Source organism: Callospermophilus lateralis, chromosome 5 (genome assembly GCF_048772815.1).
Source record: "Callospermophilus lateralis isolate mCalLat2 chromosome 5, mCalLat2.hap1, whole genome shotgun sequence".
NCBI classification, from domain to species: Eukaryota; Metazoa; Chordata; class Mammalia; order Rodentia; family Sciuridae; genus Callospermophilus; species Callospermophilus lateralis.
Genome location: NC_135309.1, coordinates 76,617,233 through 76,689,321, shown reverse-complemented (window position 1 = coordinate 76,689,321; position 72,089 = coordinate 76,617,233). Strand labels below are relative to the sequence as shown.

General features: G+C 34.4%; 1 protein-coding gene and 1 pseudogene across 1 annotated transcript; one reads left to right on the top strand and one right to left on the bottom strand.

The window, feature by feature from the left end:
- Positions 1-32,030: 32,030 nt before the first annotated feature.
- On the bottom strand, positions 32,031-32,630 carry LOC143399285 (high mobility group protein B3 pseudogene; annotated as a pseudogene).
- A 1,854-nt stretch (positions 32,631-34,484) lies between these two features.
- On the top strand, positions 34,485-68,775 carry Wdr36 (WD repeat domain 36). The gene is made up of 23 exons (XM_076856932.2): positions 34,485-34,703; positions 37,227-37,254; positions 38,910-39,010; positions 39,776-39,893; positions 41,541-41,673; positions 43,348-43,402; positions 44,427-44,559; positions 44,805-44,980; positions 45,264-45,384; positions 45,579-45,644; positions 46,510-46,596; positions 47,779-47,924; positions 50,092-50,206; positions 50,403-50,568; positions 50,767-50,875; positions 52,884-52,963; positions 58,347-58,454; positions 59,862-59,959; positions 60,365-60,510; positions 61,738-61,857; positions 62,653-62,734; positions 64,217-64,404; positions 65,422-68,775. Exons 1-23 carry the CDS (start codon positions 34,542-34,544, stop codon positions 65,569-65,571), a joined length of 2,688 nt encoding a protein of 895 aa, XP_076713047.1. The 5' UTR covers positions 34,485-34,541; the 3' UTR covers positions 65,572-68,775.
- The last annotated feature ends 3,314 nt before the right edge of the window (positions 68,776-72,089 follow it).

Below are 72,089 nucleotides of genomic sequence, written 5' to 3'. Positions count from 1 at the left end.
ACATGGAGTGAAACCCCCCAAACTGTGAGTCAAAATAAACCTTTTCTCTTTTTAAGTTGGTTATCTCAGTATTTTGTTAGTGATTTAAAACTGACTGACACACCATGCCACTGGACAACGGCAAATTTCTTTTTGACATAATAGAAGCCACTGAATAGTAGAACAAGATCATTAAAGCACCAAAATAAACTATACCTAGTAAAGGATTTTGAAAATTGAAGGGGGAAAAAATTTTAAAAAAAAACAAAACTTTTTTCAGACATGCAAAAGTAAAAACAATTGACTACCATCAGACCTGTTCTAAATATTTATATATATATACACACACACACACACACACACACACACACACACAATATGTGTGTGTATTAAAGAAAGCATTAGGAAAATGATTGCTAGATGGGAATATTAATTTATACACAAAACAATGCAGAACACAGAAAATAATAGCCATATAGGTAAATATATAGGTAATTTTAATCTTTAAAAAATCTAATTAGAAAATAATTTACTATTTAAACAAAATAATGTATTGTGGAGTTTATAAAAAACATAGAAATAAAATATATGACAACAATTGCAGAGAAGCCAGGTAGGAGAAAATAGATGAATATATTTATGCTGCACATTAAGGGGCACATTACTTGATCAGAGCCTTGATCAAAGGTAAATACGTACTATCAACTCTAAAGCAGATACACACACACACACACACACACACTTATAGCTAATAAGCAAATGAAGAAATAAAATGGAGTCTTAAAAATACTGAAATAGTTAAAAATAAAACAGAAAATAAAAGGTAGGAAGGAAAAGAAAAGATGTGAAAATAGAAATAGCAAATGGTAGATTTAAAATCCATTCTTAACAATCACATTAAACAGAAATAATCTAAATACCTCAATTAAAAGGCAAAGTTGTGGCTCAGTGATAGAGCATTCACCTAGCACACATAGGGCACTAGGTTTGATCCTCAGCACTACATAAAAATAAAATAAAGGTATTGTGTCCACCTACAGCTAAAAATACATGTTAAAAAAAGGCAAAAGCTGCCAGATTATGTAAAAAAGCTAATCTGTGAGAAATTAACCTTAAATATAAGGTATACATAAGTGAAAAATAAAAGTATTGTTAATTTCAATGTATGATAATTACCATTTCAAAATGGATTATCAAAAATTATCTGTTTTAATAAAGAAAGGTAGATGCCTTTCTTATACCTTTCTTAGAGTAAATTCAAGAAAGATCAATGATTTAAATATAAAAAGTGAAATATCAATAGTACTAGGGTGAACAAAAATTGCTCTTTTTTTTTTTTTTTTTTTTTTGTAAACTTAAAACCTTTTAACTACAGTACAAAAGAAGCCAGAAGGAAAATACTGATGAATTTTATTAGATTTATTTTTAAATCTTCATAGCAGAAACTATCAAACATAGGTAGGGTCAAAGACAAATCACAAATAAAATATTTGTAATTCATATGAAAGACAAAGTGATATTTCCTTAATTTGCAAAGTCCTTTCATATTAACAAGTAAATCATCAACAGCACTTTACAACATACATCCAGCAAAGCATTTAAGCAGAAGCTCACTTAAAAATAAATATAAACCATCCTTATGAATAAACATATTTATTATAGATTTCATGATTTTTTTTTTAAAGAGAGAGAGAGAGAATTTTAATTTTTTGTTTTTTTTTTTGGTGGACACAGCACCTTTGTTTGTATGTGGTGCTGAGGATGGAACCTGGGCGAGCGCGCTACCGCTTGAGCCACATCCCCAGCCCTTATTATAGATTTCAAAGCAACTGCAAATGTCAACTCATAATTTTAAAAGTCAAATTAAAATGACACTGAAATATAATTTTCACCTTTTATTTGGCAAATTTTAGTTAACTTGATAACTTCTTTTGTTGACAGGAAACCCAAGCTTTCATACATTACCTATGTTAGACTATTTTACTGGTATCTCTATAGGTAATGAAGATAGATACATAGAAGATACATAAATAGATAGATAGATAGATAGATAGATAGATAGATAGATAGATAATATCTCACCAAATTGCAAATTAACATACCATTTAAACTAGGCATTTTACTTTCAGAAATTTATCTTACAAATAATCCACATATGGATAAGATGTGCTAAAATTTGAATGCACAAAGTTATTTAGTAAAGCATTACTTCAAAGAGCAAAGATTAAAAATAGTTTTATAAAAGTAGAAAACTTTAAATTTTGACTTCATACAAATGGATACTAAGAAGCAAATAAAATTCTGAAAAATCTCTTATGAAACAAAATGAAGTAATATCTAAGATATATTGTTATTTGAAGAAAGAGAACTCAGAATAGTATATAGCAATTAACTATTTGTGTGAAAATAGTATATAAATATATATATGTGTGTGTGTGTGTATATATATATATATATATATATATATATATATATATAATTTGCTTGTATATATAACATTTATGAGTATGCATACATATATGTACATAATATATCTGGAAGAGTACATAATGGATAGAATTTTAAGGTACATTTTCTAAACAAATTTGTATAAAAATCACAGAGACATGTATGGGAATGATAAACATTAAATTTATATCAATAATAATATTTGGAAAGGAATAGACCATGAAATGATACACAGATGCTTCAACTATATCTATAATTAATTTGTATATAGTTCCTTTTCTTTTCATATAACTTCAAACTTAAAAATAGTTATGGCTTATACAAAGAACTCCTATTTTTTGTATACCCCACACTTCCCCTCTTTTTCACACACGTATTTTACCCCTAAATAATGGCGATGGTATAATGACTAAATCAGAAAAGTTAACATGAATATGATTAGCTAATCCACAGTCCATTACATTTTTTAAAAAAATCTGAAGAAAATATGGCCAAATATTTAAAGTATTAGAGTTGGTTAGTAGGGATATAGAAATTTTATTATTCTTTAAAATTTTGGTATTGTTAAAATAGTTCCCATTTCTTAGAAGATCATAAACATAATTTAGGGTAGTATAATTATTTAACATCTGGCCCATGTTTTTTATCAGTTACCAATATATATGCATTGTTTATCTAACATGAAGAAAAATTTTGTGGTCTCTAGAATCTGGACTCTAGTTTCTACCTAAGGAAATGTTTCTCTCTCTTTTTTCCTTCCTTTTAATTTTTTTTAAGTTATATAACATTGGGATTCATTTTGACATAATTATAAAAGAATGGAGTATAATGTGATCTAAAAAATCAGTTCCAGTATTGGTGAGATTCACTGTGGTCTATTCATGTACATACACAGGACAGTTAGGCAAGATTCATTCCACTGTTCTTCCTTTACCCATTCCCTTCTCCCTCCTCATCAATCTCCTTCATATAGTCCACCTATTTTTCTTCTATTCTGATGAAATTCTCCCATCTACCTCCCCCAATGTTTTGAGAAAATGCTTCTTTTTTACAGCACATCAGATACATTCAAATGCTATGAATTGAGTACCTGTGTTCCTTTCCTCAAAATTTGTATATTGAAACCTGATTTCCAGTGTGATAATATTTGGGAGTGGGACCATTGACATGTAGGTTCTCGGGGTGGAGGTTTCCTGATAAGATTAGTACCCCTAAAAGAAGAAATACCAGAGCTAGATGAACTCTCCTTTTTCCATCATTTGAAGATATGGCAAAAATAAGGACATTTTAATGGAGTAGTGCAGCACTTAATCTTGAATTTCCCAGCCTTCTGAACTATGAGAAATAAATACTTCTGCTTAAGAGACCCAGTTTATGGTATTCCATCATGGCAGCCTGAACTAAACAAGACAGTCTCACTCTGCAACTGAAAAATGATGATCCACAAAATCTGTTACTTCAAGTCCTTTGCAAAAGAAGGTTAAAATGCCCAAGTTTCTGCATAATTACTTAGGACAACTGTTTCTCAGGGCCATTTGTACCACATACTCCTTGAGACATCTTGTGGTGAGCAGTTTCCTCTATCTGCACATGAAGGAAAACTATATACTCAGCTTTTTATGTTTTAATTCATAAAGTGCACAATCAGTCCTCTCCTAAATACTGAAGAGCTTTTCTGTATGCTAACTCTTCTAAATCTTCTCAGTAGGGAAAACAGATGGTCAAAAGTCAGGATAAAAATCTTCTTATTCTATACTAACTACTACTGTTTCATTCACCACTTTGTTTTAATTGTTAACTCTCATGGTTCTTTTTGTTTTAATTGTTAACCCTCATGGTTCTTTTTGTAAAAATCAAGTATTTATAAAACAAAATGACATAGGCTACTGTCTGTTTTTTTTTTATTTCTCTATAACTAATAGTTGCTCAAAAAGTATTAAATAGGGTGCTGGGGATGTGGCTCAAGCGGTAGCGCACTCGCCTGGCAAGCGTGCGGCCGGGGTTCGATCCTCAGCACCACATACAAACATGTATGTGTCCACTGAGAACTAAAATAAATAAATATTAAAAAATTCTCTCTCCCTCTCTCTCATCTCTCTCTCCTTAAAAAAAAAAAAAAGTATTAAATAGTTTTAGGTCACATAATATAAAGGTGTAAACAATGTGCTATGCCCAGCAGATTGCAGATATAAATATCAAAATATGATTTCAAATTCCTAAGTCTGAAATTATCATAATTTAAAAACTGTTGTCCTCTATAAGAAAGTCTTTAAAGAAAAGTAACCAATAAGAATGTTCTGACTTCAACACAAGAACACATGAGAAACAAAAATGTAATTCATTGTAACAGAGAAATTTAGGGGTTTAAAGGAAAAGTAATTATTCTTTATTAAAATCATAAATTGGTACATAATAGGAATAACACCCACATTACAACAAATCCTTTCTTTCATACAAGTTAAGCATAGCTCATATTTTCTGAAATTCCTGGTTTTGCAAAATAAAGCATAACATATTTAAATTATAACTGTTTTTAAATGACTTATCATGTTTTCAAATGCAGTTTTACAATGAGACTTAAGCCTCTGAAACTTCTAGAAGCACATGAGGAAAGACTTGGGAAAATGAGTATAATTAATGTCATTAGTGGCATTTGATGTGAATTAGGAGTTTATACTACATATGTTGATGTACAATGGCTAATAAAAAGGAGTTAATTCATTGATTGAATGACTATAGGAATGAAAAATTTAGAGGTTTGGGGTCACAGAATGCTTACATGATGTTAACCTTTTTAAATAAATGATTGTAAACAGTGTAGGTGTCAACAGCCAAACTAGACCAGAGTTCTGTAAACTTTTTCCATAAAAGACCCAATAGTGAGTACTTTAGGCTTTGCTGTCCAGGTGGTTTCTGTCACAACTACACAATTCTGTCTTTGCACTGTGAAAGCAGCCAAAAATTATTTTTAAGAAATAATTCTTAAAAAGGATGTAGATGCATGCCAGTAAGTCATTATTTATTAAGACACACAGGTGGGCAGCATTTAGCTTATAGGCCATGGTTTGATAAGCCCCTTCTTCATACTCTCAGCATCTTTTCTGAGGGTAAGACTCCTACCTAGGATAGGCCCCAGGTCAAACTCTTAGACCCCCAGATTCTTTTCTGTCCATTTTTCCTCTTTCCAAATTTCCACATATTCCCCCTTCTTCTCTGTTTCTTCCTCCCTCCACCTGCATCATCAGTTGGATTTCTTGGCAGCCCTTTCTCAGAAGCATTCATTGACTCCATGGGAAGAGAGCAGACCTTAACCAGGCACATGAAAATGGTCTTTAGGGGAATGTTGCACTTGAGAGAGGAAATTGCTTAACCCAAAGATTATTAGTGATAGTGGGATCTGCATATGGGAGATACTTAGCCTGACACACACCAGAGAAATGAGAAATAAGCCAGTGGCAATCACCTGACTCACGTATTAGTCACTTTTCTTAATACCCTTTTATAAACAAACAAGGAGGACTAAACTACGAAACAAATAACACAGTGGAGTCCCATAGGTATGTAAATTTCTTGTAAATCCTGGCAAATGTTTTTACTAGGAAGAGATGTCATTTGGATAAAAGAGGGAAAAAAAGTGCAGAATTTCTTTTTTTAAATGTTTTTATTAGTGCACTCTAGTTATACACAATATTGAGTTTATTTTAACATAATCATACATTCATGGAATATAATTTGCTTCACTTCAGTCCCCAGTACTTCCTCTCTTCCCTTGTTCCCTTTTCTCTATTCAACTGGTCTTTCTTCTATTTATTTATAGCTTTTAAATTAGTGCTTTATAGATATACATAAAGGTAGAATGCACTATGGGATAGTCATATATATACATAGCATAATTTGGTCAATTGTTTTCTACCATTCCTCCCTTATAACTCTCACTTCACAGTTATGATAAAAAAAAAAAAAACCTTTCCTAGAAATTAAAATTTAATTATGCATCCAGAGCCTCTGTTTCCTATGTAAAAGTTAACAGATTTAGTAAAAGCCACAAGGTAGACATAAGAGATGAGGAAAACAATGTTAGACGACAACTTCCTGTGATGAAACACTGATTAACTATTATAAGTAGCACTATCAGTCAGGAGAACAAAGAAAAGAATACAGTCTAACGGGATAATTGTAGTGGAATTTAATAAATGGACTACTTTTTACAATGGATATATGAAGTGAAATAAACAATAATCATATAATTTATCATAGAAGTTGTACAACTTTTGAAAGTAAAGGGAAACTTTATTAACAAATTATTTTAGGCCAACGTTCTGACCCAGTGAATATAATTCTTGGAATAATACAGGAGCTGTTATCACCCCCCCCACCAGACCTAAAATGATAAAGAGAGGGAATTGTTACCAGAATCTGGCATATAGGAAGATGAAAAGGGCAACTAATTGTGACTGTGGTTCTTCATGGAAGAATGCATCCAGTCTACAGAGAGCCACCAGGAGCAAGAGAGTGAACTAAAAATCTCCATTTTATTGTCCTCCTTCCCTCTGATCTTTTTCCAGTGTCTCCTGTTAGCTGATCCCAACCAGATACTGGAGGTGAAGACAGCCTGCCCACGCAGTACTTGGGTCAACTTCCCAGAGTATAAACAGGACGGAAAAAGAGAGTATAATACAAAGGGGGAAATAGCAGATATCCAGTATAATAAATATCTTCGCAAAATATCCAAAACTGGAACTACCTTTATCGCTGACCTTTTCTACAGCTCCTTTAGGGCATTCTAAATAAGCTCTACGCTTATATTCTTCTTGAACAAACTTCTCACTATTCATGCTTTTATATTGTAGGAAAAAGTAAAGTAAGCAAGATCTTCTTTTAACTCCTACTAGCTAAGGAGAAGACTCTTTCTTTTCAGAGAAATGAATGCAAGCTCTGGATTTGCATGAAGAATTATTTAGCCTCCTTCACTCCCTAATTCAAAAAGATCTGCCAACATTTCTCAGCAATAGGTTGATTATGAAGTCATCATCAGTCTTAGAATAAAACAAAATGAAAGAGATGTTTTTCACATTTGTCATAGGAGATTCTCTGACTTTACTTTCTGGTCCACCAATGTCCCTGAAGAATCTAGAAGGAAATATGGGGTTTGTTGAACCAAATCAATAATTCATGTCAACATCAAAGCTTCTTAGATCTAAATGTATAATGCAAAAAAATGAGAAAAATCAACATGCACTGTAGTCATCAAAAACTACACACAGGCCCCTTATCCCTGCACGTTACATAAATACCATGACAAACTATGAACATTTATGGTACACTATTAAGAAGGAACAATGTTCACTTCTGTAAAGTGTGGCCAAGTGGTAGAGTGACCATATTACTAGTATCCTGGAGTATCTATAACAATACACTTTATTTCCAAGCCCAGAAGACGGATCTGCTGAGAAAAATCCGTTGTTACATTGCCTAAAACATAACCAAACCAAGACTGGTGTCATTGACTTTTCTTACTACATAGGAGATCTCTCCCATCTCATAGACAACCTGTCTGCTATCCCTTCCATTTCTAAATCCATGAATTCTATGATTTATTAGGGTTCTTTAAAAAGTTCCAAGTTTCTTGGAAACTTGGAGCTACTTCTTTTAACCTAAAATGAGTTTTGCATGAGGAATATGCTACTCTAAATATGCAGGAGAATTCCAAAAAAGTAAATTTTGTTTTAAAAAGGGGACAGAAAGAATGGAGGAATAATATAAATATGGAAACAATTATTAAAATAAGAAACAAAAATGGATAAGAAAGTAAATAAATGATAGATCTTCCTAGGAAAGGTAGGAAAAAGGAGAGTTACATCATGGATCATTTCCATAGGTAAGAGTATTGCCTAAGCTCCCTGAGAAATCAGAGTGCTACAAATATGTCACTTCTATTTCCCAATATATGAAAGAGAAACCATTCTTAATCAAACCTAGGATTTCCCAAGCTACACATATAGATACTGTTCACACCTTTAGCATTTGAGAAAATGAAATAAATAAAAAAAACTCTGGACTGGGGATGTGGCTCAAGCGGTAGTGCACTCGCCTGGCATGCATGAGGCGCTGGGTTCATTCCTCAGCACCACATAAAAATAAAATAAAGATGTTGTGTCCACCAAAAACTAAAAAATAAATGTTAAAAAATTCTCTTTCTCTCTCTGTCTCACCAATAATTTTCACAAAGGTATCCTGACCTGAAAGTTTGCTCCAGGTGAGGCATAAATGGACTCCAGGAAGATGGTAATAAAGAGATTAAAAAAAAGAAATCTTTATAGAGAAGTCCTTTCAACAGGAAAAACTTTTTTGCTTCCTGACAGTAATCTCCATAGGAGATTAATATGCTTTGACCTATCAAGTATCTATTACATAGAGCACAAAAGACTGAACCTTGTGGTTATGATGACAACCACAAGCTTACAAAAAATTAGTTTCTCCTAGTCCAATTTGTATGCTGTAGACTGTCATAGTCTGCCCTTTGTCATGACTGTGTGAAAGCTCAGAACTCACTTTTGAGCTCAATTGTCTCAACTTTCCAGTTCTTTATACTTTTCTATGGTCTTCCCTGTACCGGATCTTCATCTCCTTCATTCCTTGATTCCATTCTTCTTCTTGTTGTTATCTGTTTTGTTGTGGTTGGTTTGGTTTGGTTTGTTTGCTTTTACCTTATAGCACCTACATATTTATTGCAGGTCACTTCGAATATTTTTTGGAAAAAGTAAGTCAATACAGATCGATGATTATAAAATATTTCCTGATTTTAAAGAGCTCATAATCAAATAAAAATAGAAGATTGGGAAACTTATTGAAATACTACTATGTAGTCTATAGACACTGTAAAGGAAAGCCCAAAATAAATATAGTTTTATGAAGAGTGAAGTCACATTCAGATAAGTGACCACTTTGAGAGAAAATATTAAATGAGATGAGCTGTGAATGACATGAGTCAACATCTGAGGATGTGAAGTTAGGAAGAAGACATGTTTAGAACACATTACCTCCAGATAACATTTGGCAGAAGTGTAAGAAAACGTAGGAGATAATGCTGCAAAGACATTGGAACAAGCAGGTGAAGGATGATTGAAAATTTTAAAGCAACTGTGAGTCTACAAAATGTTTCTGAGCAGAAAATTATAAAATTGAAGTGATTAAAAGAGCAGAAAACTACATATAAGCAATGCCTTCCAGGATTCCTGAAGAGGAGGCACCTGACTACCATATCTCTACAAAGACCTATATAGATCATGGACACAATTTCTTAAAGGAGAGACAAAATAAGGGAGGCAGCCCAGTTATACCTCCAGAAAAATCCAAGTCCAACCTCAGCATGAGCTACCCTGCCCCATAAGCAATCAAGAGATGCAGCTGGAGATTCTAGTGGGGACTGACACTCTCTGGCCCTGAGATGAGGGTGGCACAAGCAGTCTCCAGTCCTTTCCTCTGTTCCTTGGAATATCCCAAGTTAGTGAAAAAAATCTGGGTCTCTCACTCTTGTCTGTCTCTTCAGTATCCGGCTGCCGCTGCAGGGCAGAATCATCTCTGATGTCACAACAGATGAATCAGGCTTTGGCATCATCTCACAACACTCTGAGAAGTTGGTGATGATGGACAGGGATAGGACGATGCATTCCAAAGGATGCTACCGTGATGTAAGATTAATACTTGTAGGGTCCAGAAAAGTCAGTCTTTGAAATCATCAACGAATCAAAGGCTTTCCCACACTCCTGTCATTGTTACAATCTGTATTACCCAGTTCTAATACCAGTGACTGTGGCCAGCTATATCTGTATAGCAGTTGAACGCCGCCTTCTATTTAAAAAGAAAGGAGTGGGGAGGAGGGAGGGAAGGAGGAAGGGAAAGAAGGAAAGAATTCACCTCCCGCTGTCATTTTCCTGGATTCTGTGCTTTTCCTGCATCGTTTGCCATTCCGTGCTCTTGGGTATTCCCTATGGTCTGTGACATTTGCAGAGACTCACGTGGAGTGGCCAACCTCAGCTGCTCGGGGCGATGACGCCTAGGAACTTCCCATGGACCAGGACGTTGCAAGCTATGACACGCAAGGGAAGGGGGAGCGAGCTGGTTGTCAGGAGGGCCCGGGGCAGCTCAGGCTGAGTGGGGTTCATCTCAAGGGCTGGATCGGTGTCAGCCTTTTCCTCCCTTCAACCCTGCACTGGCGCCTCTCCAACCCAGAGGCTGGCTGATAGATATCTTCTTGGGCGCTCTCTGAGTCACTTGGCTGCGCTTAGCCTCTTTCCTGGATGTCTTTGCGAGTACAAATCCAAGCCCGCCATCCCGCTGCTTCTCCTGTTCCTAAAACCAGTGCCGTACTCCCGCCGGAGGTGACCAAAATTGTGCTGCTTTGCTAGGGCAAAGTGCCTAAGACGCAGGGAATACGAAAGCTTGCGCCGCCTCTGGGAGAGCTGCGCGCTGGACAGCATCTTGGCGACCTCAGGGCTGTGTGGTCTGACCTCGCTACTTGTGTGGTATCCACACTCTGGCCGGCCCAAGAATGGAGCTGTGAAGGTGGCTGGGCGCTGGAACTTGGTTTCAAAAATTTCTGAAGAAGAATATGATCAAAGAGACCCGAGCCCATAAGGCATTCCCAGTCGCCAACTATAGGCGCTTTTTCCCGAAACTGATAAAGAGTTTTTGAAGAGGAGACCCATTATACCTTTCCCCCCATTATTTCAGCCTCCCTCCCGTCGTTCCTGCCCCTAAGATTCTGGTCAGGATTCCACATTTAATGATTCAGGTAGAAGCACTATCCAAGCCTGAGGCTGCACCCACTCTCCAAAGCACTCCCCCAAGAAAGCACTTGAGTTTCCCAGTAGCCAAGAAAGAGGAAAACCAGTAATTGAAACTGGCCAAAGGAAATGCTCAGAGGTGTACAGGATTCGTGGACGTTGGTATCAAGTCCTTAGAGTGGCTGCTGGTTTCAGAAAGTCTTTTTCCCAAAGAGAAAATGTCAGTCATAAAAACCATCCTGTAAGACAAAGATGAGTGTATCAATTTCTTAAAGAACATTCAAGCAAACATCAAGTTAAAAGGAGTAAGGTGAGGGAAATTCCTGATGATTTTACTAATGTTAAAATTCCATAGATTTGGCTAGTACTTTTATTTCACATCATCAATTCAGAATTCTATAAAGGAACAGAATGACATCAAAGAAAATCATTGGCCTAGGAGGAAAGAGCCCGTAGGCGTTTAGGTGTTATATATGTGGAGCCAGAAAGCTCTGGAGCATCAGGGAGACTCCAACTTAAGGCAACAGCATGGGTGAATATGGGCTTCATGTGGACGGGGAAAGAGAGGCGAAGACTAGTGACTGAGCACTGGCGCCTAAGTCAGGCCTTGCAGATCTAAGGCACTTCAGTCTTGGTTGGGAGAGTTCAGTGTGACACTGGGGTGGAATTGGGTCTTCAAGTACATTTCCTGATGTATTATTGTTTGTTCTACCAGCTTTTTTTAGGAAAATCTTCATCTTGCATTTGGTAGGGCTGGTGCTAACTTACAACTTCACTAACTGTGACTACAAGAAGATCAGACAGGCATATAAGAGTATCATTTTCTGTGCCCTGAAGGAATATATGAATGGGGTAAGTGAAGAAATAATTTTTAAACAAATATATTCTTATCAGAAGGGTAAGTATACATACATGAAAACCACAACTTAACTTTCAAAGAAAGAAAAATGCTTTAAAAATTATTTCATCAAAATTGTTTTGTGAGTGATTTTCAAATATATTGGCATCTAAAATGGCTATCTATAAATTGGTGTGTTCTAAGTGTGCAGAGGCTGATGAAGAACAGATACTGATAGATAGGTAACATTATGCATCACAAATGCCTTCTGCAGAAGTGCTGCTCTGATTTGCAGTAAAAAAGACAATGGATAGGGGCTTGAGAAAGAAGAGTAAAAGAGAGGAAATTCTTGTGAGATAAGCCTAAGGAGTGAGAATACCAAGGCATTAAACTGTGCATCAGGGCTTTCTAGTGTTCTAGATGTTTCAGGATCTTATTATGGGACATGATGCACTTTGGATTTTTTAAGTGTCTGGTAGGAATCATTTTCTTGATAACCCAAGTTTCTGGATAGAGTGCATGCATAAAATACAGGAATGACTACAGGGCAGATGTGGACATCCTAAGAATGATGTTATCATTCAAGCAGATAGTGCTGTGTGCAGATGTGTCTGCTTTGGTGTGTGTTTGGTGGGGGAGGTATCCCGGAACCTCTGATTCCAGGATCCTTTGATGTCCCTTTTCAAACACTGACAAGTAGCATCTGAGGACTCAATGTTTGATTGTTTTGTCAATGATATGACAAGCAAGTACCAGATAGAAACTTCTTCCAGAGTACCTTTAAAGCCTGGCAACAAGGGACTGAAAATGACTTTTCCTTTGGGCTTAAAGTTTTGCCCTCTTCTTATTTTTCTTCTCTTTCTTCCAGACCGAAAGTACCAGCTTCGACCAAATTGAATCCTGTTACAACCCAGTGAGTAGAACCATCAGTGCCTCTGGCTTTCTCCCAGAAAGACGCCAGGCGTTCCAGGGAGGGAGTATCTGGCGGAGTGCAGATCCCCGGCAGTGGCGGAGCTCCACAGTTAGTCCGCCGGCCAGTAGGGGACAATTTGGGCTATCAAAGGGAGGCTGCGTCCAGCATGGGAATCCGCTTCGGTGCCAATTTAGGGAGAGGAAGTTTCTTTCCGAGCGAGCGGGATTCCGGGAGAGAGTGCTCCTTTTCTCACTGGGAGAAAAAGCACATTGGAAACTGGGACCCGGAATGAAGTTAGCGACACCTCTGCCTGAGGTCCAGGCGCTTCTGCTCTCAAGCGCTCTTGACAGCGGACTCTCGGGGAAATGGGCGGAGTGAACGTGGGTGACCTTTCCTTCCACTCCTGCGCCTTTTGCTGCGCTCTCAACGTCCCTCCTTCCTGTCGGGTGGTCCCCTTTCCCTCTCCTCAACCATGACCTCTTCCTTCTTATTCAAGACATCTTTGTTGTGTCTTCCGTTCCTCCCCCACCTTCCTCGCAGCCCCTTTCATTCAATTTATACTAACTCTCCCCCCTCCTTTTTTTTTCTTCTTTCTTTCTTTCTGGTGTTTTCTCCCTTGTTCCTAACGTCGCGGCCGGTGAGCAGTCAGATTGCCTCATTAAAATCGAGCACCATACCTTCAATCCCACCAGTGACTGCCTGTCGCTCTCCGAGTCCCCCTTCGCCTTGAAAACTAATACTACCCTCGTTCTCCTGTGCTCAGGCTACTCAGGAATTCAGGTAAGCGTTAGGCATGGGCCACTAGCCTTTTTAATACCTGGGGACTAACTTTAATTCAACCGGGGCGTTAGTGATTTTCATTCAGGTTTTGTCTTTTGAAGAGCAAAGAAGTCAGGTAAAAGTTGTGGGTTGTCAATTAATCTCACACTGACTGACTGGGTTGAATTGTGGTTCTAAGCTGTTCCTGGGTGGCTTCAAGGTGTGATCAGTGAGTCTCCTACATCAGAATGTCCTGGCTGCTCTTCAAAATGTCAATTCTCAGCGACACAATCCAGACCTTTAAAAATCAAAATTTCAGCCTTATACCAGGCTCCTTAAGGAACTTCTTGTCCATTTCAAAGTTTAGCAACCCTGCTTGGGTTTATAACTTAGCAATTGTATGCTTCTTTCTTAAAATGTTACATTATACATTAAATCTCTACCCTATGTTTTGCTTGATTGCTTGCTTGAGTGGGACTGCAGTCTCTTTAACATAATAAATTTTTGCATTAAAGTTACATGCATTTGAATGAATGTGTAATTTTAAAGATGGAGACATTATAGTGGAGAGTTAGGAGTAGGAACTCTGGAGTCAGCCTGCCTGACTTTGAATCTTAGCCCTTTAACTTAGCTTTTAACTGTGAAGATCTGGACAAGTTTTTAGCATCTATGTGCCTCAGCAAAATAAGTAATCTGTTCTTAAGTCCTACATAGGCTATCTGTAAGAACTAAATGAGTCACCATATATAAAAGCACTTGGAAAGATGCCTGGTATGTAACAGGTACTCAAAAAATATTTCAGTTGGTGAATAAAGTAGAAAATTTATGTTCTTGACATAATTTTAAGAAAGACAAAGATAGACAATGTAGATATGTATGATTGATGTTGATTAACCCAGTAGACTTAACAAATCTGCAATCCAAATGTCTAAGTAGCCAAGACTGTCATTTTTTACGTCTCAAGGATTGAATCATAGGTTTCAACCAAGCTAGGAGTTGAAACCACCTGTATTGAGCTTAAGTGAAAAACTCAAGACCAAGCAGTCAAATGAGAAATCTGTTTGGCTCTATGTCTTCCTTCAAAGGGAACTCTGACAAGCCTACAAGTCTACAAATGGTCACAATAAAACTCACTCATATAAGAAGAGCACAAAGGACAGACTTGATCAAGTTCTTGAACAGAATATTTTTGAAAAAGGGAGAGTCTGGAGAAAATTATTTCACCCCCACCCTAGCTCAAACAGAAAGTCTGAGACCAATAATAATTAATTAGGATTTAGCAGAATTAGACTGTAAGATTCTAGCTTGGTAACCCGGGATTCTCCATCAATCTGTGTGTGCCTAGGAAGGAGGCTCAGCCTGTCATTACTCAAGGGTTAAGAAATGCACCAAAATCTTGTGCAGAATAAGTCTTCAGGGTGTCTGTGGCACATGTAAGGAGTGGTAGGGATGGGGAACAGGAAAAATTTGGTTTCAAATAATAGACTAGTTTTACAGAATTCTAGTAAGACACAGAAGATAAGTCCTATCCGTGGAGAATTTGTGCTCTTGTCAGAGAGATCATGACATCATCAATTTATTTATTCACTTAATCATGCAAAAAGTATCCAGTGTTTCCTATGTATAAGTCACTGTACTCAGTGCTGTGGGGAAATACCAATGATGCAACCATAAGAAGAGTAGGTGAAAGCCAAGTGAAATGACACATACTCTTAAGTATTAGAAGTTTCAAAAAGAAAGATCTGAGCAATTTGCAGAGGTTTTGTGGAGGAGGTGCTGCTTGGCCTTTTAGCAAGATTATGTGGGTGGAGAGAGAAAGGAGGGCTTTCCTCTGCAGAAAGCGCTCACACACAAGCAGTTGAGAGGCGGATTTTCTGGGAGAAGATGACATAATCTGCCACTCAAAAGTTGTTAAAGATAGTGAAAATTATTATTTTTTTTTACTATTGATTCTCCTATTCAACAGAAAAACAATACCCAGGAAATGAAACAAGAAGGAGTCAACAGTAACTGCCTCAACCAAACCTCACAAATACTAGGATGGTGGCGTCGTTTCTCTCGACTTTTAGGAAAATAAAACTATTTTAATTCCTGTCGTATTTTATAGCACCAAAAGAAATAATTTTTATTAATTATATAAAATGTTAACTCTGTGACATTTAAAAGAGCACTAATAGTTATTCTTTAACTACAGAAAGGTTTCTTAACTTATTTTGGGATCAGTCTGTATTGTTTAATGTGGGTTATTTAATGTGGGAAGTATTGATCCTCTAATGTCAGGGGACACTTCTGTAACATTGGTGACTGGCTTCATGGCACTAATTCTCATCTGAAACTGTACAAGCCCTATTCTAGGGGGAAACAAATAAGTATAGTAGAAAGAAACTTAAAAAAAAAGAAAAGTGTTGGATTCAATGATAGCATCTAACCCTCTGTTTTAAAAACAGGCATTTATTTTACATGTTGTGATTGTTTTCCTGTTCTCATACTAAAACTCTATAGAAGAAGAAAAGCAAAGCAAATGAGAATGTACAAATCATGGAAAGTATAATGAAGCAATTTGAAAGAAGTTTCAAGCAAAGTGTTATGAAAGTATTCTAAGCCAAGTTTTAAAAATTATCTAACAGACCAGAGTAGGATATGCAAGTAGGTTCTGAAGAAGTACCTTTGTTACAGCTATTATATATATAATAAATCTTAAATTTTATATAATGTATTTTTAATTTATTTTGTGAGCACTTTTGAAAATGTACATGTTGCTTTATAACTGACACTATGTATTCTTAATAAAATAATTTTTGAATTAGTTTTGTATGAATATTCTTTTAAGTTTAGTTACAGGCCAATTTTCACACAGTTTTCTAAGAGACATCACTTTTCTTCGGGTCTTTACCTCCCCTCATGCTGAGAACCCATTGATCACACACTCCTTTGTGCTATGCCTGTTGGTCCTGCTTATAAGAGAAAATATCGATAAAGAGGTACCTAAAAGTATTTAGAGACAGATGATTGCAGCACCTCACTTTCCTCATTTGAGTCATTAATCCTTCCTTCTTTCCCGAGTTGAACTTTTCTCATACCTGGAAGAGACAAAACAGGCAAAAGTTAACTGAAGATGATAAGTTCATTCTTGAATACCTGATGCAAGCTGGGCCATAGACACCCCTTCATTTGCCCTCAACTGAGAATCTTCCAACACTGATTGGAGAGATAACCATAGCCATAGAGTCTAGGCATAATAGAGCACATGGGAATACACTGACTTTTTTCTTTTGAGTAGAAATGTTCCCCTGAGCAATGCCCTAGTGTTGGGGCTAAGCCACAATAGAAGAGGGGAAGTTCAATGTCCCTAAATACATCTTTCCCACCAACAAGTTAAGAGGAAGCTCATATTACGTATCCAATCAGCATTTAAGGACACTTGCTGAGGGTCAAGGTTTCAGCTGAATACTCAGAATACGGAAGGAAATAAAACACAGTCCTTGCTAAAGAAGCTCGAAGTGTAGATGAATAGGCAGTTTTCTTCTCTCAGAGGAAAATCAGGACATGCCCATTTCCTAAAAATCTTCCTCCAAATTAGCCTTGGACCAGGACCTTAACTGCCATCAGAAAAGAAACTCCTTAGAGTAATCTTTAATTTTCTGGGCAAAAGGTTGAGAGAGGGATGGCACTTTAAATCTATGAACTCCATCTTAGTAGGGATTCATTGACTCCAATTTTTCTTTTTTAAATGTGAAAAACATTACTGTCACAAATTTTCTCCAATTTTGGGCCTAATTCCTCTAAAAGAAGAGAAGAAAGAAGGATTGAGGAGAAAGAAGATTATTCAAAGTCATTCCATTAAATGCAATTTCTTTGTGTCTTCTGCTTTCTCTTTAAAACTTTTGGTAATTTATGTATTTTATTCTGTTATGTATACCATAGGTGTTTTAAAATAAAAACAATCATTTGAATTGCTTATATTATTATGTAAATATCATGTAAAATACCATATACCATATTAATCTAGTAAGAACTTTCACAAATGTTGCAAAAAATACGGATAATACATTCCTATTTTTTGAAATATATTAAGGTCTTCAAGGTAGAAGAGTATATAGTCAATGTTATCAATGTTCTATGGTCATGAAAAGAAAACTGCACATTCTGGAATAACTATAAGTTACACACAGTTGAATATATACCTATTGGGACTGACTTATTAAATATGCTGTTTACATAATTTATGTTTGTACTTTTTTTGTCTAGTCCACTCAGAGGCTGAGAGAGCTGTGTTAAAGTCTCCTCCTGCCATTATTGTTTCTTATTTACTCATGTCCCTAAAGTTTTGCTTTTTAATTGAGACCACTTTTTATTTCATTCCTGAAAATCCACAAGAGCTGTTTATTGAAAATTGTACTCTCTACCATATAATATTTCCACATTTTGGTGTTTCTGGATCCCTTTGTTGTAGATGTCTCTTGTATTAAAAAAAAAAATATATATATATATATAGTATGTCTGTGGTGGAGGAAGAGGTTGAGAGGAGAAGGAAAGAGGAAATCCAAATTGAGGCATATTTACTTTAGCACTGTAATTGTATTGATATGTCTTCTGTTTTCATATATCTGTACTATTGGCATAATTTTGACCTACAAACAAGTCTTTAAACTGAACATTTCTTATGAATTTTGTGCTATCATTTCTGCATATTGGGATTCTGAGGATTGAACGTTGATTCTATTATTCATTATATAACTCTCTCCTAGTTGTCTATAGCTTAATTCAAGTTATTGAAAAAAAAATTGATCAAGACCCAACTCTGCTCACTTCAAAGGAGGTAACTTCATGGGTTGTTAAAGCATTTGTCCTTGCTCTTTGTTTTAAAGTTTTTCTTGAACTTTGCAGAACCCAATTTCCATTTCTTCATTATATCCATATAAAAATAAAGTTCAAGAAAAATTTGTCAAATTATTTCCTGATGTCAAAACATAATAAGCTCATGTTATCCCCCAAATCCATAAATCAAGTAAACTTACCCACAAAACAAATGGAATTTGTTTATATATCAGTTGTATTCCTTTCTAAATCTTACAAACCAACTCTGAGAATTATACCAGAGAATGACATCAAGTTGATCTGGGTCTTTTTGTGTTTTTCTTCCTTTCCGTTATTCAAAAGTACTAACTTTTCTCACGTTTTATTTCTAGCTATAGTTTTAAGAATATTTTCTGGCCAGTGTTGCAATTTCTAAATACAGCTGTGCTTTTTGACATCAGTATTTATAGTATATCAATTAAAATATTTCATTTATTATTATGTCTAACACAATAGTTTACATATGAGGATAATAAATGCTAATTAGCTTCTTTGAGTATCAGGTTCTTCGTGGGTTGTTAAAGAATTTGTCCTTGCTGTTTGTTTTAAAAATTTCCTTGAACTTTGCAGAACCCAATTTCCATTTCCACCTCTAAAATAAAGATGAGGCTTATGGCATTGTAAGTGTTATTATGAGAATAAAATACATAATAAATATAAAACCTCTGGAAAACGGGCAAGAAAAATATTTTAAATTTACCTACTTGAATGTTTATTTCATTATAAAGTTGAAAGATAGGAATTTCACATTAGTCAGCTCTCTGTCACTGAGATAACCTACTGAAAGAGGAAAGACTGATTTTGTCTCATAGTTTCAGATGTTTCAGTCCATAGTGGTTGGCATGTTGCTTTTTGGGCTGTGGTGAGGCAGAACATCATGGTGGGAGCATGTGGCCAAGCAAAGCTGTTCATCTCATGGTGGGTGAGAAAGTGAAGAGAGAAGAAGGGCTGGGGTCCCACTATTTCCTTAAAGAACACACCTATGACCTAACTTCCTTCTATTAGGCTCTTCCTCCCAAAAGTTCCATCACTTCCCAATAGCCCCACACTCAGGACCTTGGGTAACACTTATCCAAACTATAACAGACTATTACAGAGCCTCAAAAAACTCTTCTTACTTTTTGGTATAGGATTGATTTTCAGCAATGGTAAAAAAAAAAAAAGTACTTCTCAGAACATGCACAGGAGAAAAATACCCAAGAAACAGGAAAAAAAACAAAAAACAAAAAACAAAACAACAACACACATCAAAGCTATTAGAGGGAATGCTGCCCATTGCTCACTCAAGGGCAGGAAGATTGTCTATTCCCTTTTTTTCCTCATTAGGCATCAGGTAAGGCACTCAGAAGAGTCTTACCTCAGTAATGGAGAATAATTAACCCAAGACTAATTGCTGCAATGATCCCACCTAACAAATCTTAAAGGCAAGACTTGAAAGGATCAGTTTCCAAGTCACTTAGCTGCATTCCACAGCAAATCTCAAGAATATTTGTAGATATAAAAAATAATTAGGACACAACAAGGAAAAATGCACAATGTGTGATGTACAGTGAAAAGTTATCAGACATGAAACCAGTAGGAAAATATATCCCATGATGGGGGAGAAAATGACACTGACTCACAGCTAAGCATGTCAGAATTAACAGGTGAGGATGCTAAAATGATTAACAACCGTATTCAAGAGGTTAGAGACATATAAGATATTAAGAAGATTCAAATCTAACTTCTAGAAATGAAATATACGGTGGATGATATTAATGGGAGATTAGATATTTTTAAATATTAGTAAAATAGAAGATATGCCAGGAAAAACTGTCTGAAATAAAACAGAGAGGGAAATAAATCACACAGGACTGTGAAACAAGCAAGTGCCTGATATATGTAAAATAAAAGTACCTTAGGGAATGAAGTAGAGAGGTGCAGGAAAAATGTAGAAACAAACAATAACTTCAGGTTTCCAAATTTGATGAATGCTCCAAACTCACAGTTCCAAGAAGCTCAATAGAACAAAAGAAATAAAGGAAACGTCAGTAATGCCTATTATATTCTAATTGCTCATAATGAGAAACCTTAAATGCAGCCAAGGGGTTATGAACGCCTTCGTGATATCCTTTTCAGATATCCTCTCCAAAGCACTTTGTTGTTTTTTCTTTGACTCTTTCCCCTATACCATTTATACATTCTTTCATGATAATAGCATTATATCATATATTAAACAATTGAATTTAACATCAGACAGCTTTGCTGACTAATTTCTACCCGTGACCTTGTAAGTAGTATGGTTGCAAGAATCTTTGTTTATATTTTCTGCCATTATTGAAATAAAGGTAAAAGGTTGTCATTAATAAAACTCACATTTGCTGTGTAGCATTGCCATTTAATTTTTTTTGTGCTATCTTATTGAATCTTTGCAATGATCCTGTGAGTTAGTTCTGTTCCCATTTTAGGGATACAAGAGAAGGCTCTGTGAGTACAACATCCAGTTGTACTTAACCAGTAAGTGCAATATCTGACCATTTCAAAATCTGTGCAGTTTTCATTACCCGGGGGTTAAAACTTTAGATTTTTGAATAAGAAATGCTGCCAAGAGGCATTCGGGCCCATTGTATAATAGACAATAGTCATAACCTCAATACACTTCACCCCAACTCTCAATTATTCATCCATTTTCCCTCCCCCAAAAGGAAGAGGAAAACTTCAGTAATGCTTATTATATTCTAATCGATCATAATGAGAAATCTTAAATGCAGCCAAGAATTGATCCCAGATCCTTCAATGGACCTTGATTAGTTGAAGTTAGTCTGGGCTGACCCAATTTCATTGCTGGGCAGAATGGAATTCTTGAGCAGGGTAAGCACATAACCACTTTTATTTAAGTGTAAAAAAATTTTTTGAAACTCTGTATTTTTTTTTTTTTTCACTTCCAAGAAGAGCCCAACAATGACAGGTTTCCCCTCTCGCAGGATGTGAAAAAAATTTACAGAGTACCAATTTCCTTAAGTATTGAGATGAAGTTATGAATGTCAGAGAAATAAGAACCTGAGGCTTTAATTTATAATAGAGGGATTAATCTATGTTGAGTCACCCTATCTCTTGATTTTCCATTTTGTAAGCTAGTTAAGCAAAGGGTTTGCTTGCTTGTTGTCTTTCTGTGTATAGTTATTGTTACTTACTATTGAAAGTTGCAAATCAAGAAAAGGTAAATTAAACTTGATTTAAGGAATAATATAAGGCCAGGCTCTGATTTCATGGAAAACAAGCTTAAAATCATGAACTGGAATGGTGGGGGTGCAGGGGAAGAGAGAATGTGAAGAAGATCTCATTCTGGCCTATTTTACATTGCTTCCTGTATGGTTTGAATGTGTGCACCCTCCAAAATTCATGTTGGAACCTAATCCATATGGTGGGGTATTAAGAGGTAGGATGTTTAGGGGTATTAAGAGTAGGATGTTTGGGGAAAGTTATTAAATTAATGAGGCTCACTTTCATAAATGAAACTGTGCCTTAGAAATAAGAACTGGAAAGAACTAGCCTAGGCTTTTTTGCTCGTTTTTTTTTTTTTTTTTTTGTGTGTGTGTGTGTGTGCCATGTGAAGACATAACATTTACTCCCTTTTATTTTTTTGTCCCTTCTCCCATGGGAGGACATTTATTATCATCTATGAGGAAGAGGGCTTCACCAGATAAGGGAACTGCAGGGACCTTGCTCTGGTCTTCTCAGCCTCCAGAACTGTGAGAAATAAAGTTCTGTTGTTTATAAATAAAGCAGTCTCAAGTATTTTGCTTTAAAAGTGCAAACAAACTAAGAGTCAGCCTATAAGCAATTCTCATGTCCATAGATTATTGCCTGGGCAATTAGAGCTGAAGCACTACTTTCAGTGATATGCTTATGGATGAACTGCTATTTCCCTTTTACTAGCCAGTCTTATTATGAGGAAGAGATGGCAAAGGATATCACATTATGTTGATTATGAACTTAGAATTGGTTTGGAGCAGATACTCAGATATAAGGATATATGAAATAATTTGGGGTAAATAGATCAAATGGATATGGAGTTTGAGGATGCTCTGGTGATATCTTGTTTTATGTGGCCCTGGAGATTGAAACCCAAGCTTTGTGCACAGGACAAGTGCTCTACTGCTGAACTACATCTCCACCTCTGCTAATATCTTTTGAGTACAGCCCATATTTCATTCTGGTACAATATCTTACACAGAATAAATTCTTGATAAGTATGCTGAGAAAATGAATAAATGAATTAAAATGAAATTAAAAGTTAAATACTTTTTCCTCTCAAAACTTTTCCTTAAAGGCCTTCTGAGTAAAAAACCAAGTTGGCAGAAGCCACTAACAGATAAACTATCTGATGTCACCTGATTCCCTCTCTCATTATTTCTGTAGATATGCAAAAGTAAAGGAAAATGATTGGGTCCCCAAATTAATCAGTGTCATTGCAGTCTGTCACCAGCTTCTTTTCCAACAACCTGCCAACTCCTCCCCTCAAAAAAAATTAAACTTATATAGAAAGAATCAAACATACACTGAGACTTTATTTTGTGTTATCTCTTGGCACCCAGATGAGAACGTGAATAATTTGAAAAATCTTAAAATCCTGTGATAGGATATTTACCATTTGTGAACCTTGTAGCCCAGTCCTTACTTTTAGTAATGCAACCCCTACATTTTGTAAGAAAAATTCATTTTTATAATCTTTCACATGTTCCTCCAGAATTCACATATGTTTTAGCTAGATTAGAATGAAATGGCAAGCAATTAGTCAGTCCCATTGGCTTGCGACCACAGCAGTTAATTCTCACTTACATTACAAATTGGCAGCTGCAAGCCAGACCTAGGTCTTTCCTACATACTCTCTTATTCCAGGATCCAGATTAAAGAAGCATTAATTATCTGGGGTATACCTTTCTCATGTAACAGAGGCAAAGAATGATGAAGAGGATTGGCAGTAACATGCAATGACTCTGAAAGTTTCTGTTAAGACATGGTACATGTTCGTTCATGTACACCGACCAAGTCAAAGGCCTGTCAAAGCCTCCCTATCCCCACCTCACCACAAATTTACTGATAGTATCAGGACAAAGGATAGAAACATGAAATCTTACACGGGAGAGCAGAAATAGCGGGGACTCTAAAGTACACAATTCCTCACCCTGGAAGGGAATATGATTAATATAGAAACAGCCCACATTTTTAGCATTTTGTTACTTAAATGTAGCTTTCTTGTTGAATATTTACCAAGTACCTCTTTTGTTCCAGACAATGTTCTGGTTGCTTGTTATATGTATCAATGAACAAATAGAAACAACAGCAATAACAATAACAAAAACCTCCCCTCATGGAGCTAACCCATATTGAAATAAAATAAATATTGAAATAAAATAAATCTAATAAACAAGTTAATAATGCAGTAAGACATAAATCTAATAAACAAGTTAATAATGCAGTAAGACATTATTCTCTTTTAAGTTTGAATAAATATTTGCAGATACTTAGCATTTTGTTTACTTCTGAAGTACATCCCAAACATGGGTAGAAATGTGCACTGCTATTGAGAAACTCAGGGTAAAAATGAAAGTACAAATGAGTACAACATATCATGGACCCAAACAACAAGCTATCATTCTGTTAGTATCTGCTCTTTAATTATCTGAACATTCCAAGTGTTCAAGACTTTTATGTGCCAAGTGTTATAAAATACATCAAGATTTTCTTGTTCAAGAATGTACGGGTCAGATGTTCAAATTAGCTGACCAGTTACTCTCATTTTGTAATAAAATAATAACATTTTAGAACTGGAAGAAACATAAGAGATTATTTACTTCTGCCTGTGTTTATTAGATGTTGTTGAAAACACCCTTTTCATCATGGTCAAGTACAAATATGATCACAAACATTAGTCACTTAATCCAAACCTTATTAAGGTGCCAGAAAGAATTTTTCATAAATGAAAGGCATATGAAAATAAACAATAAGAAGTTATTTTATATGTTGAATTTTGCTCCTGGGTTCTAAGGTCACCATACTTTTAGTTCATGTTCAAATGCTCAGAATCTGTAAATCTTCCTTTCGTTCCGGCAGCTGGTGGCTAAGAGGTGGAGTCTGATATTCACCACAGCAGAATCAGGCTTCTTCAGCGTTCCAAGGCCCTTAGCACAATCATCTGCCTAGACAACCCTTTCCAAGATGACAAGATTTGTCTGCTTTTGATAGCAGACCTCAGGGTATTAACCCAATCCTAGTAAAACTTGCCTTAATCATTTTTTCCAGGCATCTGTACTTATTCAAATTACCCAGATAATCACAATCCTAGTAAAACTTACCTTAATTATTTTTTCCAGGCACCTGCACTTACCCAGATAATCAGTTCTACTTCCCAATGAGTCTAAGAGTGTTCTTCTTTGTCACCTGTAAATGTCCCATTGAAGTTGTCACCCAAGGAAATCAAACATATGGGCCTCCCCACTATATTATTGAGCTACTTCTATTCAGGTTTTCAAAATCATGATGATGAAATCTGCTCCAAACATATCTGTTGTCTCTGCAGAGAACCAAGTCATAAGCACCAGTGCCAGAAGAAAACCAGGCCCAGACAGATACAGTGATATCCTGCATCAGATGGTCAACACCTAACTTCAGTATTCTTTCTATTACTCTGTTCTTTCTTTTACTCTCTTTCTCATTTGATTAGGATGCTGTCTTATAACCACATCTGTTTGTGGAGGATACCCCATATGACTTGGAATAAGACAAAGTTAGTATGTAGGGTTCTCCTTGGCTGCTCTCATGGAGAATCACCACCTTTCCCACACCTGTGGCACTCAGCTGGGCCACACTGATGTGCTGGTGCAACACACCATATAGGTACAGTCTGCTGTGCTGCCCACTCTCAATTTACCTACTCTGCTCTGAGGCTGGCATGCTACTTGCAAGAAAGATCATTCTCTACTTAGTCCTCTGCTCCCTGAGATGTCTGGATCCTGGTATGAGAATCTTTATTCAACATAGGCTATTCCCTAAATATATTCTATATCTGTAAGATGGCTAGTAAGACTAACAACTTGACATACTTGTCCACTTTCCTACTAATGCTTCCATTAATTTATGTCAACAAATGCAAGCATAATGCAGACTATTTTACTTCTCACATACTCTCTTTACTACTGAATATGGATAAAACTTCTGGGACTTTTTTAAAGTTTGCTTCCACTTGTTTCCTACCTTTGCATACTAATTCAGAACTAGAATCCTCAGTTATATACTCTAGGCCAAGGCAGAATAATATTAAAATGATTATGACACTACATCATCCATTTTCATAATTAGGAAACAAATTCTGATAAAATCAAGACTATTATACTTTATGTAGTAAGTCAAGAGAAAAACCATGATAATTTTGTGCTTTAATGCATACATCTTGTTGCACAAAAATGGTCTTTACATAGAAATACATAAAGAAGAGCAGCTGAAATTGATAGACTAGAATGGAGTTGACTTAGAGTTTTTTAATATATGCCAAAGAATATATGTAAATATATTAACCTTTCATCTAAGTTTTGAAGTTGCCAAGCATTCCATAGCTCATAGTTACATTGTTGGGATATTGGGGTGATTTTCTCTCCTGTTTTTTTTTTTTTTTTTTTTTTTTTCCCCAAGATATCTATTTAAGATTAGAAAACTGATTTCTAGACAGGATCAAACATGTAGATTTAACTCCATATTCAAGCTGACTTTTTGTAAAGATAGTCAATTTAGATAAAATACATCATATGAATGAAAGCCTGCTTCCAAAATTAAATGTGCAATTATGTTTTCTTTATTTGTCCTCAGTAAGAAGGAATTCTATATTCATTTACTCTCAACCCTGTCATTTTTCCCTAACATCTTGTTTTTTTTTCTTTTTCTACTCTAATGCACCTTAATTTTGCTATAATTTCATATTGTGTGCATCTTCATAAATTTCCTTTAAAATGCTCTGTAATAAATTACAGTAACAATGTGAATATTCTATGTGGTAAATAAAACAGTAATATACTTATTCCTTTCCTTTTAGAATTAGGAATACTTCCAAGCAGAAGTCACCAACAGAGTTTCCTTGCCATGTGCCTCTCCCACCACTGCCCCCATCAACACCAGTATGTGTAAAACAGCATATTAAGCCAACTACAATTTCTAACATGCAATGTGGTTGCTCATTTGGAAGATGAACCACACAGATGCTGCAGTGATAACATGCTTCTTAGTATTCAAGAGATTTAACGAAATACATAAACACACATGGAACAAGAAAAACTATGACAATTATGGGCCTGAGTGCTCATCTGTAAGATACCTCTATTAATAATATCCTTATTTGTATTTATTATGAACATAAAATATGCTTGAAGTGTTTTGACAACAAAGCATGACAGCACCTGCCCTCTTCTATTATGAAGATCGAATACAAGGTAAAGAAATATATAAATTCTCAGGAAAAGTTTTCATAAATTCCTTGCTTTTGTCTCACATGCTTAGTCTCTAAGTGGCAGAAAGGCCTGATAGTGAATGGAGAAGAAAAGTCTCTACTGTCATCCATATAACATAGCATCGTTTTTTGAATGAAGGTGAAAGAAAGACAGTGACCTTATTGGTACTAATTTCATACCAGATATTCTGCTCAGGGAAAATACCTTGTGGAATATTTAAATTAATACATGAGAGACCATGTCCTCCAGAGAACTAACCTTTTACAAATCATTGGGAGCCTAAAGTTTTGGTATCCAAGTCGGAGAAGTTCTCAAGAGCATAGAATATTAAGGAATATTTCTACTATATTGTCTTCTGACACTATTAGCTCACATGTCCTATTACCCCAGCTTATTTCTGTGGAATGCTCAGCTATGAGTTCCCAGTATGATTAAGAAAAATGTAATTTTTTTTAGAACAAAGACAATTGTTCAAGCCTTACTACAGAATAGGATAATGTTACATGGGTAGGTACGATTGAAAAATTATTTTATTTGTTGTTGTCTAATAAGATAAAATTTCTAAAATGGGTTTTTTTGGAAAGGCATCACCATCTATTTCCATGGCAAACTTCCATAAAGGCACAGCATTGATAATTTTTTGCACTGTGTCTGCAGCTAGTGTAAAATAGGCAATTAGAGAAGAAGCCAATCTCCCATTGGCCAAAGTCAAAACTGTGAAGTAGAATAAGTATGTTTTTAATTAAAACAGATAGTAGTGTTTGGTATATTAAAAAGAGGATTTCTATAAAAAGAGTTGAAATAAATAGTTTGTTGCTTAAAAGTTTCTCTATGGTGTGATATTTAAGTAACAATTCTCAAGGAGTTTGACTAGCACAAGCATTTTCTATAGTTTCCAGATTTGAGATTGAAATTGCCATTAAGTAAATCTTTCATTTATGCCCTAGATAACAATATTATTGCAAAATGTTTAAGTGGTATTATTGAATCAGTGACAGCCAGATGTTCTCATACATTTTCCACAACCAGAGGGGAAATGGACAGTCAGGAAGAATTGCTTCCAGAAAAAATTAAGACTCAGTCTTGGACCGTCAGTAGGAGAATTGATACGTAGCACCCTCTCTTCCACTAACCAGTTACAGAATTATAGTCCATAGTAGTTTACTCATCAATGAAATGAGGGGGTGGGCTAAAAAATCTTGAAACATCTTTGGATTTCTAATGTAGTCAATCAATACAATGAGAAATAAGTACAAATTTCAAATTTTGTTTGAAAGATAAGCATAAGAATACTGGGCACATATTAATGTGTAACAAATTACCCTAAAACTTGGTAACTTGAAACAGTGATAAACATTGTCATACAGTTGGACTCAGGTATTCAGGAGTGGTTTAATCGGGTGGTTCTGGCTCACATTTCTTTGTGAGGTTACAGTAGATATGAAGCCAAGTCTGTAGTCATGTGAAGGCTTGAGCGGGGTTGGAGAATTTGCTTCCAAGGTGGATCACTCACCTGTCTGCAGGGTAGGGTTGGTTGTTGGTGGGAGGCCCTCAGTTTCTTGTTGTGTAAGCCACAACATAGCAGTTGACTTCCTTCAGAGTTAGTAACCCAAGAAGCAGCAATAGGCCAGAAGTTTTGATGTGTTTTATGATTCAACCTGGTTACATAAGGACAACCCTTTTCAGTGTGAGAGTAACTTCACAAAGGGATGGAGTTAAGAATACTAAGGACCAACTTGGTGGTGGCTCATTATCATAATAAACAAAGTGAGTAACAAAAAAGAAATGTTATGCCAGATTCGTGGGACTCCAATAGACTTCCAGGAGCCGAATCCAATGCAGTCACACAAGAGTCTTTATCGCAAGCTAGAGCCTGAACTCACAACCGTTCCTGAGGCAATGGTCCCAGGGAGTGAGTCCTGGTCCTTTGTCCAGTGAGATTTTATAGGTTTTGGGGGGATACTCTATGCGTCACAACATCAAACAGCAAATCATTCCATACTGCGGGAAAATCAAACAACAACTCTTAACATTGATCAGCACATTCACTGGCAGGAACAAGTTGGGTAGGGGTGATTGGCTAGTACAAGAGGGGGGTTTGTTTGAACTGATTGGTTTAGGCCACGAGGGGTGTACGTGCTAAACTACATGATTTTCCAACATGATATCAACCACCATAAACTACTTGGGGGTCATCTGGCATCCCAGGTATTTTCCCTGTCTTATGCTGATTGGAGGTTGCTAGGGGGGTTGCTATGGGTCCTCACCTAGCCTAACTGAGTCAGGGACACCTGGCGCCACAGATCTCTCCTCTTATTTACAGACAAACAACTCAGCAGGGTGTGTTGATACTTAGGAGTGCTCTGTGGGTTTTTCCAAGGACAAGGGTCAGGCCCCTTCCTTAGGATAGGACTTGAGGTAGAAGCTGCTGTTATTTATTTATTTTTTAAAAATGGAGCCACATTAGTTTCTCAGAAACTGCCTGTATTATATAAAGGTTCAGAAACAGTCATATATGACTTTTTAAAAAGAAAGTTCAAAATAACATGACATAGCTATTTATTTGCCCGAATAATCTGAAGCACTAATTCATTAAATGGAATTGAAAATGATCATTTGTCAGTTATATAGTACCTCTACCACAGTATCCTAGACCCTTATTCTCACCTTTTTAAATTCTAAATTTGTGATAGTGTCTTTGGGGTTAGTATAAGTAAAAATGATAACAGCTAGTTTCCTTTTTTAAATCACACATTCTCATGCCTAGCTGGCAACTTAATAGCAACTAACTGAAGAAAGTAACAAGATTGGTGAAATGAACTCTGGCTGAAAGCTAAAACTAGAAACCCACAATCAGCCCATAATACCAAATTATCATAGTGGAACAGCTAACATGCATATTTACTGCTGCCATACTACTAGATTTTCCATTTCAGCTTTGATCCTAAAACTTTTGTTTCACTATCTGTAGGTCAAAAAGCATAGGTGGATCTGTTTGTCAAACCTAAATTCCAACTGTTATACTGAAGCCAGAATTAAATAGGCAGTCAGTATAGACAGGTAAATCAAGTCAGGCCAATTTTGAGTGAGTCCAACAAGTTGGAGACTGTTCAAGGATTGAAATGTTAATTCCTTCAGAGCCCTTCCTCCACCCTTATCAAGAACCTGCTCCTGCTCCAACCTGTTGCCAAGGTAACCTGTCCCAGGAGTTGCCCCTCCCTACAGGGAGCTATAGGGTTGTTAATGTGTCCTTGGCTACTCCATCCTGCCCTTCCCCCTTCAGCCCACAGGTTTCCCACCTTTGGGCTGTCCCACCAAGCATTCCTGGGCCTAGCCCTGAGCCTAGTCAAGTATGCAGGAAGGAGAAAGATAAGAGGGGAAAGGCAGGAGACCAGAGGGAGCCTAGGACTTATAAAAAGGGCAGAACACCTCACTTCTTAGGATACCTTTGGCCCCCTCCTCCCTCCAGGAAGAAGTCTGTTACCCCTTTTTAAATAAACCCTGCTTTATATGTTTGCCTGGGCATGCTCCTCTAATGTTCAAATTTAAACATTTGAGGGAGCAGAACTAGTCACTGGTAACTGGCAGTATCAATACTACCATCGTTTAAGTGACTTTGGGAAAGTTAGGCAAACTATGGGAACTTCAGGATCTTTATCCAAGGTGAACATACACCCATTACGTGGCCCAGTGTTTAATCTTGAAAATACGTTTGTTGAATGCATATTTCTCCCAAACTCCAACTTGCTTTTCAGTGATCTCCCATTCTTCTTTTCTTCTCTAAACCTGTTAGTCAGGCTTCTCTAAACCTGTTAGTCAAATAGTTCTGGAGCTTTGGGAAGTTATCCAATGAACCCATTTCCTCATATACAAAGCACCAATATAAATTTTGTTCCTTCACAACCTTATTTTGGGCATATGAAAATAATAGACGTCAAGGGCTTTATAAACTCCCGGTCAGGAAACATTTCCAATTCCCCTTCTATCGTGAGGGGGCAAAATTGTGACATATGTAGTCGAGGGAGAGAAATAAAGAATGTCCACGCATTTCTGCCCCTTTCAATGCTTTATTCACTCAAATTACTCAATACAATTTCACACTATAGGTTTTTTTTTTTTAAATGTAATACTGTTTATTTAACTTCAAAAACATTTCAGCATTCTAAACATACAAAAAAAATAACATAACATTGCAAATTGCATTTAAGTACAGAAGGTTCTGGAACTTTCATTGATGCAGTGGCTCTTTGCTGACAATGAAGAGTTCTACAGTTTGTTTGAAAACAAAGTTTAAAATCTACCGAACTTAACTAAAAAAAATTCAAACACTTCTCATGCCAGCTGACCCCCCTTTTTCCACAACTAAGAAAGGCAGCAGAATGCTATATCACTATATACAAAAACAAGACAACCTAAAGCTAAATGGATGCCCACCGCAGTGTCAACAGGTCCAGCCTCACAGTGCACGCCCTGAGCTACAGCCCCTCCAAAAGGCATCTTCCCCCCACAGCCTCGACGCCAAGCAAGGAGCATCAAGAGTTTGTCTCAGTTGTTTTGTTCTTTTTACAGACTATAGATATGTACAGTTGATAACTGAGGATTTCTAGCCAATAACCATATAGTTAACACCACCTTACAAATAAAAAAAAAAAAAAATACCAGAAACATCTTCAAATGCCTTGTCACACCAACAGCAAAGTGCACAGAGTGAGGAGAACACAAGAGTGCCTTTTCATTTTAAAAATGTTTGGAAATCTGTACAACTTTGATACAGTTTTAGAATGCTCTGGACACCCAGGGCCACTTCATGTAAACCACTGACAATTGCTAGAGCACTTTGAGAGACTACAATATAATTGTGATCAAATTCTGAAATTAAACCTAATGAGAGTAACAGACACATCTCAAATAAGATGTGTCAATCATGGCGTTCCCCTACTCTATTCACAGGAAGATGGGTAAACAGTTTTTTATTCATCCTCCTCCTCCTCCTCTTCTTCCTCCTCTTCTTCCTCTTCCTCTTCCACTTTTTTCCAGGCAACTTTAGCAGGATCCTTTGTGCCATCAAACTTTCCTTTAGACTTATAGTCAGCAACATCCTTCTCATATTTCTCCTTCATCTTTGCAGCCTTAGTGATGTATGGCTGCTTTTCACTGTTACTTAAGTTATTCCACATCTCACCCAGCTTTTTTGCCACATCTACAATGGAGATAGCAGGATTTGTGGACTTGATCTTGGGGCAGAATTCTGAACAGAACAAGAAGAATCCACATGGTGATCTTTTGGGGGCATTAGGGTCCTTTTTCTTCTTGCCTCCCTTAGCTGGTCCATAGTCCTTCATTTTCTGATCATAACGTACTTTATCTGCCTGTGCCATTTCATCAAATTTAGATTTTTCTTTCCCAGACATTGTCTTCCACCTCTCAGAGCACTTCTTGGAAAATTCTGCAAAATTGACAGGGACTTCTGGATTTTTCTTCTTATGTTCTTCTCTGCAAGTCTGCACAACGAAGGCATAAGCAGACATCTTGCCCTTTGGTTTCTTGGGGTCACGTTTAGCCATCCTGACTGTATTGTTCGCTAGTCTGGGCAGCACAGGGCACAACGAGCGGCTCAGCGCTCCCTAGCCTCCTACTAGCTGCCTCCACGAGAGCCGACACTATAGGTTCTTAATCAAGAAAACGACAATCCTTAAGGCTAGGCACTGCAATGGACATAATTCACAGCAAACAATTCTAGATTAATTAATTCACTGAAAATAATTCTAGATTAATTCTAGGCACTGCAAACACACTTAACCATGACAGGCTAATGACAGACATTCCCTCTGCATGCTAAATTCAAAAGTCTTAAGCCTTAGGCTTTAAGTCCAGCAGATGCACACTCACTCAGGCCACGGTGATCAGATCTGGAACTAAGGTAGGCTTTTCCTGGTGTGGAGTGGATGACTGGTTGAGGAGAGGGTGGTATGGAGAAGTTGTGGCTCTCACCAAGGTCCAGAAGGTGGTAGAGTTTGAGAGCCGTGAGGACCACACAGAGGATCAAGAAATGATGACAAGTGATGAGATGTCAGGTCCTCATTAGGCTCTCCAGCTCCAGTACATCCTTGTTTCAGCTGGTGGAATCCCTTTTCATTAACTCTATTATTTATACTAAATTTGGGGGCTTTTGAACCCCCTTTCAATCCATATCAGCTACCACCATATTTCTCCATGACATCATTTACCCTGGGGTCAGAAACATCTGGTCTGGTGGTCTCTACCCTGATCTTTTCCCCTTTCCCTCCTGTCAGGCTAGGACAGCCTGCCAGAGACTTCACTCTGTTTATCAGGGAGAGGGGAAGTAATGTGTTTGTGGCCTTACTGGAGGGATCTGTTGGCTGTGCCTGGTGACACTGCAGGTTTCAAATTGGAGTTTTTGAAATGGAGTTGCTTAGGCTCAGGCCTAAGACCATCCTCACAGCTTCCCAAGCTCCCAATATATTGAAAAGTATTTATTCTAGTATAAAATCAATATTTGGCTGGGCATGGTGGCACATGCTTGTAATCCCAGTGACTTGGGAGGCTGAGGCAGCAGGATCATGAGTTCAAAACCAGCCTCAGCAATTTAGCAAGACCCTGTCTCTAAATAAAATACAAGAAAGGGCTGGGATGTGGCTCCATGATAAGGCACTCCTGGGTTCAATCCCTGGTACCAAAAAAGGAAAAAAAAAAAAAAAAAAAAACATTAAAAAAAAGCAATATCTGCCTGCTTTATTCACAACTCAGAAAACTTTAAAAATATACATCTAGTAATGAAAATTAAATATATTTCCATGATTCAGTGGTAAAATTAAAAAGCAAAAATGTTTTCTATTATGGAATAGTTCCATCTTATACCAAAGTATAGCATTATGAACGCTCCCATTACCTAGCTTCAACAATTATTAATCTTATTTCATCAAACCCGGCTTCTCATTTACAATTATTTTGGAGTAAATCCTCACACATTTTGTAATCATTTCATCTGTAAATACGTATGTTGAAAACACAGGATCTTTACTACTATCATAGACTTAAAATTTAACTGTAACTTCTGTATATCATCAAATATCCAGTATTCAAATATTCTCGATAGTCTCGGGGTTTAAACTTTTTAAAATTATTATCATCATCATCATCACAAGCTTCTCCTTCCAGGTCGCAGCGATTCCCGCTCCCCAACCATAAGGTTCCACCAGCTACAGAGCCAGAGCGCACAGCAGAACAACGGGTGGACACGGAGGCCAGCGGAACCAAAGTCGCCCATCTCCTGCGGGCTGAGGAGGGAGTTCTTTGCATGTTGCACTAAGGGCAGTCCGCACAAACGCCATTGGCAGCAGGTACAGGAAGCGCTCGCAAGTTTCCAGCTCTGGCAAAGGTTCTTCTTGAGACGTGCTGAGGTGCAGCGTGCGCGGTTTCCCTCTGGATCAGAGCCGAAAGGAATTGGGACCGTGGCGGAGATGGAACGCTACGTGGAAGGCCGCACGGCGAGCTCACTCTTCGCTGGATTCCGAGCCCTGGGGCTTTTTAGTAATGACATCCCGCACGTGGTGCGGTTCAGTTCGCTGAAGCGCCGGTTCTACGTTACGACCTGCGTGGGCAAGAGCTTCCACACGTATGACGTGAGTGATTTCTTTGCCGGTTTCCCGAGAACTACCCTCCTCGGCTCCCAGCTCTGTGCTGGGGCATTCCCGCTCTCCCCTCCCACCTAACGAAGATTTCCCTTTCTGCCCTTCTTTTCCGTAACCCCACCCAGTTCTATTTAGCCACCCTCGTTGAACCCCCGTGCCGCTGCTTTAGCTCTTGCAGTTCACCTGGGGGCGAGTTTCGGAGGGAACTTGGCTAAGGAATGAATACTTGAGAATGTCTCAGTGTTACAGTATCATATTTGTTTAGTAGATGATTATTGATCCTCCCAGAGGATGCGAACATGAATAAGATAAGCCCTTAGACGACTCGCAAGACACTTATTGTGTAACTGACGACACAAACTGGGTTAGAAATCCAGACTGAAATACATTAGGAGGACTGGAAGGGTGAGTTGATGATTTAAGGGACTCTTCACATTCGATGGAATCCAGTTTCCCCGAACTTCCCCTGAGCATCTGCTTTCAACCAACCTTGAATATCTGGCGCCGTTTCACTCTAAGCTTTGCAGCAATTTCTTTGCAAGGTGATTTTTACTAATTTTGTAGCGCCCTTATATAACTTAGGAAAGTAAGTATTAGGAAACTAAAGTTACTTGTCATGACACTCATGCTGCTTATTAATGATGCATTCCCCCCTCCCCAAATTTACCACTAATTTAAATAGTATTTTGTTGTTTTTTCTCTTGTTTTCTCCAAAATAATGTAAGTTGTGTGGAAAGCAGGAATATGATGAAGATGGTAATAGCCAAGGTTATTAAGCACTTTTTCTGGAAAGCATGATGTAGAGTTGTTTTCCTTGAAGAATTGTGAAAATTAAAGAGGTTATTTACAAGAAGAGTGGGAATTGGGAGCTAGTTGAGTAAATGTAAAAAGAAAAGAAGGATGGGGTGAGGTGAAGAGAGTTGGATTTCTGGAAGCCTGGGATGGTGATGGAGAAAGTTGGGTCAGAGTGACATAAATCATGTGGGAGTATTTATTGATACTATTCTTCCCACTTCTTTCTTACTTGCCAATTTTTGGTTTTGCTAAAGTTTTCCTCCCTGAAACATAACTTTTGTAATTTTCTCATTTAAAGAAAACTTTTTTCCACCTTTAGAGTAAATATTTAATGAGTACATTTTTATTTAAATAAATCCTCTAGTAAATAAATGGATAATTTACTGCCTTTATTGTGTAAATGGTTATGTCAAATTTATATTTGTAGCTTGCCAACATTCCTTTAATGGAAACATCCATATTTCCACATCACTGTACCCAGAAAGACTTAAAAGTCTCAAAATTCTGTATCTCCTCTTGAAATCTTATGTTTGGTACAGTGTCTTTCCTGACATTTTGTTAAGCACAAACACATCCCCCCCCCCCCCTTCCAAAGAAATCCTATTGTTAGGAGAGTAACATCTTTAACATTTTATAAAAAATTTACTATTATTTGCACATTGAAATTTAGTCATAAAAATGTGTTTTAAGATGTCCTTTAGATCTTGTGATGCTTTCTTTGGAGGTGGGTGGGGATGATACATTTTTTTTAATTTCTGTAAAATGGCATAAAATGCTTATTACCTGAGGACTCTGTGTTTGTTACACCAACCAATTTACTGGGCTATGATCTCTGAAACTAAAAATAACTTGGGGTAAACAGGATGGCACTAATGATCCCAAGTCATTAACTTGTTCCTCAAGGGCTCTCTCCTATGGCCATTGCTGTATTACTGCCCATTGTGAGACATCCTACATACAAGCATTTGTACCTGGACAATAGACAAGGTATAAATAACTGTTGATGTTGGGGATACCAGCTAACATTGAGCATTTACTACATGACTGCTGTACTCTGTTTTACATAAATTTATTTGCAATCTCATTGAATTTTCATAATCCCATAAAGTAGGTACATATCTTAATCCATATTTGGAATCCATATAAGGAATTTGAGGCACAGAGAAGATGAGTAACTTTCTCAGGTCACACAGATGAATTAGTAACCATATATTGGAATCAGCAAATTGGTCTGTAAGCCAATTCAGTCCACTATTTGTTTCTGCATGACCCATGAGTTATGAGTGGTTTTGTTACTTTTCTAAAGATTAGAGGGAAAAAATCACATTATTTCAGGATGTGAGAACCAAATAAAAGTACCTACAGATAAAAGTTTATTGAATATATCCATGTATATTTATTATGTCCGCTTTCCTGCAACAGTATAAGAATTGGGTCAGTACAACACAGACTTTATGACTTGCTAATCCTAAAACATTTACTCTTTGGCTCACTACAGAAACCCTTTGCCTACTTCCATCACCACTGTTGGTGAAATAGTTGAAAATATAACTTTCCTGATAATGAAATTTAGGGTCAGTGAGTATCTTTTCTAGGAGGGACAGCATAGCAGATTTACCTATGAGATTGCACCTTAATCTTAAGGTGTTAGGTTATTATAAAATTGTTTTTCTTATGAAAACTTAATCTTTTTTTTTTTTTTTTTTTTTTTTTAAACAGGTTCAGAAACTTAGTCTGGTTGCAGTAAGTAAGTGTGAATTTTATTCTGGATTTATGCTGGCTTAGTATCTTTAAAATTTTTTTGACATAAGTTTAAGGCTTATGGAATATATAAAGAATCCAGTGTGTGTGTCTAATAAACCTCTATAGGGGGCAAAAAAAAAAAAAAAAAAACAAAACTGTGACACTATCATCACTATCATGTTTTGCTTTCAGTTGTCACACGATTTATTTATTTATTTATTTGGAGTAGTTCTTCAGCATTTCTTTGTATTTGACCACATTGTGATTAATTCTTTTTTAGAATGACCTTCAGTTTGAGTTTTTCTGATACTTCTTTATAGTTAGATTCAGTATTTTGACAGGAGTAACAAAGAAATGATGCTGAATTCTCAGTGAATTTTATCAGTAGGCACATGCTATTCCTGGCAGTGATAACTTTGATTGTTTAGTTAAGGTGATATTTGTCAGGATGCTGTGTTTTAAAGTTACTAGTTTGTCCTTTGTAGTTAATAAGTATCTTGTAATATGATGCATTCAGACTCTGTAAATATGCTATTGCTCTTCAGAGTTTCATCTGCTGCATTTAGTTAGCATTTAGTGATGATACTTGCCTGAATCTCAGTTAGTGATATGATGGTTATTAAATAGTGGTTTTGTTTTTCCATCATTCCTTCTACTGTAAGGAAGAGTCTCATATTTGGATATTTTTTTTAGGGGGTGGTATTTATTTTTCTAAGAATTGTTTAATAACATAAAAGGCCTGCCAGAGCTAACAGGTACTAGTTTTACCTTAAAATGTGATCCTTGTAAGAGAAATCCATTGTGTTTGTCTGAAAAACAATTTTTAAAAGATTAGAAGACAGAATAACCTAAATTGAATACAAAAGTGAATGATAAACCTATAGAAATAGTATTATGGAAACTAAATCCCCAAGTGGAGTATGCACATAAAAAATACTTACGATCATCTTCTGTCTACTCATCTCCCTGACCCCAAAAGAGAAAGAAAAAGTGGCACCATGATTTTATTAGTGAGAGATGAATCAAGAAATCACGTCCCATAAGAAATGGCTAGAGGTAATAAGCATATTTACCTTGGAGACAACCGAGTAGAAACTGTATTGTCTAATTATTTTAAGGCTCAACATAAAAAGTATATATGGAGTTCCCTGGGGTTGGTCCAAAGGGTTGAGTTAGATGTGGATCTAAGTTTTAATTTAGTTTTATATTTTTCCTGAAGTTACTAATAAACTCCATGTTTTTGAAGGTGTTCATAAGCGGGCCAGATACCCATCTGTCAGTTTCATGTATTAAATGATGTTTTTTTCCAAATACTTCACAAAGCTTCTTTTTATCTATTTATTTAGCATTATGTTGTTATGTTTGCAAATCTTAATGTTTACGACAGTCAATATTGAGATTAAAATTTTATACTGATTCTCAGCTTTCTTTCTTTCTTTTTTTAAATACCTTTATTTATTTATTTTTATGTGGTGCTGAGGATTGAACCCAGGATCTGGCATGTGCTAGGCGAGCGTTCTACTACTGAGCCACAACCTCAGCCCTCAGCTATCTTTTTTATTAAATATATTTTTAATTATTATATCCATGAAAAATATTATATGTATATTGATGGTTTCTATTACAAGATCTTAAAATTGTATTTCTTTTATGTTCTAGGTAACTCTGTTCCACAGGATATCTGCTGTATGGCAGCTGATGGGAGGCTAGTTTTTGCTGCTTATGGGAATATTTTTTCTGCATTTGCCCGTAATAAAGAGGTTTGTATCACTGAACTATTTCAATTTGTACCATTTTTTTTTCCTTTCTAATGTATGCTCAGTTTTATAGAGGAAGAGAAAATTTGATTTCACCTATATGTATGTGGTCCATATGGAGACACTTTAATGAAGGAACTCTGCTTACAGGTGTGGGCTGGGTTGGGGGAACAACATAGGGGGAGGAATGCATCAAAGGCTATAAACTTGGGGAAGCTGTTACCAATCCTCAGGCCAAAGGGCAGAAGAAGTAGTGTTATCGAAGCCTGGTGAGAGCTGAAACCATGGAGAAGGAGATGTAGTGATGGAGGGATAAGTTACTGTGAGAGTCAGTGCCTCTGTGTCAAAGCAGGAAGGTATAGCAAAGAAGTACTTTATATTCCCCTTTCTCATCTTATCTGGAAGGCAGTTGGTGAAGGAATCTTAGAGGTCAGACTTCTAGAACATACCATTTTTTTTAGTATAAAGGGAATTACAATGGTCGAATTAGCAAGGGATCTAGGTATATACGTATACCTTTTTCCTAAACTCAGTAGGGAGGCTAAGCCCTAGAGTTCTCATTTCTGTTCTTAGTCCATGCTTTATTTCCTTATTGAACTGGCTAAGCAGATGAACGTGTCTAACTCCTTAATATTTGTTCATATAACCTTGTATACTAAAAAATTGGACTACATTCTTAACATGAATGTTTTTAGGATTAGAAAGCCTTTTTTGGATAATATTACTTGATGAATGACTACTAATATGAAATTATTTTAAACTTTATAGATAGTACATACCTTTAAGGGTCATAAGGCAGAAATCCATCTTTTGCAACCTTTTGGGGATCACATTATCTCTGTTGATGCTGACAGCGTTCTTATTATTTGGCATATATATTCAGAAGGTAAGAGTTTAACTAATTTATTTGTTTTGTCTTGGGATTGTATGTGTATAGTTAAAAATCTATGTGAACATAACTTCTACACCAGAGGTTTCACATGCAAAACAGTCAAAATAAACAAAATAAAAGAATTAACATGTATAAGAGAAAACATTCTAAATAAGAAGTAAATAAGCAGTTTTTGTCAGTTGGTTAACTACTTACAACTTGTTTAATGTGCTAATTTCAACTAATATATTTTCCATTGCCGTTCTTTAAAATTAGTGACTTGTTTTCTCTGTAGAATGGATTTTGATGTATGTTCATACATAGTATTTTCATCTTTCAAAAGGAGATGCTAATAGTAAACTTGAAGAATCTGTAAATAAGAAGGAAAATATACATCTTTTTTTAACTTCTTTACTCTGTTTACATTTTTAACTTGTATATGTCTTGATTTTCTATTGTTCAATGCAGTATTCTTATTTTTAGTCAACATTTTAGAGGTTGCCTTCTGGGAGTTATTCTGTATTCTCATATAAATTGCTAATGCTTTTCTTTGTTTTATCTTTGCTCAAGTTGGGGTAACAGAATTCCAAAAGTGCTCCCTTCAAGGTTAGATTTTAAAAAGCTTTATAAAGTTATAAGATCTGGCTCGTAAAGTCTCAGGCACTCTTTATGTTGATGCCTAGATTTTTTGTTGCTTTTAGAACAATACATTGACGTGGAGTTTTCAGGGAGCTATTTGTAGTGAGACATGGATCTTTTAAAATAGTATTCAAAGTAAAGTTTGTTACTTTTCACCTATATCTGTGCATTCTAACCTGGGGTATACATACTTCTGGGAGTATGTAGTACACCTTCTTCAATATTCAAATTTATTGGTAAACAGTGAAAAAAAATTGTTTCAGTACTGAACAAATTTTGAAGTGAAAAACACAATTTAAACCGTAATTTTAATTATAATAAATGTAAGTTTTTAAAGAAGTTTCTAATCTTGCAGCAAGTAACTACCTGCTGGGCTGCCTTCAAGGGTAGATGTTAAAAAGCTTTATAAAGTTATCAGATCTAGCTCATAAAGTCTCAGGCACTCTTTTGATGCTAATGCCTAGATTTTTTGTTGCTGTTAGAACAACACATTGACCTGGGGTTTTAAGTTCCCAGAGTTGTAAGTTCTTTTCATCTCCTGAGTTAGAGTCTTCTGAGGAAATGTGTGAGAAGCATTGTTTTTGGTTTCACTAAACTTCACCTCTTTTCACATCTTCTGAGTGGCTCGTTGAACTTCCCAGATATTTGGCTCTTCACTTGGAGCATTCACTTCTGCCTCTTGATCAGATTATAAAAATATTAATGTTGATCCCTATGATCATTTTTTAATCTTGCTTTCTTTTCTGTAAACCAATTTAAGTAGTGAAACTTCTAATAGTACTTATGTTAGAACTTGTAGATAATATTGACAGCCTAAATGACATTTACAAGTTGCCCCTATCACATTTATCTTGGTTCTTGGGGGTTATTTATAGGTTAGTTTATATGTCTTTGATTTATATTAGCATATAAGTCTCTGTGGTAAACTTACTTTAAATGGTAAATATATGGGTATATGAAACAAGTGTCAAGCTATTTCATAAAAAATAATTATATGTTATTTGTAACTTTTACTTTTTGTAGAAGAATACCTACAATTGACTTTCGATAAATCAGTTTTTAAAATTTCTGCAATTTTGCATCCAAGTACCTACTTGAACAAAATACTTCTGGGCAGTGAACAAGGAAGTCTGCAGTTGTGGAATGTAAAATCCAAGTAAGCACTTTACCTAAATAAATAATGTACTTCTCATCCGCATCTACTACTTTCTTCTTCCTATTTATTTATTTATTTATTGGCTCTGGGGATTTAACCCAGGGTGCTTTACCTTTGATTCACACCTAGCCCTTTTTACTTTTTATTTTGAGGCAGTGTCTAAGTTGAGGAAGCTGGCTTTAAACTTGGGATTCTCCTGCCTCAGCTTCCTGAGTTGCTGGTATTATAGGTGTGTACCACCATGCCCAGCTTCCTAAAGCATTCTGCATCTCTCAGTTCTCTCTGCCCTTATATGTTTATTTGGAGGGCTGTCAATAAATATGGCTGTGAGAAGTTATCACTTAATGCCATCACATATTTAAAAAGTGGCATGTGATCCTGGCACAAAATAAGCAACTTCATAAATCCACATTGAATAGTCTAAACTATTGACTCAGTAACTAGTCAATAGAAAGAATCCATATAGCTATCCAGACAGCTTTATAAAGTAATATTATGAGATTAGCATTAGATAGCTTCTAGATTTTTATAAATGAAGGAAAGAGATGGTAAAACAAATTCGTGTTAATTTAGTGCTACCATTTAGAAATGATTTCAAGGAAAAAAAAAGTACTTTGATCAACAACCACCAGTATAATGAATATCTATTATAATGTTATTAATATAACTGGAAGGCTACATTAATGATTTTAAATACCTCTTCTTGTTACTTGAACATTTATCTAGAGAGAAAGGGCTAACTCAAGTTTTGTATAATGTTAAAACAAGCAAACAAAAATATTTAACCACTTAAATTATTCTTTCCAAAGCCCTTGTAATTTGAAAGGGAAGATTGTTTAGTTTTGAATCAATATTTCAGTTCAGTGGCAGATACCACTGACTGCCGACTCTGTGTTATGCTCAGGGATGTTGACTAAGATGCTGTCTCTGCCCCTAAGGTTCTTTCCTTAGGCTCTTTGTGATGTTTACATTCTTTGTGTACTTTATCCATTATGTAATTATTGCAGAGACTAATTTGTGCCCATTTGCAGAATTTAATATATGATTTAATATTTTAATGACTAGTATTAAAATGATTTCAGATAGCTCTGCTCCATAGACTGACTTAATCATTCATGGTCTGATTCACAATATGAGAGCAGCATAACTGTTTCAATAAGACAGTTCATATAACATTCAAGTACTCTTTTAGTTAAAATCTAATTATTCCCTTTAGTGATGATATTTCTAGAAATACATTGCAGTAAAAAAAAAAAAAAATGAGATCTGCCTATATTCCAAGACTTTTATTGTCTAGATAAAATGGATTGTATTTTTTCTTCTACTCAAACATTTAAATTTTTTTAATGAGGTGGTCTTGCATAGCAATTTGTAGATTGGGAGTCTAGAACCTGCACACACACACTCTTTTTTTTTACTTGGCTTAATTATTTAGCACTTTTTTTTTTTTAGTTTCTTTTTCTGGAATAAAGGTGATAATATTTACTTCATGTGATTATTTTGAGTATTGGACATGGTAATATGTTCTCAGAATAATGTGGGATGAAGAATTTAATAAATACTACTGTTACTAGTTTACTTTTAAATATCTAGTCAATTTTGTTTTTCTCTCCCACCCGCAAAAAAAAAAAAAAACCCTGCCTTTCAACTCTTTTTTTTTTTTTTTTTTTGTAGTAAGCTTCTGTATACATTTCCAGGATGGAAGGTTGGAGTGACTGCTCTTCAGCAGGTTAGTAATTTTTGGTTAAACCAAATAGTAGATTCATGTAGTTTCAGGGATCAGCCTGTTTTTAGACCTTAAGACAAAATAATATAGTTTATAACTGTTCCACTAAGGAAATAATGTTTTGGAAGTACACTGATAACAAGTAATAACACATTTGCCGTTTAGAATTAGGCTCTAAACCTGTGGTTATTGTGGAACCTTGTTTACTAATTATTTTGCAAGCATGTACTATAGAGCTTTATAGAGAACAGAAATTAATTGTTCATTGATGTAAAGGAGACTATTGATTTTATAGAGAAATTTATCAGGATGTTGAGATTTCCTATTTGAAATAGTTGGGGACAAAAATCTTAAGGATTTTTTCATTGGTAGACTTAGAAAATTGCTTTTCATTTTTATGAGTCAGTAAAACATATGTATATGAATGGATGTATGTCTATAGAAAATCTGGTGAGTCTGTTGATTACACATGTAGCCATTATTCCTGATGTTTCTAATATTCATTGCCCATTTTATTTGCACTCCCTCATCCCCTCTCACTGTCATCAACCATGCTCTGCCACGCCTATCCATTATAAGACAGAATTATAGTCATAGAATGTTATGGCTGGAGCAGATTATAAAACATTTTTTTGCCTTTTAGTGTATTTTACAGGCTTTTCCTGTTTACCGTGGATAAACAATTCTTTACTTCCTTTCCAGCTACATATGTTGCCATACTTATGGCAAGCCTTCATATATTTTCTAGGAGTTGTCTCTTTTTTCTCTTTCACCTAGTCAGTGATTTGTTGTGATTGCACATGTAAACTCGTTCCTAAATACTTCCATTTGAATAGCAGTTAATTTTAACTCTTAGCATTAGTTAATAATAGCCAGAATGGTAATACTTGTGGATTTCTCCCTACACACCTTTAAGAAGATATTTCATTTTCTCTCATAATAACACATAAATAATAGTGTTGATCATAAAGATTGTAAGGCTGTGTTGCTTAAGAAAATAAAAACTTACGAGTAATTTAATTTTCAGGCACCAGCTGTGGATGTTGTTGCTGTTGGTCTTATGTCAGGTCAGGTTATCATTCACAACATTAAGTTTGATGAAACATTAATGAAGTTTCGTCAAGACTGGGGACCCATAACTTCAATTTCATTTCGCACAGGTAATCTTTACCATATTTATTCATGAGAGTTAAGAACACCTGAAATGCTTTACTTTAAAATCATATAAATTGTTTTTTTATAGTTTAATAAGTATTAATGAAACACCAAAGTAGAATAAGGCAAAAAATATGGGAAGACTATTGGTGTATTGTTTTAACTTTATAAACTAAAAGGGAGAGAAATTTGTCAAGTTTACTTATTTGGGGGCTTGTATTTTTTAACATATATTTTATTTTAATAACAGATGGTCATCCAATAATGGCAGCTGGAAGCCCATGTGGCCATATTGGACTTTGGGACCTAGAAGACAAGAAATTAATCAATCAAATGAGAAATGCACACTCTACAGCAATTGCTGGACTGACATTTCTCCATAGAGAACCTCTTCTTGTCACAAATGGTGCTGACAATGCTCTCAGGGTATTATGATTATTTTTGTCATTTTTCTGGTTAATCTGGCCTACCTTTTGGGTTATTACAAGCTTGCTTTTTAATGTATTAGTACCAAAATTAGAAGATGAAAGGAATATGGGATGAAACATTGTTATAGATAAATAAAAAGTATAGCAGATGACATTGCAATGAAGTGGGAAAGAGTTACAGCTTATTTCTTTCCCAAACCCCACTTCAGTGTCAGTGGCCTGCCTGACTGCAGATCAGAGAGCACATGGTGTAAGAACCTTACCATTTAATTTCTTGGCAGATATGGATATTTGATGGCCCTACAGGTGAAGGCCGACTTTTGAGATTCAGAATGGGCCATAGCGCTCCTCTTACCAGGATCAGATACTATGGACAAAATGGACAACAAATTCTAAGTGCAAGTGAGTTTCTATTTTCTACCCATAGTACTTAAGTACTTGAGAGCTGGACGCATTTTTAGATTGTAATTTCTCTTTAAAATGTCCCAAACCATAACACTAAGCTTTTTGTAGAATCTAATTTTATAACATCTGTGATTCAAATGGCCCATTGTTTTGATGGAGCTTGATGAGGAATTTTCTTTTTACATCAATAGGTCAAGATGGAACTCTTCAGTCATTTTCCACGGTACATGAAAAATTCAATAAGAGTTTGGGACATGGTAGGTCATTTGCAATATAGAATATAAGTTGCTAGTCACAAAAGAAACTTTGCAAGATTCTGGGAGAACTGGAGGAGGTTTCATCAATATATTTCCTCTTTTTTGGATAAAATTAAAACCTTATGGAGGAGAAACTAGTAAAATCCTGAGATCAAAATCATTGTAGAAGTGTTTGGGGTACTGCTTACTATAAATCTGTTAAAATATGTTAGGCATCTTGGGTGATAAAACATATTCTTGCCACCCAAAAAACACAGCCTAATGTGATCCATCTGTAGAGTGCAGAATTTAAATTATGGGAACAATTTTAAAGAAAGCATCAAAATAAATAGCATCTCATCTTTTTGCTTTAAAGGACTCCTTTATTCTCTTCCTGGTTTCCAGCTTTTGAGAAGTTTCTTAAACAAAAATGTTTTTTAGTTTCATTAATGTTTACTTTTTTAAGTAAGTGTTCTAGCTATTCATAAAAGTATGTACTTCCAGGTAACTTATAGGATCCTTTTTTAATTGATAATCTAAAATAGTTCCTTTTGGAATTAAATTGGAGAGATTTGGTATCTTTAAGAATCTTCTCATCCAGGAATGTGATATATCCTCAAGTTTTCTTTTTTGTGTTGGTTCTATCATATTATTGGCAAATAATATGGTTACCTCATTTTTTTCAGTTATTTATACCTTATAATTTGCTTTTGTATCTTAATTACACAAACTTCAGAAACAAATAATATTGATAATAACAGTACCCTTGTTGTGCTCCTGACTTATATGAGAACATCTTGAACTTTATAGTTATGTGACAGTGAAGAGCATTTTTTCTCCCGTGAAGAAAGATTCATAACTATGATTCCCTCTTCCCCAACCCTAGGATTAATTAATAAAAAGAGACTCAAGCGGAAAGGACTTCAGAATACCATGTCAGTAAGACTTCCACCTATCACAAAGTTTGCAGCTGGTAAGTAACTTCTATTGTTTTGTACTTCATTATTTCCTCCATTAAAAAAAATATATGTTTGCAAATTCTAATAAATGTTCAGAGGGTAATCTTAAGCATGTACTAATCTTGTGTGAAGATTGAAAATGAGTTAATTTTAACATGAACTTATTTTTTAAATCTCAGGCTTTGTTCTTCTCTATACCAGCTATTAATAAATAATATTTTATAGCCCTTCTTTTTATCCTATCATCTGGTATAATGAAAGTCACTAATGTAGAAATTTATAACAGAGAGCAAATGTGAAAAGATGTGGCCATGACCAATCAATATCTAAGTACAATAGTAGTATACCATATCATAGAGCAGAACTTCTTCAGAAGAAGAGCATATATATATAAAGTATACATATATAAAGTATACATATATAATAGGATGATTGAGTGAAAACTATCAGGAAATAACTACATAGGCACCATTTCTATATTATGGTTATTGTTTCAAGGTTATTATAACAACCTGATCACTACTTTGGTTTTTTGATCACCTTTCTATTTGCCTTGAGCCTAAGTGATGCTTCTAAAACATATAGCTGGCTCATGTCATGTTCTTAAAATCTTTTCGTGCCCCTTATTACCTTTAGGTAGACTTTTGCCTCTTTAACTTTCAATATCCTTGTAATGTGGCCCCAGTTGCCTTGTCCTCTCGCCTCTCCCAGGAACACATTTCACTTACTTGCCATTCTTGGTTTTGTTCAACTAGTCTTGGGTCTTTTGTCTATAGGGCTCTGCCCACCTCTGTACTAGAAGTTTTATTTGTTTATTGCTACTTCCAGGAAACCAGTTATTACTCTCCCAAAATCTCCCAGTAAAACTCTTCCTGAGTGCTCATATAAAATAGTCATGCAATTATGCTTTCTCATTCTTTCTTCTAATCAAAATCTGTTATTAGATATTGTCAGTTAATTTGATTTAGCCATTCAACAATGTTATAAGGTGTCAAAACACATTGAACACCATAAGTATGTACAGTTTTTATCAGTTAACCTGTTAGAAAGCTCTTTCCAGAAATAGCCTGTTTATTTTACCATCATATCTCTAGTACCAGATATTAAGGTAGAATATTAGATACTTAATTAACAATAGATGAGCAAATGAGTGAGATGATAAAAGCACTTTGATTTATGATTTTAATTATGTTTAGAGGAAGCTCGAGAGAGTGACTGGGATGGTATCATTGCTTGCCATCAAGGTAAGCTATCTTGCTCAACCTGGAATTATCAAAGGTCTACAATAGGTGCTTACTTTCTCAAGCCAAAAGAATTGAAGAAAGATGACATCACTGCAACAGTAAGTGAGCTCTTTTATTAAAATCTTTTCTCCTTTAAAACTTATGTAGTAATTTTATTATTCTCAAGTTTACTAATGATATTGTTGGAAAGAACATGTTTTACCATTTTGAAGTTGTTCTCTAATATTGTAAAGTTTTTTCAACTTGCAGAAATTTATTTAGCTACTTGAGATTGATCGTGAAGTAGTATCTCTGTGTGGTTTTGATTTGCATTCTTCTGAGGAGGTATAGTGTTGCATCTTTTCACGTAGTCATGGGTCATCTCTAGATATGTTAACTTTGTAATTTTGAAATCAGATAGTATGCCTCCTCCAAGTTTGTTCTTTTCCTTTTCAAAATTGTTGGATATTTTGGTCCCCAAATTAGCATGTCAATATCAGCAAAAAAAAAAAAAAAAAAAGACAGTTGGGATTTTTTTTAATCAATACATAAATTTGAGAGTTACCATTTCACAATTTTTGTCAATGTTTGTACTTGTCAGTGTATGTCCCACTTCTTCTCAGTGCTAAGTAAAATTGTTTTCTTAAGTTTATTTTAGGTTTTTCATTGCTAGTGTATCAAAAGATCTAATTGACTTTTGCCTATTGATCTTGTATCTTGCAGTTTGCTAAACTTGTTTACCTATTCTAATGATTTCTTAATAGATACTTCTGCTTTTGAAAATGCCGACTAAACGTTTAACTCAACATTTGACTCAATTATGTACACATTATTATAAGTACATATGTTCTAATCTCCATAGTATGAAAAGCTAGTCTTAAGCTTTTATGTAATTTTCTAAATCATAGAGATTTATCTTAAGCTTCTTTAGGAAACTTACTTACAGAGTTCTGAGTAGTGTTTGTAGTAGTAGTAGAAAGGATAATTACAGCTAACTTTTACTTTAGTCTCTCTGCCTAGTGTGTACTCACATTATGTTTACATAATCCTATGTTATGGTCTATTGTTAGCCTCTTTTTATAGAACATAAGATTAACCCTTAATGTAATGAGTAACATGCCTAAGATCAGTAAAGCTAGAAGTGACACATCAGGGATTTGAATCTAAGACAACTTATTCTAGAAACTGTGATCTTAACTTACAACCTACTGTGATCACTCATTGAGCACTTAATATGCATGTGTACAATGATGCTTAACCAGTGCTGAGTCATTTGTCTAACATCCTCAGCTACTTGGAACAAAGCCAGAAATCATTAAGTAATAAACAGAAGTAATTATTATAGAACCCATGCAATAAATTGTAATTTATTACTCAAGGGTAACCTTCACAGTTTTTCTAAAATACTTTGTTTTTTGAGTGTATTTTTTTGTTTTTGTTTTAATTTGTTTTATTAGTGCATTATAGTTATATTTAATAGTGGGGTTCATATTGACACGATCATACATGCATGAATTGTAATTTGCTCCAGTCCTCAATACTTCTCCTATCACTCTCTCCTCCTTTCTCCCCCTCCCTTCTCTTATTCACTTTCTTCTACTTTACTGATCTTCCTTCTATTTATTTATTGTTTTCTTTTTAATTGGTGCTTTATAGATTTACAGGAATATGGAATTCACTGAAATATTCATATATGTACATAGCATTATTTGGTTAATTTCACTCCGTAGTTCCTCACTTTTCTTGCCATACTCCTTCACTCAAAGGAATTCCTCACTTTTCCTGCCATACTCCTTCACTCAAAGGAATTCCTCACTTTTCCTGCTATACTCCTTCATTCAAAGGAAATCAGTGGAGTAGCTAAAGGGAACTTTATTTTAATTTAAGTAGTAGGCTTTAATTGTTTAGAAAAATTTATGTGCACGAAACATTTTATGTCATGCTATAGAAATATGTCTTCACTTGCATAGTGGCATTTGTCACTTTTATCTGTAAGAAAAGTAATAAATCAATTCGCTTTTCATGTTTTTTTTTTAAATAAAATTATTGGTAGATTTGACTTTGGAAGCTATGAAGCACAATACAATATTATTTTCTTTTTTTTTTTTTTAAATATTTTTTAGTTGTAATTGAACACAATATCTCTATTTTATTTATTTATGTGGTACTGAGGATTGAATGCACAGCTTCTCACGTGCAAGGCAAGCACTCTACCTCTGAGCCACAACCCCAGCCCTAAAATATTATTTTCTTTGTTATTTGCCTTTGTGTTTTTCCTCTGTAAAGGCAGTAGATATTACTTCTTGTGGAAACTTCGCTGTGATTGGTCTTTCATCAGGAAGTGTAGATGTGTATAATATGCAGTCCGGGATACATCGGGGAAGTTTTGGCAAGGATCAAGGTATTGAATTTTCTTTCTTTTTTTTTTTTCTTTTAAGTAAGTTTTTGATGAGCTATCCCAACTTCATTTGGCAGATTAATTTCAAGATTTTTCAAGAATATAAGTAGTGGAAATCTAGATATTTGAAAAGAATTATTTGTATTGTTCCAGTAGACACTACCAATTCTGATTTCTTTTTTTCTTGTCTACTTAAAAGCTCATAAGGGATCTATTAGAGGTGTTGCAGTGGATGGATTAAATCAGTTGACAGTTACAGCTGGTAGTGAAGGATTACTCAAATTTTGGAACTTTAAAAACAAAAACTTAATCCATTCTATGAGCCTTGATTCATCTCCAAATATGATGCTGCTACATAGGGACAGGTAAACATTTCCTTTTAATGATAATGGACTTGCTTTTTAATGTTTTTGGTAAAAGTTCATAAGTACAGATTTGTCATATGGGGAAAATCAGACTGTTTTAATAAAGAACAACATATGGTTTAATTTAATCAAAGGCATATTTGACTAATACAAGATTCCAGAGTTTTGTTTGCTTAACTGGTGCATTTATCTTGCTAGTGGCATTCTGGGACTTGCCTTGGATGACTTCTCCATTAGTGTTCTGGACATAGAAACTAGGAAGATTATGAGAGAGTTTTCCGGACACCAAGGCCAAATAAATGACATGGTAAAACAAACCTTAGCTGTTTAAACAACTTTTTCTTTCTTTCTTTTTCTTTCTTTTTTTAACTCCAGGTTAAAAATGTTCACAAAATTAAATCTGATATCTTTTAATAGCCTTAAGCTTATCATATTAAGAGATTTTATAAATAGATAATTTGCTGGTGAGTTTTCAAGGAGATTTTAAAGGAAAACTTACAATTGAAAGAATTAAAATTTTTCAGGAAATTGATGCTATCAGAGTAATTTATCCTTTTCTCTTTAAATCTGTGTAAGACATTTTATTTTGGAAAATGAATGCTCCATTGATACGTATCATGTTTGACTTAATATAAAAGTAGGCTTAGAGAACGCATTTCTGTTTTTCTTTTTACACAATAAGTTAATAGTAGCCTTTTATATCTGTTTTATTGTAGTTTATTATAATTTCTAGAGTTTATATGAAGAGTCTAATTAATAAAAATGTAGTTAAGTTTGCCATTATATTCTTTAGTGGGATGTTTGATATCATAAGAACTAAACTACTTTTAAAAGCATGTTTCAATTAAAAGATAAACCTTAAAATAAATTTGTCATTGAGGACTATGTTAAGTATATGTTGTTATTCGGGATCAGTTGCAAATGCAGTAATTTACTTGAAAAGAGAAAAAATTAAAATAAAATCCTAACTACTGAGTGACAAACCCATCAGCTTCATTTACTTATGAGTCTAACATCAAAAATCAGAATTACAATGCTTACTCCTTTCCTTAATATTAAAAGAAAGAAATTGGTTAAGAAAAAAATATGTTCTGCAACTAGGAGATTGGCAAAATTACTCAAAACAGAATTTGTTTTGACAGCATCTGTAGAAACAAGGGTGGAAGTGGTGTAATTATGATGAAATGACATTTTTTAAAACATCTGTCAGTATTAACTTGTTCTTCCTATTTCTTTTCTTAAATTTTACTTTATCCTAATGTGTCTAGAATTTCTCCTTCTCAGTAATAAGTTATTCCTGATCATGTAAAATTGTGAGCATTTATAATATGACCTTCTGAGAGTTATTTTTTACTATGATCTACTATCTGCACCATCTCTCTATAAATTGAGCTATTTATGCCCTGAGGTTTGAGTTTCCATGATATTGCTGCAGTCTGATGAACAAAATTAGCATTCAGCTTATTTCAGTATCATTTGCTAATATGAATGATCATAATCCCTTTGTTGTGTTTAGACCCCTTGATGAATTATGCACTACCATTATAAATGTTAAACTTTTTTTCCTTTGGGATCCTTCACATCTGATCTAAAACTCAGAACTTCCATACTGCAGGCGGGAATGGTTATTATTTATTATTTTTATAGCTAGAAAAGATAACTTCTTTAAGGTGGCATAAATAGTCCATTATTTTTAAAATTTTTCCAATTGTAGTTTTGAATTATATTTTAGAAATAAAGCATCATGAAGGGAGAAAAAGTGAGTTTTTAGTAGAGCTGCAGATAAAAGCAGAAGGACTTTAGTAATATTTTAAGAAAATTTTTATTCTTTACTTTTAATTTGTGGTGATACGGATTCTTAGCCAGACAGACTAATATATAGACTTTTCAAGGAAATAAGAGTTTTTGTTGCTTTCAGAAATACTTTTGTAACTGAAATTAGAGTAGCAAAATACTTCTTATTAAATATTCTACCAATAACATTTTTAATATGATTTATCTTCAGAATTTGTTAATTATCTATAAACAAGTAGAAGATTGTGGTATGAAAATTGGGCTGATGCTCTTAATCTTTTAAACTTTTTGTAGTTAATTTGAAAACTTAATCCTTATAAATTTCAGATCAATTTATATAGAAGTAATATTTTCTTTTATGTAAAATAAGGCAGCCTGAATTTTACTTATTTATTTTTTCATGAAACCTGAATTTTTTCAAGTCTTGTATTTTTCAAGGAGTTAAATACATATTCATATATCCATGCATACAAATATATATTTTATATGTATATAAAATATTATTTTTGTTTTATTTCAAGGCTTTCAGTCCTGATGGTCGTTGGTTAATAAGTGCTGCAATGGATTGCTCTGTTAGGACTTGGGACCTTCCATCTGGTTGGTGAGTTTGCTTTTAAATTCTTCAGATGATTCCTTGGTCATTGTCTTAGCATGTGACTATTATCTGTAGTTAATGGATCATGTGGGTTCTTTTAACATGAATGTATTTAGGTATTTTTCTAGCATAACTATATTTTATTCTTGGAGTATTTTGAATCTTAAAACAGCAGGAAGTTGAAGCATCATGAAAAATTATTGAAAAAAAATACACATCTCTCCTAAAATGTTCTTCTGCAACATAGATCTATAGAAATGAGTTGTATGAATCTTAAGACAGCACATTTATTCTTCTTAATACCCCAAAATAGAGCTCAGACTTTAGGACTGCAAACTTTCTGGGTGTGTTTTCGGTTTTTTTATTTTTTATTTTTTTTTCATATTGAATTTAATTAAAAGGTCAAATCCCTAGCTTTCCTCTTTATGCTATATCTTCTCAAAGCATAGTAGTATCAGAAATCTGTTTCATGGAGTGAAACTTAAAACGAATCCAGCACTTTCTCAGGAACTAGATAACTTCATATGTGAAAGTAGTTTGACCTTTAAAAGGGAAAAACCCTGATGTTCTCACTTCCCTTCAAGTTTTTTTTGTAGGCATGAAGCATACCTACCTATTCAGCATATATACTATATTTAGAATAAGCACAGCTAAAGTGTCACTAGTGGGTCAAACTCTAATGACTAGGGACTTTTGTCCACAGGTGTGAACCTCTTTTACTTAAAATAGAGTAAAGCATAATCTAATTTCTGCTTCAGCAAAAGTAGGTATTTCCTAAATTTAAAACTTACTTTTTATTGGTCCTGGGATTGAATCTAGGACTTTCACATTCTAGTCAAGCCCTCTACCACTTCTACCACTGATCTGTGTACCCAACCCTTTTGATTCTTTATTTTGAGACAGAGTGTCACTGAGTTGCTGAGGCTGATTTTAAATTTGCCATCCTCCTGCCTTAGCCTCCCAGCTTACTGACATAACAGGTATGTGCCACCACACCTAGCTGTAAAAACCTTGTTTTTGAAGACACTAATAGAAATATTGGTAGTATGATGCTTCTTGGCCTTTTATTATTTTCTAAAATGAACATTATATAATTTGAATTAAAGTTAGAAAGTTGTACAAATAATAGAATTGACATAATGTGCTTACTATTTTCCTTTTTAATAATATTGGTTCACATTAGGTGGGAGAAATAGGTTAATGTTCAGTAAGACTAAATTGGCAAAATATTTTTTTAAGTGGCAAGTTTATCTTTGGAATGAAAGAATTAGGATCTGAAAGTAGCATTCAAAGCCTCCAAACTTTGACTCAGCATTAACCTTTTTGCTGTATTTTTATTACAGAAAGGAGTTGAAAAGATTTAAGCTTGAAAAATTACCTCTAGATAGGGAATAGGGGTGGAAGGGAAAGGGAGGGAGAAGAGGATGGTGAAAGGAGACCTTCATCACTATACAAAAATACATGTATGAAGATGTGAATTTGATGTCAACACACCTTATATATAATCAGAGATATGATAAATTATGATATAATGGTATATTACGAATTGTAATGCAAAAATAAATAAAATTTTTTTTTTTAGAGAATTTTTTAATATTTATTTATCTTAGTTCTTGGCGGACACAACATCTTTGTATGTGCTGCTGAGGATCGAACCCAGGCCGCACGCTTGCCAGGCGAGCGCACTACCGCTTGAGCCACATCCCCAGCCCCAAATAAATATTTTTTTAAAAAAAGATTTAAGCTTGATAGGCTTACAACTCTTATTTTTAGGTGAACACAAGCCATTTTAGATTAATACAGAGGCATGAATACAACTGAGTACAGCACAAGAACAAGAAATGAGCCACATAGGGTTGTTCAAAGAAAATATAATAAAATCTACTGTTATTGCATATATGTACATTTTTACTGAAGAATAATAAGTAGTTCTTCGGTAAAAATTTGAAGTGCAGTAATGAAACATGTTGACAAACAATATCAAACAACTAATGCTGCTTAACTGCAACTAAACTAAAATTTGTCATGTGCTGCTATGCACATTAAATGCCTTTATTTTCTCATTCTAATAAACACGGATATTATTATTGTTATACTGTTTTCTTCTGTACAAGTGGGAGAATGAAGGTTCAGGGAGAAATTAAGTGATTGGTGAGTAGTGATTTAGTTTGTAAATGGCAGAGCAAAAAAGCAGAGGAGAATTTTAGTTTAGCCAATTAGTTTAGCAACTGCTCAGTGGTTTCATATTCTAAGGATGCATTGATTTTCTTGCTGTGGAAGACAAATAATTAAAAAAGCAAGAATTAATATTTTTATCATACAACCTTAGGTAACTATTGAGTGTCTTTGATTCCCCTCTCTTTGGTCTTTCCTATATTTAAAAATTTTTTTTTTACTTATACATGGTCATAATAACTTTATTTTGCGAGGCAAGTGCTCTGTCACTGAGCCATAATCCCAGTCCCCTTCCTGGCTCTATGATAAGCAATTTCATCAGTTGTATAGCATGCTAAATATTTACAGAATGGTTATATTTGTTATTTAACCTAAAAGGTGAAGCAGTCCATCTATCGAAACTATCAAGTAAAGTTTTGGAGGTAGTAACATAGACGTACACACAACTGGAATTGTGATCTAAAATTGCATAGTTATTGAATGGTTTACCATAAATTATTTTAAGGACTGAAATTTGTTTTTGTTTTTAAAATTCTCTAAAACAAAATTTAATATTTTTTAACCCCTGAAGTTACATTGTCATTTACCTACCTACATGCCACCACTTTTTATTTCTGCTTGTTTTTAATTTATTGGAAATTCAGGTTGAACTCTTTGGAGGAAGATAAATACATAAAATTAAATACTTTTATAATTAAATTTAGCATTTATTCTCACTTCTCCCCCATCCTTATTTTCTGAGGAGTATAAGCTTGAGAAAAATTGGAATAAAACATTGTTTTGCAATTGTCACTGAGGCAAAATTACCTCTCTCTGCTGCTCCTTAAGGATTCCTGTGGAAGGGTATTCCATTACTTTGGAGATAGACTATGTGGACACTATCAATTTTTCCAGAATAATAATCAGAAATAACTTACTTAAGGTTATCTGTATATGCAGGGCTCTGATCTTGAAAATCTGATTCCTCAGAATAGGAATGTTATTAATGTTCTTTCAGAAAATAATTATACCTGCAACTTTTCATTTTGTGGGATTCTCAGGAGACCATACAGTAGTTTCAGCTCTGGGATAAAGCCTGCACACCTAGGTTTTATGAACAAGATGACAGTGTAAAATATGGTGCATATATAGAAGCTGCCACCTCAGTTGGGAATTTTACATAAAGGAAGATCAGTCTACCTGCAGTCTACAACTATAAAAATGAAGTTACACAAAGAAATTGTCCCCCTAAAATATTATACTGTCAAGTAAAGTATGTTTGCTCAATATTAATTCTTTTCTTAGCAGACACATAGATTCTAAACATGTTAGGAAGTTTCACCCCTCACATACTTAAATTTTTGCTGAACAAGAATGTTAAAGACAAGGAAAAATTATAAGATCTGAAACTGCTATATTTTAATTTTCATTTACATACATTGAGATAATATCTTCTGCTCGGCGTTGTCTGGATTAAAAGAATTAACATAAATAACAGTCTCTGGCTTGCAATACAGTGTTTAGCAAAAATTTCCTTTCCCCACCTTCCCTGATTCCCAAGAAAAGCCATTCAGAGTGGCCTTGAGCAGAAATCAAACAGATTGTTTCTCCCCTGTACCCCATACTTGAGAAATGACAATAGTTTCAGCAACTTGAGAGATTTTACCATATGTAAGTCACTTAATATCTCCACTGGAGAGCCTTTATTTACATTTGAATCTTTCATAGTGTTTCTGAATCACCAGTGTAGACATATCTTGTTTGTGTGTATGTATGTTATCCCATTGTTTGATGTACCCTAATTTTCTATAGTTACTTTACTGAAGTTAATGTGGTTGAGAATGTAGACTGGTTGCAAATCCTGACTTAATTTCTTTCTTTTATCCTGTCAAGCTTTGAAATCTTATTGGGCCTCAGTTTTCTTAGGATGGAACTGCCTTATGGGGCTACAAGAATTAGTCAGTATAGTCAAGTGCTGAGGATACTTCCTAGCCCAGAACACTAACAAAAAAATCAAAAACAAAGTTAACTGCTTTATGTTGTTCTTATAGTTTGTATTTTTTGATGTAGATTCTGAACTTTAGTCATTTGATTTTTATCTTTCCATGGATAGTGTATTGTGTTTAGTAAATAAAGTGGTTTTAAAACAGCTGTGTTTAAAGCCAGTATACTCTTCCTAAAGGTATTCCTGCTCATAACCATCCTAAGGAGTCTTCCTAGCAGGTTGGGAATGAGTGCAGGTCTTTCTCTTTGCTTCTAGTGAGATCTTTTTTGTTAAATGATTACTACCATAATTCACTGATATTCCTGTTCTGTGTTCTGATGGCAAATATTCTTATGAAAGTGAAGATTGTACCATTGTGTGCTCAAAAATATCAGTGACTTTCTATCAGCTATAATATAAAAACAAATTCAGATGTTTGATGTTCAAGATTCTGTATGCTTCCACCCAACTGTACTACTCACTATACTGAAGTACTTTTTTTTGTTGCCTTCCACATTTCCCTCAGCGAGGAAATGCTTTTTCTACATTCAGCATCCTTTGAAATCCTGGTCGTTCATAAGACTCAGCTCAAACATTGTGTTCTCTCTGAAGACTCTTCTAAAAGAGTCTCCTACCTGGGTGTGGTCACTCCCCTTTCCTTTTCAACTTTTAAAACCCCTTTAGCACTTTAAAGCTGCAGGACTAGTTTCTATAAGCTGCTTTATGTTTAATCTCTGAAGACTGAAGGTTCGTACTTTTTCATATATAGCACTGCTACCTATTTGGAAAACGGGTAGAATTGCTCAAAAGTTTTTCTGTCATTATTCTCTTATTATTTACTGCCATTTTGTTGCCTTAGCCTTTTATTGTTCGCTGGAGTAAAAAAAAAAAAAAAAAAAAAAAAAGATACAGGAGAGTACTGATAATAGATTTATTTTCAATGTGTAATGTCTTTAAAATTGTACTTAAGTCAATATAACAAAATTTGGTGTTAGAAAAATAGAGCATTTTTTCCTGTATTCCCCCTAAAGTTAATTAGTCTAATAAGTAGTTTTGAGTCTTTCTCATTAAGAGATGATTTTCACATAGTAACTTAGTTAACAGAACTGTATGTGTGATGACTTTCTGGTGGTAGGTAATTAAATTTTTTTTCTGAATCTCATTTTTTATTCTTTGAGCAAAAATAATTTTTGTGCATTATATCTTTTTTAGTAAAGCTTAAGTACTTTAACATCTTAATTCTTCTTGCAGCCTTGTAGACTGTTTTTTGTTGGATGCAGCTCCTCTCAATGTTACTATGTCCCCTACTGGAGACTTTCTAGCCACTTCCCACGTGGACCACCTTGGAATTTATTTATGGTGAGTTTTTTCATACAGTACTGTTTTAGGAGTAGGAGAAGAAAAAGGATAACAGTGATATTGTCAGAATCATGGTTATTAAGTTGCCATTTAGTTGTGTTTGTTTTTTTAATACGTGGAAATGTCAATACACTGATAACTCACTATAAATTTTATGACTGATTCAACATTTGCTTGATAATTTTAACAGCTTTCCTCAAGTGCATATTCTAAATTATATGATCATATTTGGCTTTTTTTTTTTTTTGCAGAAAGGGTAAATGGATTTAAAAGGTTAGAAAAGGAATTTAAAAGGTTAGAAAAGTAAAGTTTCCACCCAAGCCCTCACCCTCTTTCTAGTATCCCACTATGGCTGTATGACTTTAACTAATCCCTTCTGAACATTACCTACTTTATCTATAAAATAAGGCATAATGCTTTCTAATATTGATTCTAGTAGGAAGACTCTACTAACCTTGTAAAGATGATTTATGGTGATCTTCAAATTCTAAGATTGAACTTTAGACTGTGATTATTCTAGATCCCCTGGGTCTAGAAAAGTGTAATCTTTGTCTTGAGTTCATATATCTAATTCTTTTAACTCTTATTCTTGGGGAAGAGGAAAAAATTGATTCCTTTTCTAATTCTAGTTACGTGATGTTATTACATTTTTAAGATAAAAAGGTAAATTTGATATGGAATGGAAATAGATTTTGGCCATCTTAATAAACAAAATTATTATTTCCCAGAATCAATGAAGCTTCAACCATTAAAATAAAAGGATAATAGTAGCTATGATACCTGCCATAGGAGAATGAACTTTTTTATATAGAACTGATATTAATTAATGTTAATTCAGGACCTGAGAATCTAAATTTTTTACTTCTCATTTGAGGTTCATAATATGTGAGTAGAAGAATCTGTTCCTGCTTTGGGATAGATGTCAATATTTTGGTTACAAATCTATGGCTTACCTGCCAGGTCAAGTAGCAGAAACATGGCCACTTAAAGTGCACCACTCTAGAAAAGGGAAATCTATGACTTTTCAGCAGCACCGAGAATTTGGTCAGCATATTCCGTCTCTGAGTCCATCTTTCCTTTTATAATTTCCTTAAATGAAGTTGATATTTATTAAAATAATATTATGGAGGTTATTTTACCTTATGAAAGTACTATCTACTTCTGATCTCTTTTAAATGTGTTTTTGTACTACTTTAAAAATAGAGATTCTGTTAATTTCTTATACAGTATTTTTTTGTGATGGCATCTTTGACCTAAATGAATGCATTTTTAATCTTTAAGGTCTTTTCTTAACTAGTTGGTGATTGTAGTCTGTGGCCCAATTCAAGATGTAGATTATTAGCAGATATTGACATTTCTGTGAAGAAACATCACTTTTAAAATATTGTTTCTGTTTTGATTTCTCAGGTCTAATATTTCCCTGTATTCAGTTGTCTCATTACGGCCACTTCCTACAGATTATGTTCCTTCAGTAGTGATGCTTCCTGGTACTTGTCAAACCCAAGGTAACCACAAAATAGCAAAGTAATTTTGATATTATTTTAAATCTAGTTTAAGGGCTGTTGCTATAGAAGGCAGAGTGCAATACATTTAATCAAAGTTTTTAAACTGTGATATGAAATATTTTAAATGACTAAAATTTATGCAAAATATAATACATATAGTATCTATAGATACTAAATAAAATGCTAGTTAAAAGCATTTTAGTTCTTATGACGTGAGTTGTAGTTAATATGAGAAAATAAGGAAAGGGGATAGCAAAGGAAATAAATGAAAAGAGTTTACAAGGCTATATTAATTGAACGTGTTACAGAATATAAATGGATTTGGAATGATTAAATTTGGTTTTTATGATAAAATTCTCATTTCACATTAATTTCTTTTACCTTAAAAATATGTATTTTTTAAAGATATAGATATAACAGAAGAAAATGTAGAACCAAGTGATGAAATGATAGAGTATGATTCACCAGAACAGTTGAATGAACATTTGGTGACTCTCTCACTTCTCCCTGAATCACGGTGGAAGAACCTTCTTAATCTTGATGTTATTAAGGTAATGTTATAATACATTTAATATTGAGCTTCAAGCACACATTCCACAGGTAGGGCTTCTGTTTGTTTGCTTGTTTGCAGAATTAACTTCCCCTACATTGAAGGCATTAGGAAGAGAGCAGTTAACATAGCAAAAGTAATGCCACTTAATTGAATGCCATTTTATCTATTCTGATTATCCCAAAGTAATCAACATTGATAGTCCTCTGTAGATGTTTGGATGCGGCCTAAATATAATCTATAATCTACAGAGCTATTGGAAGTTGAATTTTTTTTTTTTTAAATCTAGTCTAATAAATTACTTTCTAAGCTTCTAAAATGAGAGGGGAAAAAATTGCTACTATAATTTGTGTATCTACTGATACGTGTTTGGAGGCAAAAAAATTTCACTAATTTTTTAAGCTTTTTAATTAAGCATCTGTCATCCCATAACCTACTTTGTTAACTATAAAAAATTTTTTAGAGCTTTTATGTCAGGGTCACAAACATAAATTAACATGACATAGGTACTAGATAATGTACTGAGACTACAGCAGTTACAGTAAACTGAGGCTCTGTGTCCTTGAGGAATTTAAAATTTCACATGAAAAATGATTATCTGTGGTATATGTTAGTGAAGTGTATTTTTATGGCCCCTAATTGTAAGTAGCAAAAGCAATTGAAAAAAACAGAATAGAGTAGAAAATTCCAAGTTATCTTCTGATGGTACAAGTATTGTTTTGTGAAACTTGATTCAATTATGTATGTGTACACACATATACACCATTACTAAGCTTATGTGTGTAGTAAGGCACAACATGAGCTGTGATAAAAAGTTTTAGGAATACTGATTCAGATACCTATCACAAAATGTAGTAATTATTCTAATAATTTAATATCAAGGAACACTGCTACAGGTATCTATAATTTAGAAAAGCCCAGGTTAAGAGTAGCTGTGGTTACGTGACCAATGTAATTCCATATCATATACCACAGAAATGGGAAATTATACTCCATGTACATACAATACTTGTCAAAATACATTCTACTGTCATGTGTAACTAAAAAGAACAAATGAAAAAAAAAGAATAGCTGAGGTATTGGTCAAATGGATTTTAGCATTCTAATCTGAAAAAGTTCATCTTTTTTACTTTTTTATATTTGTGTTTAAATTGATTTGGAATTAAATATTAGAATCTGTTGGCAGGATAATAGCTTACTAGTCTTTTTCTCATTTTCTCTTAATCAGAAAAAGAATAAACCAAAGGAACCACCCAGAGTACCCAAATCAGCACCATTTTTTATTCCAACTGTCCCTGGCCTTGTACCCAGATATGCTACACCTGAACAAAATAATGATCCCCAGCAGGTAAACACCAAATTGAAACATAATAAGTATATGGGAGACTTCATCTCACCCCAGTCAGAGTGGCAAGAATATAAACAACAGTAAATGTTGGCAAGGATGTTGGGGAAAAGATACACTTATACATTGCTGGTGGGAATGCAAATTGGTGCAACCATTAAGGAAGGAGGTATGGAGGAGATTCTTCAGAAAATTTGGAATGGAATCATCATTTGACCCAGCTTCCCACTCCTTGAGAGAGAGGGAATATTACCCTTAAAGAAGAATGAAATTATGGCATTTGCCAGTAAATGGGTAGAGCTGGATAATATCCTGCTAAGCAAAATAAGCTGATCCCCCAAATCCAAAGGCCAAATGTTTTCTCTGATATGTAGATGCTAATTCACAATAAGGGGTGGGGGGCTAAGGAAGAATAGAGTTACTTTAGGTAGAGGGGAGTGAAGGAAGTAGGGAGGGAATGGGGGTAAAAATGTTAGTGGTATGAATCAGACATTATTACCCTATGTACATATATAACTATAGGACCGATGGGATTCTACATCATGTACAACCAGAAGAATGAGAAATTATACTCCATCTGTAGATGATGTATCAAAGTGCATTCCATTATCATGTATAACTAATTAGAACAAATTTTTTAAAATATGGGGAGTATATGTTTGCATATATTTTGTATCATTCTTTATCAAGATTCAGTTTTGCAAATACAGAGTAAATTATTGATAGTTTGTAATTACCAACATTAATTTTTGGTGATACCTACGTTCTTTGAATAATGTGTGTTTGTTTTTGTTTAAGTCTAAAGTTGTAAATCTTGGGATCTTGGCTCAAAAGTCAGATTTCTGCTTGAAACTTGAAGAAGGACTGGTAAACAATACGTGTAAGTTAAACTATAAAATATTTTAACAAGTATCTGCAGCTTATATTATGTGACAAAAAATTGAAGGAAATATTAAATTCCTAAAAGAAAGTAGCTAAAAGGATATAGTAAAAACTAAAAGGATTGAAATTTTAGTTCTAATCTGAACTGATTTACCTTTTAAATTATATTAAATGAGTCACACTAAACTCAGGTGATATTGACATTGCAAAAATCCATGGAAAACCCCACATACTTTCTTCATGAAAATTTAGATTTTCTGGACTGAGGTTGTGGCTCAGTGATGGGGGTGCTTAAAGGTACATTGACAACTAAAAGAAAATAATTGAAAAAAAATGATTTTCTGTTTTTTTTTTTTTTTCAATTTGGAGAAGGATAAATTTTGACAACTTTTATAATGAGGATCTTGGTGTGTATCAAATATAACGATTTTGTTGTAGGTAATTTTCAAGCTTTTTGTTTTTATTTATATATTTGATTTGGAATGCCATTTTCAGTACAACAGAGACTTGTCTTAAGTAATTTTATATTTCCATATTATCTTATAGAAATTTTATAATGTATAGAGTTAAATGTGCTAATATATTTAAAATTTGAAGGTGATAGTCTATAGCTAATACTAATGAAACTATTAACTGTAAGCAATTGTAAAGATCATAAGTAGTCTCCTGAAACATTTGATCTATCCTGTTGGTTTATGATCCTAATGCTTTTGTTTTTATGAAATCCACATGGGCAAAAGTGAAAAGATGCCCTTGAAAAACTTGTGTTTTGGGGTGACAAACAACAAAAACACTATTATTCAAAATATACTGCGTGACATAAAAATAATATTTTTTATAGCCTTTTGTCTTTGGTGGTGTTTCAAAAAGCTAAAAGCAGTCATTGCCATTACAGTATCAAATCTCATATAAAATGGTTTGTTGAGTATATTTTTGTAGAGTGCACATGAAACAATTATGAAGTAGGTTTGAAGGATCAGAAGAAGGCCTGGCACCTTTCCCTTCTTATATATTTTTGTATTGTTACTATTTCTTTGTTATCATGTACTTTTACAATTTTATAATAATAAAATGGAGAAAGCAAAAAAATCTCTACCTTATCTTATACCCAGTGGTAATTATTGTTAATAGTTTGTTATGTACCTTGATAGTCTTCATGTGTTAGAATTTGTTCTAATTGATTTGTGAGCACCTTGAAGTGTGTGTCATGAAGCATTAGATTTTATTTAAGAGCAGGAAAGAAAGTTTAAATTACTATAAATTCAGAAAATTTAGTGCTTTCAATATTTTTATTGTATTGATTTTGTTATTTTTGCTGATTTTCACTTATTGGGAGTTTATTCTACTGCTTAACATAAAAAAATTAACACTCAAAATTTCTGATGCCATTTAAATATATCTCGTGTGGGGTATGAAAGAAAAACTGTAGCTTCTTAGTAAATGTAGGTAATAATGGGATTCCTTTTAAAATTTAACACAGATGAAGCCGCTCTCAGCCTTCTGAAAGAAATGGGCCCATCAGGAATTGAAACAGAGCTAAGGAACTTGTCTCCTGACTGTGGTGGATCTATAGAAGTCATGCAGAGTTTCTTGAAAATGATCGAGATGATGTTGGACAGAAAGCGTGATTTTGAGTTAACCCAGGCATACCTTGCATTGTTTCTAAAAGTAAGTCTAATATTTTCCACCTTCCTTCCTTAGCAGTATTATCTAGTAGAGCTTTCTGCAAAGCTGGGAATGCTATACATTCACACTGTCCTATCTGATAGCCATTTGCCTTCTGTGGTTGTTCAGTATAGAAAATATGACCAGTATGACTTAGAAGACTGAATTTTTAATTTTTTAGAGTTTAAATAGTCACATGTGGCTAGGGACTACTGCACTGAAGTAGTTGGACCACACAGTTTGGTAATCTTTACTTTTTATTATAATTTTATTACAATTTTGACTCTACCTTTTAATTTTCCTATGTCATCATTTGATCCAATGTACTAAACCATTAACTTTTTCTAAGTAGTTATATCTTATGTTTTTCTTGATCATAAAGAAAAAGTCAGATTTTATATTTGTTTTTTCTACTGCTGAAATCAAAATATTCACCTCTATTATAGTCGAAGGAGTTTCAAGTGATTTGACACAACAGTTGCTTTTATGATTAATAGAATAGAGAGAATAGAAAGCTTGTGTTTTGAAGGACTTCTTTAATAGTCTAATGCACTGAAAGATAGATGATGCTCATTTTTAGTAATACATGATTTTTTATCTGTCTCATTAATTATATAAAACTTATTTTCACTTGATCTAATTATTTTAAAATTATTAAAAAGCTAGACAGTAACATAGAGGGTTGAACAATAGAAGTGCCACAGATTATATTTGTATATTTTTCCACATTTACCAAGTTTAGTTAGAGTTAGTGTTAGAAATAGGACTTTGGTTCAGGACTTTTGTTTGATGAACAACGATGACCACTTCAGTTCTGCTGAGGGAGTGACAGTCCATCAAGGAAGTCATGATTTAGAAAAAAATAATGAACAAGCGGGAAATCAGAGAGAATAATAAACCAGCATTTAAAGGAAAAAATTAGATAGTATTTCCTTGGGCTCCTTGGTAGGAAAAAAAAAATCCAAATCAGGTAAAATTTTAATTTTCTTAAATAAAATATCTTATCATTTTTCTTTTCAGTTACACCTTAAAATGCTTCCTACAGAACCAGTACTCCTAGAAGAAATGACAAAGTTGTCATCACAAGTGGAAGAAAGCTGGATTCATTTACAGTCACTCTTCAATCAAAGCATGTGTGTTTTAAATTATATCAAAAGTGCTTTGTTATAAAAAAAAAACCTTAAGTGATTAAAGAAAGCCAAGATTTTTATTAGATGGGTTCAGTGTGAAAAAAGTGCAGCACTACATGAATAGTAAATAATTCAATACTTTAAATGCTAAATACTTTCTTGAAATAAAATTTCCCCTACTTTTGTTTGGAAAACCTTAAGAATTAGATAACTTACTTTGAGTTCCTTCATTTTAGGTACTTTTATGGCTTTTTGAATTGTTGTTATCAGCATGTGTTTTTTAATATGTTACATATAAGAGATACTACATATTTAGTGTGAAGTACTGAATTAAGTTAAAGATGTCAGTTGTAAGGGATCTGTAATATAGTTATAAAAATGCCCTTATGAAGAAAAAAGGAGTGTTTCTTTCCTTGATAGTTTTTGATGAAATCATGGCTCTTATTGCTGGAAGGCATTTTGGACATCATCTAGTACTGCCTTCATATGTGGTTGAAGAAGAATCAGTATAAGGTCACTGGGATCTCAGTGATGAATCTGAATTTCTAATACAGGTCTTAGTGCTTTTTCCACTGTCAATCATGAAGGAACTTTTTCTTGAATCAGAAGTATGATGGGTACTTGCCCAAGGCAAATTGTTATAGAAAAAGATTGAATGGATACCCATAATAGGAAAGGGGAATTCCAATTTCTATTGAAGGTTGTCCTTAAAAGAGATTTTCCTTCTTTCCGGATGACTTGCTTTATTTGGGAAGAAACTACTGACTCTTCTTTTCTGTCTCAACTATTGCAAAACCTGGAAGATCTGGCAGTTTTCTCTTTCCTCATCATTTTCCTTTTTATGTTTCAGTACTTGAGCAATACATAAGTTAAAAATAAGCAGTTCTTAAAATTAAAAGCACAGTGTTCTAAAAAACTGCTTTTATTTAGTACACTCAAAAGTAGTGTCATTCCTAAAATGCAGCTGGTTAGATTTAGACACCAATAACATTCTTGTTAAATATTAGAGTTTGTATTACAGACTAATCTCCTCCCAAAAAAGCAGTCCTTAAAAGGAATTGACTAAGAAGGAATTTAATGTTAAAGTGTTTTTATTTAATAATGTAGAATTAGTAAATTAGGGAAGTAAGTTTGTGTTCAGTTTTGGTTATCTTTTAAAAACATATATCAATTTGTTAAAGCCATTAACTGAAATGTTAATAATGATTTAAGTTCTGCCTTTAAAAACTGACCTGAGTGGCTGGGGCTATAGCTCAGTGGTAGAGCACTTGCCTGCCTAGCCTGAGGTACTGGGTTCAATTCTCTGCATCACATTAAAAATAAATAAAGTTATTGTGTCTATCTACAACTAAAAACTATATTTAAAAAAAAAATCTAAAAACTTTCCTGAATATGATTTCCCCTGTTGTCAACATAATTATTGTAGAAATATGGCAAAAATACAGTATGCAGTTGTATACCTTGTAAAGATTATAAATAGCTAAAACAAATGATAATAACTATCAACAGAAATCATTTTTTTTAACAAATCATGAACTGAATTTTTTTATATTTTCAAATGAGAGTATTGAGTTGAATGTGTTATTTTTATTGGAGATATCTTTAGGTAGTATTACCCACATTAGTTTGGCAGGTTACCTTCCAGAAACTTTTCTATGCATTTACCATCAAAGAGGGAGGGGAAAAGAATATAAAGTATAATTTTGTATATATTTTTTAAAAATCAATCTGTATATTGCTGTATCTTTAAATTAAACATAATAAGTGACTGTATTGTAATTTTAAAAATGTCAGACACATCTTTTTTGACAAATCTTCAATCTCTGTATATAACCATAGGAAATAAAATGTATAGTTTTGGTTTTTTACATAAAGATTTTTACATCATTCTGCAACTTGATTTTACCACTTGTTTTTTATTTTAGTACATTCTCATTGAACTGATCTTTATTTTGCATCATGTCCCATAATCTGTTTGGCCTAAAATGGACACTTAAGTAGTCCTCCCTTCTAATTCTAAACAGAGCTGGAGTGAACATCATCTTATGTGAGTCTTTATGTGCATGTAATAATTTCTCTGTAGTAATTGCTTAAAATTCGAATTGCTGGGCCAGAGGATAAGCATTTTTAATTTAAAGAGATACTTCCATCCAGTTGGCTTCCAAAATGACTATCATGTTTACAATTCCCCTCAGCTAAGAATGAGCAGCTACTTCCCCTTCTCATGGAACTCTTTAAATCTTTATAATTTTTATTAACCTAATGAGTGAAAAAAATTATTTTAATTCAGATGAGCATCTTTTCATGTTTGTTTTAGACCATATTTTTTGGTGAGTTATCTCTTCTCATTTTTTTATTGAACAATTTGTCTTTTTATCTCATGGATTTGGTTAATTTTTATAAAACTTAGATATTTATCTATGTCTGTTTCCAATGTTTTTTCCCAGTTGACTGCTTGTCTTTAACCTTTCTTAACATTTCTTTTTTTAAATTTTATTTTAAAGATAGGAGAGAGAGAGAGATTTAATATTTATATTTCAGTTTTTGGTGGTCACATCTTTATTTTTATGTGGTGCTGAGGATCGAACCCAGTGCCATGCGCATACCGGGTGAGCGAGTTACCGCTTGAGCCACATCCCCAGCCCAGCATTTCTTTTTTTAATAGAGATTTTATATTTTTATATAGCCAAATTGATCAATTTTGTCTTATTCTAAGACATTAATCATATTTTTTTTATCTTTTTTATATTTGTTCATTTTGCAGTTGTATTTTCTCCTGCAGTGTGCATCTGTGTGAGTTGTTAATGTCTAGATCTTTATCTGTAATTGGTTTGTGTGACTAAAGGTATAGACATGCCTTAATTCAAATGTCTTCAAAATAATTTATTGAAAAATTAATTCTTTTGTCTCTGATTCTGCTTCATTAAATGTACTAAAATCTTTTATTGAGCTATTTTATATTTCTAATAAATGTATTACTTTGATGATAGTTGTGGTATGGTTTCAGATTTAGTGGGGTAGAGCCCTAATGTTTTTCAAAAATTTTTTGGCTACTGGTGAGCATATTTTCTTGAAGTTCTTATTTGGATTGTATTATATTAATAGGATTGATTTATAGAAAACCATAATACTGAGTGTTTTTTGTTAAGCACACTGTTTTTCTTCATTAAATCAAATTACTTGTGGGCAAGCATTTCTTGGTTTCATAGATTTTTAAAATATAGATTTTTTTGACAAATTTATTTCTGGGGTTTTTATTTTTGTTGTATTGAAATCTCTTTTTTTAATATATTTTAGAAATGGTTATTGCTATTATAAAAGCATTTTGATTTTTATATGGCTATCTATTGTGACACTGCCAAATTCTTTTAAGAGTCTGTGGATGTATTCTTAACTTAGAAAATCGAAGAGAATCCCATTCTATGATTGCTGAGATTTTATTTTTTATCAATTATTCATAGTTCATATAGTTGTTTAGAATCAGGATTGCTTTAGCTGGATCTGGCACAAAATGTCAAATACTGATAAACAGCAGAAGTTTTTGTTTTGTTACTGACTTCAGGGGAAATGCTTGTAAATGTTCTTTCATGAAGGATGATGTGTGCTCTGAGTTTCTTGTAGATATCCTTTGTTAAATTCTAATTCTGTTTCTAACTTGCTGCTCTAAAAATTTAAACTATAGGTATGTGTAGAGTTTTGTCAAGTGATTTTTTTCAGCTTATCTCGAAGGATCAAGATCTTTAATTGGTGTAATATCATGAATTTTAATCACGTATTTCCTATATTGAATCATGTTTAATTCCTGGGATAGTACTATTTCTAATTAAGATATAACTGTCCATTTTTCCATTTCTTAGAATTTTATCTATCTTTGATTTTTTTTAAATTTTCTACTCAAAGTGGGAAAAGCCCTGCCTAGAGTCTTTATTACATCATCATTTTTTCTATTTGATTTTTTCTGTTTACTTACTATTGAGTTTGTTATCTTTTCTCAAGATAATATTGATTTATGTTTTCCTTGCCAATCACAAGATTTACTGAACTTTCCAATATATAGTGTAAATTTATATATAGGTTTATGCCTTTTTTTATTAATTGCTGCTTACAAGTGAAGGAAGCCCAACTCATACATAATAGTGTTTGCAAAATCTAGCAATAAAATTGGCTTCACCTGTTGCTAGATTGACAGGTTCCTTGGAAATCAGTTTCTCCAGTTCCCCTTTTTGCTCTCCTCATTATTAACTAACTGCTCAATCAAGATTTATTGAGAACCTACTATGTTCTAGAATTTCTTATTAGTACTGGAAATGTATCCATGATCAGAACTTGAGGTAAGGTAGCTCCCAACAGTTCTGAATTTACATATTCTTCTGAAACTAACTAGAAAGGAGTTCTCTTTAAACAAGTTCTAAACAGATTTCAGTGTGCCTACTTAAACTTTGAACCTATCACTGTGGCCAGAGAGATTCGGTGCTTTATTAGCTGGGTTTGGTCACATGTGGAACTCTGAAAAAGAGATGGAAACAACCACGCAGAGCCACTTGAGTTGAGAAGGTAGAATAACTATCCATGGAAATGGGTTCTGTGAGTAGATGATGGGGAGAGGCAGGCAGAATTGCAAAAATTGCTCTGTCTAAAGATACATTTCTTCCTGGAGAAAGTTTTATATGGAGATCTGGGGAAGCATTTTTAAAACTGTGTGTGTACTTACAAGTTCTATATATTCATTAAATAAAAGCACTGTGAGTAGAATATTTGAAATACATACTTTTTTGTTTCGAGGAACTAAATTAGCATTGTCAAATCAGAGTACACCAAAATCCAAGACATTGAGAAAATTTTACTGGTGTGACTGGATTTTTAAATTACATTTTATATCATCTTATTTAGGACTCTTGATTGTAAATTATAGAAAATTTTAGTGTTTAAGCAGAAAGGAAAATTTATTTTAAGAATTTAAAGGCACCTTCATAAGGGTTAAGTTATTTCATTTTCTGGACCTTTTTTGTGACCAGGATTGAAACACTGAGAAACAAAAGAAATATTCTTTCTTCAGCCTTTCTTTGCATGCTTCTTCATTCCTTTCATTTCAATTCACTGATATACACCCACTTCCTAGAGGCCAGGATTAGGTGCTGGGGATTAAGATTCCTCCTTCCCAGGTACTCAGTATCTCACTTCCCTCTCCATCTACAGGACTGAGAAGGGAAATGGATCCCTTTTCTTTTTCCTTTCCTTTCCCCTTCCCCACCCACTTCCTCCCTTCTCCTTCATGACCCCCCAAACTTCTCTCCCTATATCTCCTCTCCCCTCCCCTTCCCTTTCTTTCCTCTCCTCCTCCTTCCCCTCCTCCTCCCCCTCCCACCATCCTCCAAGGATGATGAGAACAAAATAGGGAAGGCTTTTTCCCTCCCACTTCCTATATTCACCTCTCTTGTAGTCCTATTATGCTAAAACGGGGATTACACTTTCAAAGAATAGAAAGGTATCATCTCACTTAAAAGTTCTGTTTTGAATGTTTGAAGATGAATGTTAGCATAGTATTTTACTTTTAACCCTGAAAACAAAACAAAAATACTGGTCTCCTTGCAAGAAGACAGTTGCTTCACATTTTCTGAGAAAAGATGACCCCTGTCTGGTGACAATTTTAATTGGTGATTTTGTTTTCCCCAAAAATCTAGTGGTGTGGGGACTTAATGATGAAATTTAGTTATAAAAGAACTATAGAGATATTTTTAGTATCTATGCACTATATGATGAATTCCAATTTTAATTATACTAATTTCCAATTTGAACAGAGTCTACTAAATATCTCCAAAAGGGCATGCAAAATATTTATTATTTAGTTTTCATCTGTGTTTTATAAGTTATTTGTTAACTTCTACATGTAGAAGATGATTTAATGTTCACTAAAAAAAAAATAATGGTATAAATCCTAGCATGTAGTTGTTTTTAATTTTTAGTTGTAGACTGACATAATACCTTTATTTTATTTATTTCTTTGTGGTGCTGAGGATCGAACCCAGTACCTCACAGGTCTGAACCATGACCCAAGCCTCTACCTTTTAGCATTACCATTTATTTGCTAACTATGGCCAAGAATGGATATTTCAATGCAGGTTTTGCTATCATTTTTATTTTTGTCTGCTATCTCTGACTAACTTCTATTCTTTTTAGCTCATTTATTTTAGTTCTTTTTCTCATCTGAAATTTCCATGTGGAGCCACTGTCCCATAACTTTGGCTCATTTCCCCCCAATAGAGTAAATATTATGCAAGCCTAGTGGGCGAATTAATGGCAAACAAATGGGATGTGGAAGTCTGGACCCACCTTCCTGCATGGATTGAGTCTCTGAGAAGTATAATACACCAAGTGTTCACTGCCCCAAGGGCTCAACATCCAGCACACAATGTCATGCTCCTACCCACCTGCCTGCCTGCCATCATTGATTTATTCTCTTTTGTCAAATACTTAGCACTTGCTCTGTCTTACATGCAGTGGTGTGTATTTCAGAAAACAAAACATAAAGACCCTAACCATTCATACATTCATACCCTG

Bases quoted from the DNA above. Each gene is read 5' to 3' on its own strand.
- Wdr36 (XM_076856932.2), top strand. From the start codon at position 34,542: ATGGAACGCTACGTGGAAGGCCGCACGGCGAGCTCACTCTTCGCTGGA. The intron at 44,560-44,804 runs GTAATCTTTACC...TTTTAATAACAG, and splicing joins TTCAATTTCATTTCGCACAG to ATGGTCATCCAATAATGGCA. The intron at 45,645-46,509 runs GTAGGTCATTTG...CCCCAACCCTAG, and splicing joins CAATAAGAGTTTGGGACATG to GATTAATTAATAAAAAGAGA.